The sequence below is a fragment of the Anomaloglossus baeobatrachus genome, chromosome 1, assembly GCF_048569485.1.
Source record: "Anomaloglossus baeobatrachus isolate aAnoBae1 chromosome 1, aAnoBae1.hap1, whole genome shotgun sequence".
NCBI classification, from domain to species: Eukaryota; Metazoa; Chordata; class Amphibia; order Anura; family Aromobatidae; genus Anomaloglossus; species Anomaloglossus baeobatrachus.
The window spans coordinates 130,366,962-130,439,050 of NC_134353.1; the positions used below are offsets into that span (position 1 = coordinate 130,366,962).

The 72,089-nt window shown below is 40.9% G+C and overlaps 1 protein-coding gene across 2 annotated transcripts; it reads left to right on the plus strand.

Moving 5' to 3' along the window:
* Positions 1-3,611: 3,611 nt before the first annotated feature.
* PDGFRA (platelet derived growth factor receptor alpha) lies at positions 3,612-44,837 on the plus strand. Of its 2 annotated transcripts, none has more exons than XM_075347039.1 (23): positions 3,612-3,742; positions 20,731-20,793; positions 21,013-21,318; positions 21,421-21,687; positions 24,986-25,116; positions 25,405-25,579; positions 26,017-26,206; positions 27,508-27,623; positions 27,714-27,840; positions 27,927-28,120; positions 29,323-29,417; positions 32,336-32,468; positions 32,587-32,691; positions 32,952-33,062; positions 34,413-34,566; positions 34,799-34,965; positions 35,697-35,806; positions 35,893-36,015; positions 36,300-36,411; positions 36,590-36,689; positions 36,785-36,890; positions 40,968-41,203; positions 41,801-44,837. In XM_075347039.1, exons 2-23 carry the CDS (start codon positions 20,742-20,744, stop codon positions 41,946-41,948), a joined length of 3,258 nt encoding a protein of 1,085 aa, XP_075203154.1. In that variant the 5' UTR covers positions 3,612-3,742; positions 20,731-20,741; the 3' UTR covers positions 41,949-44,837. The 2 variants fall into 2 exon arrangements, with proteins under 2 accessions (XP_075203154.1, XP_075203155.1); XM_075347040.1 differs by lacking the exon at positions 3,612-3,742 and adding an exon at positions 3,758-4,504.
* The last annotated feature ends 27,252 nt before the right edge of the window (positions 44,838-72,089 follow it).

Here is a 72,089-nt window from a genome sequence, read left to right on the forward strand (position 1 = left end):
TAGACCATGTAAAACCTTGTGCACATGTTGAGTTTTTTACCTCAGTATTTGTAAGCCAAAACAAAGAGTGGGTGAAAAATACAGAAGTGGTGCCCATGTGTCTAATATACTTTCCCTCTGTTCCATTCCTGGTTTTGGTTACAAATACTGAGGTCAAAACCTTACCAAATACTCAATGTGTGAACGTGGCCTAATACCGTGGCTATAGATATCAAACGGTGCAAAATTTGAAATGAAACCCAATTGCAAAAAGGATTTTTAGCCAATTTGAATGAATTTACAGCGCGGCACCACCTTACATCTCCACCCTCATTTTTTGCTATCACCCTACCCATTCTCTGTGCTCTGCAAGCAACTTTTGACTAACATCCGCACTAATCTGAACCTCCCCCTTCCACTTCAAGACTTCTCCTGAGCTGCACCAATTTTCTGGAATGCTCTAACCCAAGTAATTAGAACTAATAACAACTTACATAGTTTTAGATGTTCCCTAAAAACACATTTATTTAGGGTGGTCTATCACACTCCCTAATCAAAGTCCTTTCATATACAGCCCATTCACTATTTCTCAGAATCTAATTCTCTATGAAACTCCACCGCACCCAACAGCATTATAAAGATGGCTGGTGACCGGCTCATGCAGTCTTTTTCTATCCCCCATTTCTTCAAGATGACTGGACCATCATTGTAAATAAGCACCTGTACTTTGTACCCCCACACCTTATTGTACATTGTAAGCTCTTACGAGCAGGGTCATCATTATTTTTGCTTTAATTGTATTTTCTATAAACTGTTAATGATTACTGTTCATATATGAACCTCTGAATTGTAAAGCGTTGTGGAAAATGTTGGCGCTAAATAAATAAAGATTATTATTCAGGTGAAAAAAAATATAACCAAGGTGGACATCCCCTTTAAGTGTTATGTGAGGGTTTTCTACCATCAATGATGATTATTGAATATAAATAGTTCCATTACAAGCTTACTCCTCTAAAGTCATGGCCAAAGGTTTTGAGAATGCTACAAATATTAATTTTTACAAAGTCTACTGCTTAAGTTTTTCTAATGGCAATTTGCATATACTCCAGCATGTCATAAAGAGTGATCAGCTTAACAGCAATTACTTGCAAAGTCAATATTGGCTAAGAAAATGAACTTCAAACCCCAAAACACATTTCAACATCATTGCATTCCTGCCTTAAAAGGAGCAGCTAACATTGTTTTAGTGATTGTTCCATTAACACAGGTGTGGGTGTTGATGAGGACAGGGCTGGCGATCAATCACTCATGATTAAGTAAGAATGACACCACTGGACACTTTAAAAGGAGGCTGGTGCTTGGTATCATTGTTTCTCTTCAGTTAACCATGGTTATCTCTAAAGAAACACGTGCAGCCATCATTGCTCTGCACAAAAATGGCCTAACAGGGAAGAGTATCGCAGCTACAAAGATTGAACCTCAGTTAATCTATCGCATCATCAAGAACTTCAAGGAGAGAACTTCCATTGTTGCCAAAAAGGCTCCAGGGCGCCCAAGAAGGACCAGCAAACGCCAGGACCGTATCTTAAAACTGTTTCAGCTGCGGGATCGGACTACCAGCAGTGCCGAGCTAGCTCAGCAATGGCAGCAGACTGGTGTGAGTGCTTCTGCACGCACTGTGAGGTGGAGACTGTTTGAGCAAGGCCTGGTTTCAAGGAGGGCAGCAAAGAAGCCACTTCTCTCCAGAAAAAACATCAGGGACCGACTGATATTCTGCAAAAGGTACAGGGAGTGGACTGCTGAGGACTGGGGTAAAGTCATTGTCTCAGATGAATCCCCTTTTCGATTGTTTGGGACATCTGGAAAACAGCTTATTAGGAGAAGAAGAGGTGAGCGCTACCACCAGTCTTGTCTCATGCCAACTGTTAAGCATCCTGAAACGATTCATGTGTGGGGTTGCTTCTCAGCCAAGGGAATTGGCTCACTCACAGTCTTGCCTAAAAACACAGCCATGAATAAAGTATGGTACCAGAATGTCCTCCAAGAGCAACTTCTCCCAACTATCCAAGAGCAGTTTGGCGCCCAACAATGCCTTTTCCAGCATGATGGAGCACCTTGCCATAAAGCAAAGGTGATCACTAAATGGCTCATGGAACAAAACATAGAGATTTTGGGTCCATGGCCTGGAAACTCCCCAGATCATAATGCCATTGAGAACTTGTGGGCAATCATCAAGAGACTGATGGACAAACAAAAACTAACAAATTCTGGCAAAATGCAAGCATTGCTTATGCAAGAATGGACAGCTATCAGTCAGGATTTGGTCCAGAAGTTGATTGAGAGCATGCCAGGGAGAATTGCAGAGGTCCTGAAGAAGAAGGGTCAACTCTGCAAATATTGACTTGCTGCATTAACTCATTCTAACTGTCAATATAACCTTTTGGTACTCATAATATGATTGCAATTATATTTCTGTATGTGATGTAAACATCAGACAAACACAATTAAAAACCAGAGGGCAACAGATCATGTGAAAATATAATTTTGGTGTCATTCTCAAAACTTTTGGCCATGACTGTATATAGTAACGCACGAGTTACACGACCAGCAATGCCACGTTCGTGCACATCGTTTAGAGGGAGTACGGTATCCTGTTAGCATTCCACAGTGAAATCTACTCATACATTAGCCTCCAATGATTTCCTGAAAAAGCATATGGAAGCAATAGTGTGTTTCTGCAGTCACCCAAGCTGAAGATATATTAGTGGAGAGTAAGCAAAAAAAGCTGGGGGCTATATACCAGCCACCTAGGAAAAATGACATCTATGTATCCAGCACAGCCAGAATTCACTCAATTCATTTCATTATGTTTCTTTAGAATAATCTTATTCTTTCAGAATTCCATAAGTTTTCAGAATGAAAAAAAAAATTAAAATAAAATAAATAAATAAATAAATAAATACAAATATTATGTATGCAAAAAATGCAACTCCACATCACCACACCATAAGTAATATATGCGGAGCACAGCAATGGGTCTGAAACCTTGTTATGATGTACAGGTTACATCCATGTATTAAAATGCTGTGTCTAAACTTTAGTGATTTCTCAGACACATGTTTACAATTATTCTCCTTCTCCTTGCAATTTCCCAATTTTGGAGCAATAGCGCCCCCTGCCTATCAAAACAAGAAAGTGGAATTTGGATTCAAATTTCAGAGTGATGGGGTTGTGCGCACAGGAGCAGCAAATGCAATTCTTCATAGTAATTGGAATTGGAATAGACTCTATGTAATTAGTTTTTAATATGTTTATTCTGTAGATTTTTTATTTTGCTTGCATTTTTTTTGCCATACCTATATCTTCACATATCTCAAAAATATCAAGATAGCTTAACCCTTTATGTGAGCTATGAATGCGGCCACCAGCCACCATTGTTTATGGTAAAGCCCTCCAATCTACATAGTACTAAGAGCAGCTTGTTTATAGCAAGGCTTTTGGAAGGGGATGTCTGTGTGTATAGGAAAGTCAGCTAGTCTACAGGGGGAGGAACTTTTGGTATAAAGAGGAGGTCTTGCTTTTTCTGACATCTCTCAGGATGATTTTTTTTTTTTTTGGAAGGATGGGCTATAGCATTGGATCAATTGCAAAACTCCAGTCTATTACAGTGCAATCTAGAGGAGGGTGATCCACAGGATTCTCTGGATTATACTTATTTTATGCACAGTAGATTTCATATTGACATACATCATATACTGAAAAGGTAAGGCAGCATTTGTATCAATATGCACACATTATAATCATACAGTTGGCATAAAAGCTATTTCTCCTATGCAGTCATGCATTTTCTATATACATAATACAATTAGCTACAGGGGTTGTTAGTATGGAACCTTATGATTGACTTATATCTAAGTTTATAAAGGTTCTGACAGCAGGTAGAACAATGGGTTAACCTAATACTTCACTGTGTAGCCCATAATTAAGTGTAAGGTTTAAGGCGCAGAGGACCAGCAAGATTTTTTTTATGTCTAACTTTGGATCTGCTCTTTGGGATGGATGATGGCTGATGCTGCTGAGATGCCTTCAGAAGGTCTGCTGGGCAAGGATCGTCATGAAGAACAACTTTCCTATGTGGATCCTCTGGATGTACAAAGAGCAATTGCTTTGCTGGAGCTAAGTAGATGATTTCATGCTGGTGAAGGTCTCAGGAAGGACTCCATCTGCCCGGGGGTCCTGTGGATGCTTCATCTTTAAGGCTTGCATGCACATTCTACTTTGGGGCACAGGCGATTTGCGGCTAATGACAACCACATTGTGGAGGGAAGGCTCCCTGCATAGCTTTTGGAACCTGGATTTCTGGAATTCAGAACTGGATTGCAACTTTTTTTTTGACAAAAAATTGAGGATTGTTTCCAACTTATTGTTGTAATATTTCTTATAAATCAGGGAAAGCACCAACTATTATAATATATATCAGCAATTTGGGATTCTGTGCACTGAGAAGCTCCAACTAAGACCTAAGGTAAGACTGTTCCATTCTGTTTCACTGTGGAAAGACATTTTATAAAGTTTCCATTCAGTTTTCCTCCCAAGTATCTTGTGACTTTCCTTCTTTATGCTCCTTGTGCTTTGTGTAGGGTCTTTCAAGTCTCCAGCCACCATTTGTTTGCATCTTCTTGCCATGTTTATTTCTTTACAATAATTAGAGGACTTGAAAGGAGTAAACTCGTGTAGACATGGTATTATCAGATCCCACCAAAGCTGTTAACCACAACCTCCATTTTACCACATCTTGTAGGGAATCTTTGGTTATCTTAGAGATCATTAATGCTATGAAATATGTGGAATGACTGTTTACATGCATGCAGTGATGAAGTGGCTGATCTGTGGGGAAGTTTCACCAATGGATCAGGCTTTTACAATTGTGCTCGGTTTGGCAGGAACCCTATAGAGATGGGCCAGGCTCGTTGGCAGTTGTGCGCTTTGTAGAACATTGTTGGATGCTCCTTCTGTAGATTAGAATCCAAGTAACATTTCTAAACTGACTGTGATATTTCATGTAAAGTCAACTACAGCTAAGAACTTGGAAAGTTATAGGAACCAGAACATTGTTCTTTAAGGGGAAATAAAGATCATTCTACACTGCCAATAGCTAGTCTGTAAAGCTTTCTATGGTGATTAGTTTGGAATAATAGCATAATGATGTTTCTTCTAGGGTGGAGGCTCCAAGATATTCCCAAAACTTTCCCTAGAAGAAAAGTCCTGTTGTCATCACTGTGGTGACTTCTATTACCTTCATCTATTCCCAGGCTAATCTAGAGCTGTCCTGTCTATTGCATTTTACTCACAGAGAAGAGGGGTAGATAAGATAAGAACATTTTAGGAGCCTTGTTGAGATATATAAAGGTTCCAACAAGACATAGAACATCTGTCTGCAGCTGAGACCAGCTATGGGACTATGTGGGCAGCAGGACATTGCATCCATTCACACCTCTTACTCCAGATCCATATCTATAGCCTTGTTCTGTTCCTCACATTGTTCTGCCTGTGTAAATCTTAATATACATTGACTATACATTTATCTCTTTAGAGTTTATCATATGGTTAAATCCATTGTAACAGGACTATACATTTGCTCTAGTTTTACATAATAGACACTACTGCATTATCATAAGTGACACCCTTTTCAGATATCTCACACTATGTTAAACTAGATAAGCTCTGCTACATCTGGATATGTGTATTGTGCCCAGACATAGGGATGGAATTGGATGAGATGGGATAAGACCTTAATTACCTGGGGTGGTCCTATTAAGTCACAATAATTAATTGGTATTGGACCATAGGTAGAGAACGTAGAGAGAAGATGGGACCAGTACAACTGGGTGTTAGAATTTAGTAACTAACCTTTTTATTGGTGGAGAGACATAGGGATGGGATTAGATGAGATAAAACCTTAATGACTTGGGGTGGTCCTATTAAGTCACAATAATTAATTGGTATTGGGCCATAGGTAGAGAACTTAGAGAGAAGATGGGACCAGTACAACTGGGTGCTAGAATTTAGTAACTTACCTCTTTTTGGCAGAGAGGGGGGTAATTGAGTCCTCAGATATGGAATAAGGTCCCTAGATTGTGTGTATACCACTTAATATGGAGTCATGGTGATAATGGAAGATGATGGATGGGAGACAGGGAAAACAGTTTACTTATATATTATTGTGGGGAATGTCACTGAACTCTTGAAATATAATTATTTTGCTCATTACTAAGAATAATAATGATTTGGTGCAATCAGTAAATATTGTACATTTTTTGGGGAAACCTTTTGGGGTGTTGGTAAGTGCAGATGGAAACTTTGTCTTCTGTGTGTAAACAAATTGATGGCATTAAAATTGGCTCTGGAGATTGCAACAGACTGATCTAGAAGGAGACGCCAGAGCTGTGGTATGGAAAACATTATGAGGGTCCAATTTACTCCCCCTTCTTCCAGATGTGCCACACTAGAGAGGGGGAGGGGACTCACCTCTACTGGTTCTACTTAAATTTGGGGACTCCAGGAAAGGGAGGTTGGGAGGAGTTCTTGTTTATACACAAGGTGTTGGTGACTGTTTTCTGCCAGTAAATTGCCTAATTTACAGAATTCGGTGTCAAATTCTCAACTTAGTCTAATTAATCAAACTAAAGAGGTTTTTTGCACCTTGTTGGGTGATAAGAACAACTGAATGACATTAGCAATGATGGATATTTTGGCTCTCAGATATACAGTATTTCTTCATGGAGAGAGGGGAAAAAAGTAAGAAAAACAAATGACCCAACATTTGTGTGGGCAGCTAACACAATGATAAGTGAGGCACAGCTATAAGTGAGGGTGGTGCCTGCGGATGTGCTGGATAAGGCTGGAGCCAGAGCACAAAGGTTCCCTGGAGAGAACTCTGCGCAAACCTTAACACCCAGCGAACAGACTGTCACACAGGGCTCTGCTGCCACCTAGTGCTCATCTGGGTTGTTGGCCTTCATGGCACAGCAGGTAGTTTTTTTTCCACTTTTTGTTGTTTTTCAGATGCAGTCCCCTATTACTAACATTCCTGAATATTTTATTTATATTGTTTGATGATATATTATATAGTGTTCATTTATATGACACATTTTTATAAATATTTTGTCTTTATTTTATATGTAATTGTTATTATTTTATACCTTTTATATACCTTATTTTTTTACCTTGTTTACTTTTTTTACCTTTTGTACCTTTTTTATTTGTATACATTTTTATACCTTATTTTATACCTTTTTTTACTTTTTTTTTACCTGTTTTTTACCTTTTATTTGTTCTTCCTTTTTTATTTCTTTTGTATACTTTTTTATACCTTATTTTATACCTTTCATTTTATACCTTTTTAATATCTTTTTATACCTACCGTGTTTCCCCGAAAATAAGACAGTGTCTTATATTAATTTTTGTTCCCAAAGATGCGCTAGGTCTTATTTTTCCATGAAGAAGAATTCATATTTATTGTTGAACAAAAAAATTGAACATTTATTTATATACTGTACAGTAGTTTTAATCACAAACCAGAATAAACAGACAAACTGTGAATCCTACCAAGCATGTCATGTTACTGCCATTATTTCCTTGTACAACATGCCCTGGTGTTCTGTTCGGCGGGCATGCTTCCAAACAAAAACTTTGCTAGGTCTTACTTTCAGGGCAGGCCTTATATTTAGCAATTCAGCAAAACCTCTACTAGGTCTTATTTTTAGGGGATGTCTTATTTTAGGGGAAACAGGGTATATTTATACTTTTTTTTTACCATTTTTCCTTTTTTTTTTTTTACCTGTTACCTTTCTTTTACCTTTTGTATACCTTTTGTATACTTTTTTTATATCTTTTTTATACCTATATTTATACTTTCTTTTTTTTACCTGTTTTCCTTTTTTCACCTTTGTTACCTTTCTTTTACCTTTTTTATACCTTTTGTATACTTTATTTTATACCTTAGTATATACCTTTTATTTTATATCTTTTATCTTATACCTTTCTTTACATTTTAATTTATTTTTCCCACTTTTTCTACTAATTGCCACTATTCTTCTTATGTTCTTCTTGTAGTAACTTTTTAATTTTGTTGTATTGCTGAGTAATTTACTAAGCAGAAATCTAATCATTGAAGTGGGAAATAGAAATTGTTTCATTGAGATAACTTCATTTTTAAGCCACGTTCAGTATTTGGCTAATATTTTACATCAGTATTTGTTAGCCAAAATCAGATGAAGAGTCTTAATAGAAACTCGGGCACCACTTCTGGTTTGGGCTACAAATACTGTTGTGAAATACTGGACAAATACTAAATGTGTGAATGTGGCCTTAGCAATATATGGACTTTAGTTCATACCAGCCTGGCAGTAAAAAGACACCTGGAGAATGAATCCCGCTTCCCCATGTTTTCTCAGCTGGGAGATACTTCAAGCAGGACAAAGTCCAGTTCTTTGCTGCCTCTGCTCAATCCATTTATTTTGTAGTGTCTTCAGACTCGGCAAGTCCCAGGTGACCGGTTAAGCTTCTGATTTGGGGTCAAATCCCTATTTTTTTCCATGGAGTTCATAATTTAAGGTTACAACCGTTACACGTGTAAAGATGGGTTCATGTTGATGTTTTGCTTTTTGCACAATTAATCAAACTGACCGTGGTTTTTACGAGTAAAACATGTACCTATTATACTCTACGGGGCTGTTCACATGTCCATGGTTTTTTGAGGACTCGTGTCAGTGCAAAAGTCACAGAAACATCATTTTTTTATCGGCATCATGGATGAAAAGTACCAATATGAGTGTGGAAATCACGGAAACATCTATGTTTTTTACCGGTATCATGGATGAAATGTACCAATATGAGTCTGTGAAAATCATGGACAACACATGGATAGCATCAGTATACACTGAGCGCTCTCCCCATCATTATCAACGCCATGAATAGGAGAAACGTTGTCCTTTACTTTTCCATATGTAAAAATTACTGGTAAAAAGTGACCAATGATGAAATTCAGATCCAAAACACTGGCGACCCTCGTACCACTTTTTTATGTGCATCAAAACACACGAGCGTCTCAAAATGAGTCTTTTCTTAAGCATTTCACGTAAGAACTGATGATCTGTGTGTAAAATGCCCAAATCTGATCCATTTTCCCAACCAGACTTCCCCATTAAACTGAATATCTGTTCCAAATAATGGATGTCATATGGATACCATTCTAATTTAGTCATTTTTTACAATTATTACCATAGAATTATGGCCTATCAAATTTTACATTGTTGATGTATATAATGGATTCCCTGTGGATGTCATACAGTGTATAAAGAAGTAACACATGGATCATACAGAGAGTGCATACAGATGACAATACGGATGAAACCCATCAATTTTTTTCTGTTTGAAACAGATTATTTTCATCTTCAACATCCTGTTTCCTGTCCATATATCTTTATTTATTTATTTATTTTTTTGTATATAGCACTAACATATTCCATAGCACTTTACATACATCAGGAACACTGTCCCCATTGGGGCTCACAATCTAAAGTCCCTATCAGTATGTCTTTGGAGTGTGGGAGGAAACCCACACAAACACAGGGAGGACATACAAACTCCTTGCATATATACTTTGTTATAGTTAACAAGTCCATATACTATCATTATCATTGATGATTTGGCATACATCCTGATATACATCGGTATATTGATGCCTCACTTGTATTGAAAAGTGCAGCCATCTGGGCAATGTTACATATTTTTCCAGGAATTCTATTTACAGTTTGAGTAAACAGCAGAAGTAGAGAAGTATATAGACATAGAGCCCAAATGTGGCATTAAATAAAGTATTATTGGTAGGACATTACCTTCCAATGTGCATTATTGATTGCTGTCTGTTCACACTTGCTTTTACCTCCCTTTCGTTGATCACATTTCTTTGTTCTAAAGCTGTATTGGCTTTGTACATACAAGTTTGTATCCATTCGTTTTTTAGTGTCTGTAGATTATATCCCATAGAATTATACGTATGTTTCTAAAACATCAATAAAAGACAAATAAAATCCCCCTAACAGAAAACTCCAAACAGCTCAGTACAGATTAATACGTCAACTTGTTTATGTTCTAGACAAACATTTTCTGGATCTATGCTTTTTTCTTAAAAATTATTTCACATTTACATTTTTTCACAATATATTGTTGGTTAAAATTGTAAAAAACCACAATGGAAACTTTCCATTAAGCCCACACTTCTATTTTTTAGAACTTTTTCTTTTTTCCTATCAGTAACCTATTTTTTTCTGACACATGCTGAAACCCAGACAGACCCCTCTATAATCAATTCGGACGATCTGCTTATGTTTGCATTCATTATGCTACAGATCCTTATTCCATATACTATAGTGTAAAAAGGTACAACAGGCTGAACAGAGCCTGAATCGCAGGTGTGAACACAGCCTAGAAACGTCCATCACTCACAGTCTAAATATGGGAAGAGTTCCAGGGTGAACAGTCTCAATATTTTGCATCGGTCCTTGAAGCTTAAATAATTAATGTAAAAAATGATGAAAGTCTTGTATAAAATATTGACTTGTAATATAAAGATCCTTTATATATGTGTTATCCCGAAAATAAGACAAGGTCTTATATTATTTTTTTGCTCCAAAAGATGCGCTAGGGCTTATTTTCAGGGGATGTGTTTTATTTTTCCATGAACAACAATCCACATTTATTGATAAAAAAACAACATTTATTGAAATATAACATGTCATCACATTCAGAAACATCAACATTTTGAGTTAAGCCCATTCCTGGTTCAGATGAATATTTTCTTACCTGATCTGTTATTCTCTTGGTGCAGAACCAGTCCTATAGTGGTGGGTACATACCAAATTTACAAAGGTTTAAATTACCTGCTTAAATGTATTATTCTTTATGCACTGATAAGTTTACCCCCAAAAGAAAGCAGACACCCCTAAAAGAATCGCACTTACCAGACCCCAAATAATTAGAAGTAAAAGGTCTCTCACATACAAATCTGGGTTGCTGTCAGGTCCCCCTGCGTTCCACCGTGGTTGGCTCCACCTGACAACTGGAGGAATGATACTGGTACCCGATGTGTTTGTGCAATGCAGCTGGAACAACGAAGGACCTTATAGCAAAGCAGATCTCTGTGTGAGAGCCTATCCACCATCGGCACTTACCAACTGTAATTGTTTGGGGTCTTGTGGGTGCGATTTTTTTTTTTTTGGGTGGGTGTCTGCTTTCTTTTGAGGCGTCTGCTTTCTTTTGGGAGTACCTTCTTTCTTTTGGGGTGTCTGCTGTCTTTTAGGAGTACCTGCTTTCTTTTGGGGTGTCTGCTGTCTTTTAGGAGTACCTGCTTTCTTTTGGGGATGTCTGCTTTCTTTGATGAATCATGCTGTATTTTTAACTTTTTTAACTGCTAGGAACTGCAACTAGGACTTATTTTTGAAGTGGGTCTTATATCTTAAGTATACTCAAAATAGCCCCCCCCCTCCAAGTCCTACTAGTGCTCATTTTTGGGGTAGGTCTTATTTATAGGAAAACAGGATATATATATATATATATATATATATATATATATATATATATATATATATATATATATGAGTTTAAGAAAACAAAGGGAACACTAAAATACCATCTTGTAACAAGTGTTCCCTTTATTTTTTTGAGCAGTATACATATATATATATATATATATATATATATATATATATATATATATATATGTCTATATATAATGTAATATATAACAGAAAAGCTGTATGCCTGGCAAAAATACAAAAAATACTTTCTAAGTAAAACATGTCATTTAGTTGGACATTTTATATAAATACCACGTACATCTATTATTGAAATCTCTGTAATAATATTTCACTTTATTATATTTGCTTCATGATTAAATTGTGTTATTTTTAATTAGTCCATCTTCTCAGCATTTGGAGTTGTGTTTGGGAAGTGGCACAATTCAGTAGCTTTGGAATAAACAATACAAATGAGGAAACAGTAGACTGTGTTGGCGCTGCAGCCTGATGCTTGTCGTGGTGCCAGCCTGCAGACAATGGCAACCACCTCTGGAGCATCTGCATTATAATTTGCATAACAGCGACCTCTAGTGGTTAGTGTGAGTACAGCTGCATTCGGCTTTACAAAATTTTCCATTACATTTTCCCTCCAAACTGAGCCCAGAATATAAAAGCTTTTCAGCTGATATCATACAGAGCAATCTTGTCGTTTTGGTTAATTTTAGGAATTTTACCGTTCCAACTTATCTGATAAATAGCCATGAGAAATGTGCGTAATTAATAACTAGAGCTATTTAGCTATTATAATTGGCCCACAATGTTGTGAGCTGCTGCGCTGGGCAAGGTACATGGTGCAGACAGAGGAATATGGCTGGGTTTAATGTAATGTAATACAATAATAATTATTGTAGCCCAGTGGTTTAGATCTTGATTCTTCTGTTATATTACAGAATTGTAATTATTTTTATCTGATCAGTTGTGCCCAGGCCTTTGTAGATAAAGGATTTTGCTTTGTTGATAACGAGCAGCCGAAATGTGATAAGAGAGAGTCAGACTAGCATGGGCGTCTTTGAAGCATGGGAGGTTATCTTACCCCATGGCTGCAGATGCTCATTATTAGCCACAATTTCTTCTTAATTTAGATTTTTATCATATTACACTGAACAAAAATATAAACACAACCCTTTTGTTTTACTCTCATTTTTTATGAGCTGAACTTTATGATCTAAGACTTTGTCTATGTATACACAAGGCATTTTTCTCTCTAATATTGTTCCCAAATTTGGCTGAATCTGTATTAGTGAGCACTTATCATTTGCCGAGATAATCCATCCACCTCACAGGTGTAGTATATCAAGATACTGATTAGACAGTATGATTATTGCACAGGTGTGCCTTAGGCTGGCCACAATGAAAGGCCCCTCTAAAATGTGCAGTTTTATATTATTGGAGGTCCAGGGAGTCAGAAAACCATTCAGTATTTGCTGTGACCACTATTTGCCTCACGCAAATGGTGGTTTCATCCATGAAAATGAAAGGTTTCATCCATCCTTTGCAAGGTGTTAAATGCCATTGAATGTGAGCATTTTCCCACTCTAGTTGGTTACGCTGACGAGCTGCAGTCAGGTAGAGACCCCGATGAGGATGACAAGCAGCAGATGAGCTTCCTGAGACGGTCTCTGACAGTTTGTGCAGAAATGCTTGTATTATACAAACTAATTGTTAGAGCAGCTGTCTGGATGGCCGGTCTCAGATGATCTTGGAGGTGAAGATGCTGGATGTTGAGGTCCTGGGCTGGTGCAGTTACATGTGGTATGTGGTCACATAGTTACTTAGGTTGAAAAAAGAACTAGGTCTATCTAGTTCAACCTTCCTCCACCAGTTCTACATTTTGTCCCTAAGGGGTACTTTGCACGCTGTGACATTGCAAGCCGATGCTGCGATGTCGAGCGCGATAGTCCCCGCCCCTGTCGCAGCAGCGATATCTTGTGATTGCTGCCGTAGCGAACATTATCGCTACAGCAGCTTCACACGCACTTACCTGCCCTGCGACGTCGCTCTGGCCGGCAACCCGCCTCCTTATTAAGGGGGCGGGTCGTGCGGTGTCATAGCAACGTCACACGGCAGGTAGCCAATAGAAGCGGAGGGGCGGAGATGAGCGGGATGTAAACATCCCGCACCCCTCCTTCCTTCTGCAGAGCCGGCGTGAGACGTGGTGATGCAGGTAGATGTTCTTTGCTCCTGTGGCTTCTCACACAGCGATGTGTGCTGCCACAGGAACGAGGAACAACATTGTACCTGTCACTGCTGGCAAATTATGGAAATGTCGAACCCTACACCGATGATACGATAACGACGCTATTGCGCTCGTTAATTGTATCAAAAAGGATTTACACACTACGATATCGACTGCGACGCCGGATGTGCATCACTTTCGATTTGACCCCACCGACATCGCACCTGCGATGTCGTAGTGTGCAAAGCCCGCCTAAGTCTCTTATAACCGACAATGTTGTGTGTACTGAGGAAATCATCCAGCCCTTTTTTAAAAGCTGTTATAGTGTTTGCCATTACTACCTCTTGTGGTCGGCATTCCACAGTCTGACCGCTCTAACTGTAAAGAACCCTTTCCTATTTAGCTGTCGGAATCGCTTTTCTTCCACTCGCAGTGAATGCCCCCTGGTCCTTAGTATTGTCTTTGGAAGAAATAAGTCATGTGCCAGTCCTTTATATTGACCACACATGTATTTATACATATAAATGAAATCTCCTCTGAGACATCTTTTTTATGAGCTAAACATATTTAATTTATTCAACCTGTCATCATATGGGAGGCCTTCCATTCCTTGTAATAATCTAGTTGCCCGCCTTTGAACTGACTGTAACTTCTGAATGTTCTTTTTAAAATGTGGAGCCCAAAACTGAATCCCATATTCCAGATGTGGCCTTACAAGTGATTTAGTTGTTTGGTTGTGAGGCTGGTTGGATGCACTGCCAATTTCCCTTTGGAGATGATTTATGGTAGAGAAATGAACATTCAATTCATGGGTAACAGCTCTGGAGGACGTTCCAGCAGTCAGCATGACAATTGCACTCTCTCTCAAAACTTGTGAAATCTGTGGCATTGTGCTGTGTGATAAAACTGCACATTTCAGAGTGTCCTTTTATTGTGTCCAGTCTAAAGGTCCAGTCACACTAAGCAACTTACCAGCGATCCCAACAACGATAGGGATCGCTGGTAAGTTGCTAGGAGGTTGCTGGTGAGATGTCACACTGCGACGCTCCAGCGATCCCACCAGCAACCTGACCTGGCAGGGATCGCTGGAGCGTTGCTACACGAGTTGCTGGTGAGCTCACCAGCAACCAGTGACCAGCCCCCAGCGCCGCGTGGAAGATGCGGCGCTTGGTAACTAAGGTAAATATCGGGTAACCAACCCGATATTTACCTTGGTTACCACCGCACGGAGCTACACGTGCAGAGAGCAGGGAGCAGCGCACACTGAGCCCTGGCTCCCTGCTCTCCTAGTTACAGCACACATCGGGTTAATTACCCGATGTGTGCTGCAGCTACATGTGCACAGAGCAGGGAGCAGCGCACACTGCTTAGCGCTGGCTCCTTGCTCTCCTAGCTACAGTACACATTGGGTTAATTAACCCGATGTGTCCTGCAGCTACATGTGCACAGAGCAGGAGCCGGCACTGACAGTGAGAGCGGAGGACGCTGGTAACGAAGGTAAATATCGGGTAACCAAGGACAGGGCTTCTTGGTTACCCGATGTTTACAGTGGTTACCAGCCTCCGCAGAAGCCGGCTCCTGCTGCCTGCACATTTAGTTGTTGCTGTCTCGCTGTCACACATAGCGATGTGTGCTTCACAGCGGGACAGCAACAACTAAAAAATGGCCCAGGACATTCAGCAACAACCAATGACCTCACAGAAGGGGCCAGGTTGTTGCTGGATGTCACACACAGCAACATCGCTAGCAACGTCACAAAAGTTGTTCGTTAGCAGCGATGTTGCTAGCGATGTTGCTTAGTGTGACGGGGCCTTAAGGCACACCTGTGCAATAATCATGGTGTCTAATCAGCATCTTGATATGCCACACCTGTGAGGTGGATAGAATATCTTGGCAAAGGTGAAGTGCTCACTAACACAGGCTCGGACAAATTTGTGAACAATATTTGAGAGAAAAAAGCCTTTTATACATAGAAAAAGTCTTAGCTCTTTGAGTTCAGCTCATGAAAAATGGGAGGAAAAACAAAAGTGATGTTTATATTTTTGTTCAGTGTATTTTAGGCTGATTTTACTTGATGAGATAAAGAGAGCACTTGTTATTGGTTACAGCGCCAAGGGCTTTGTCCTGTGTGTCCTTCCCATATTCACAACTAGATTTCTCCCCACACCACAAAACATGTAAAAGTGACTTAGAAAATTGAGATATGAAAAGTGACTATTGTTTCGCTTTCTAAAAGCAACACATTAATAAAGTACATAAATGCAATTGAAAATGGAGAGGCGAGAGGTTTATTCTCCTCTCAGCAGGAAGCCACAATGATTCTTCCAGGACCCTGAGACCCCTATATGAATGGCGGCACATTGCTTATACACGGCCACGTACTTCAGTTTTTATATACTTTTAATTCTTTTAGTTATACTAAATACAGTATATATACAATCTTATTAGCTGCAGTCTTTGGTGACACTCATCATGTCCATTGAAAGTAAAGGTACCCAATCACAAGGATTTTCGTATATAATCTAAAGCCAGTGCTATACTGGCACTATCAGGCTGATTCTATACATACCTGTAGTGGGCAGCTCGGATGTTTCGGCTTTCAAATCCAAGAAAGTAAAGTTTTTATAAAATTAGCTGCTTGTTGAGTGACAGCAGCTGAGGAGCAGATAATATCTGGGGGGATATTCATTGTTTTCCCCTCCCGCTGTTAGAATTAGCATAGGTATGATACAATTGACCTAGCAGGACCTGTGGTGTGGTCATACCAATGTGACGTGATATCCAGCTTTGTTGGCTGGGGCCCCACTCCTTCTGGTCACATGGGTAAGACCTCACACAGGTCCTCTAAGTGAAACATTACACCGATTGTATAATACTAGGGGGAGGGGATAACTCTGAATACCCCCAGATATTATCTGCTCCTCAGCTGCTGTCACTCAACAAGTAGCTAATATTATAAACTTGGGATTTCAATACCTATACCACCGAGCTGACTCAGCCTGATAGTGCCAGTATAACACTGGCTTTAGGTTATATACGAAAATCCTGGTGATTGGTTCCCTTTAAAAAAACATAATTACATTTGTGGCCCATTGAATTTCTACATCCTCTGTGTATCACTGTACACAACAAACTGCAAACGCAGAGAGCTGTGAATCAGTCAGTGAGCTCATCTAACAGCAGAACTTGGAATAATTATCCCTATTCTGATGATGATTTTTGAGCGGATTTATGACCACATCAAAGTTGTGCATATTCAGGCCTTGTGCACATGCTGCGATTTTTTTATGCAATTTTTTTATTTGATTTTTTCAAAATCTGCCCCAAAATCTCCATGCTCTCCTTGCAGATTTGGGCCAGATTTTCATGCAGCATGTCAATTACTGGTCCAGATTTGCAGCGTTTTTTTTCATCCCTTGACTTCAGTGTTGTGATGAAAAACAAATGCTTCAAATCCGCAGATGTGTTCACACTTTTTTGTGCGGTTTTGCTGCATTTTTGTAGTGTTTTAACACAAAAAACGCATGGCTAAAACAGGATGTGATGTCATCAAGAGTAGGACAATGGAAAATTAAACAGAAGAATGGTTGAAACAGAATATGACATCAACAGTGCTTTTCTTTTTTTTTTCTTAACCTAGGTTTATTGACAGTCTTTTCCTTGTTGCATCAAATATGCAGCATGTGAACATATCCTAAAGGTCGCTTTACACGCTGCGACATAGCTAGCGTTGTCGCTAGCGATCGCACCCGCCCCGTCGTCTGTGTGTCACGGGCAAATCGCTGCCCGTGGCGAACAATATCGCTAGTATGCGTCACACGCACATACCTACCTAACAACCTCTTTTTTAAGGGGGCGGTTCATGCGGCGTCACAGCGACGTCAATCAGTAGGCCACCAATAGAAGCAGAGGGGCGGAGAGCAGCTGCATTAACGTCACTCCAACCTCGTTGCCGGAGGACGCAGGAATGCTGTTGTTAGTCGTTCCCGGGGTGTCACACGTAGCGATGTGTGCTGCCTCAGGAACGACGAACAACCTGCATCCTGCAACAGCAACGATATTTGGGAAAAGTATGATGTGTCAACAATCAACGATTTTTGACGTTTTTCGGACCGTAAGTGGTCGCTCAAAGGTGTCACACGCAACAACGTCGCTAACGAGACAGGATGTGCATCACGCATTCCGTGACCCCAGCAATATCTCGTTAGCGATGTCGTTGTGTATAAAGCGGCTTTTAGGGTTACGACCTGTACTGTCAAACCAGCTCAGAGATGGATCTCATTGTTAGGGCCTTGTGTATTTTTCATGACATTTTTGTGTTTGGATTTTTTTTTATGTGAGGACAGATGTTATTTTAAAGTCTGTGGTGAAACATAAAAGGGATTACATACGATGCATTATGGCTTGCGGCATTTTGAGGCCCAGATGTAGTTTTTTGTAAACTCCACCTGGTCTAACTATGGCTTATTTGTTGCTGAATTTTGTAAAAATTTAACCACATAGGTGGTTGACCCTTGAGGAGATGGTGAACAGGTACGGGCTTTCCCCATTCCAAATCATACAATACAAACAGGTGGAAAAGGGAATAATGGGACTATTGAGGGATGTTAGAAAAGAACAGGTAATGAATGAAATGGACCAATTTATAATGAAGGATAAAAAGGAGATTACTATCTCCTCCCTGTACAAAGATCTGAGAACAGCACTGGTACCACTGCACTCGGACCAGGTCTGGGGAGCATGGGCACGATAACTAAAAGATACAGAGGCAGGGGAAAAGATACAGCAGGGATGGATGAGGATGAGGAAGGAGGTGATTAATGAGGGCTGGAGGGACACACAGTTTAGATTAATGCACAGAGCAATTTATGGTTTTAACATCCCCACCAAGCAGACTATGAATAAAATAGAACATTGCCCCAAATGTAAACAGCCGAAAACGGACTTATACCACGGGATTTGGCAGTGCCCACAAAGTCAGAAATTTTGGGAAAAAATGAAGACACTTATAGAAAAAGTATGGGAAGTGGAAATGGAACTAGACCCATTGTTATGGATTTTCCACCACAGGACTAAAGAAAAGGAAGGAGGAGGAGATACACGGGGGACCACGATTCCAAGACTCTTTCATAATATTGCTATGATAGGGAAAAAGGCTCTATTACGCAGATGGCTCGAGGAATCTGTTCCATCAGAGGAGGAGGTGGTCAATCAGATTAAAAAGCTGCTCAATATTGAACAGTTGGAAGCCGAAAGAAATAAGGACGAACTAACGGGAAACTTTTTTAAAAAATGGAAGAGATTTATAGTACAACAGTATGGAGTTGCAGAAATACGGAAAGTGGTATCTCCTTTCACTAATACGGAATGGTATCTACTGGGAGACTTGCAAGGCACATTGGGAAAGCTGAAAATACACACGCAGTAGAGACACGACAGTAGGGCGAGACGAGGGTTTCAGAGAAATAGGGCTTCAAACGGGAATCAGAATATAGAGGAGCTGTGTGTTCTTTTGCGACTTATACCTGGTGTTCAGCGTATTAAAAATGTTGGGGGGGATAAAGTGGGAATAAAAGAGGGTGGGTTAAGACAAGGGTGGGTAAATTGGTAAGGTGAATTTATTCTTGTTCAAATGTTAGTCATATTGTAATAATTCTGAAAAATGCAATAAAAATTTATGTTAAAAAAAAATTTAACCAAATTTTTAAATATTACACAAAATTGTTAGAAAAAATTCTTGACATGCATGATGTATTTTTAAAAAGCATTTAAAAGCACTGCAAAAATTCTGTGTGTAAAGTGTGCCTTAAAGAGAACAAGTCATGTAACATGTAGCGTGAATCAGAGCCTGGATATATGATTGCCGCAAGGTATATTTTTCTCTGAACCATTTTGTTGTTTAAGACAGAATAGTTGGAAAATCCAGGAATAGACAAGACTATTTGCACTGCCGCCGCAGGTGATTGAGAGGTCTCTTACTTGTCAATCACCTGGAGCTGCACTGGAAGAAGCCAGTCTGGGGAGGTGATGGCTACTCTGATTTCTGTCAATGGTCCCCAGCTGGATTTCCTAACTATATTTACTTTGAAAGCTCTTCATAGAAAAATATTCCTGGCTGCAATCATCCAGCCAAGCTTTGATTTATGCTGCCCATGGTTTGGACAGCATTGATTATGTGACAGGTTTCCTTTAAAGGGGTTGTCCATTATTAGGACAACCCCTTCTGATTCCACTTGTTTCCCTCAGTTAAAATAAAAATCCCTGTACTCACCTCCCGTTCAGATGCTGGTCCAGTTCTGTCGGTAACCATAGTTTAGGGCTCACTTGAAATTGTGACATTACGAGAGCTCCGCGTACAATCACTGCCGGCTTCTCTCTCCCCACCTTCGGACCAAATGAGCTAATCAACAGGAAGTAACGCTGAAGCTGCCACTCACTTCCTGCTGATTCCTTATTGGGTCCAAAGGTGGGGAGAGAGAAGTCGGCAGTGATTGGACGCGTGACGTCACAATGTCACATAAGCCCCAAACCGTGATTACCGACAGCGCTGAAACGGCACCAGAACGAGAGGTAAGTTCAGGGTCTTTTATTTTAACTGGGTAAACAAAGTGGAATCAGAAGGGGATGTCCTAGTAGTGGACAACCCCTTTAAGAATCAAGAAACTTGACTCTAGGACTATATTAACTGGTGATTGTTGAATGTTATCTTGCTACATCTGTAATAATTAAATACACAATCAAAGACAAGTTGTTTGATACTCAACATAGGACACAGAAGGCTGAATTCACAATGCCAGCCATTGTTGAGCCATAGGGGCCGCCAAAGCCTATAGCTCAGCAAGCCAATATTGTCTTCAGTGAATATTACCTAGAATATATAGTATAGGTTAATGTGATCTCATGTATTTATCATCTTTCTCTTTTCATTTATTGCAGTTTAAAAGAAAATGGCATCAGCCACAAGGACGTCCCTTATTTTGGGATGTGTCCTAATCATCGGTAAGTATTATATATATGTATGTGTCTTCTGTATTGTAAATTACTGCATTTTTTTTACAATACACAAATACAAGTGAAATAAATTCTACTCTCCTATATCTGTACCTATACGGTGATCATGTTTTTTTGGTCATATTATATTACAGCTGTTTTTGTCATTGATTTCCCATAGATTGAATGTTGAGGGTTAAACTTACCATCTCTCCCGTTGTATTGTAGGTCCGTGGCTTCTCCGTGCTCAACTTTCCTTACCTGTAATCTCAACAGCAACTAATGTATCAGTCATACGATTGGGTGATTCCTTCTCCATAAAGTGCACGGGGGATAGTGAATTAAGCTGGAAATATCCCATCTCGGAGGATGTGGAAATTCACAGTGAAGAAAACAACAGTGGCTTATTTGTGTCCGTGTTAGAAGTGAAGATCGCGTCCGGCCATAATACTGGGAACTACACCTGTTATTATACTGACATCGAGACTGAAGAGAACCAGCCCCAGGGCACAGACTTATATGTTTATGTTCCAGGTTGGTTTAGTCTCCAAAATGAGGAAAAACACATGAAATTTGTATAAGAGTCAGTCCTGGTCCAAACAGCCTGTATATATTAATGTGCTTGTGTTTTTACAGATCCTGCAGTGCCCTTTGTCCGATCTGGCATAATCGACCACTTAATTTTAGTTCCAGAAGGTGAAATTGTGACTATTACTTGCCGGATCACCGATCCAAATGTCCAAGTGATTTTAAGGAACACAGATGAAAATAAGATTGTAAATGCTGTATATGATGGCAAACAAGGATTTCTAGGGTTTTTCCCTTCGGGCTCCTATGCCTGTGAGACAACAATCAATGGCACATTCTTCAAGACCGAAGACTATATAGTGCAGACATGGAAAGGTATTCCCACAAATTTCCACAAACTTTCAGATTATGAATACCCACACATTTTTGGGACTTGATTCTCAGACATGGAGGTTACCATTTTGCTGGATTATTTTGAGGTTCTCGAAAAGGTTAAATAAAAAATATTTTAGATTCGCTTGTCATATGCATGACCTGACTCCTTATTCCACCTTTACTGCTGCTGCTGCTCCTTGATCCTTTCCTCAAGACTTTAGTACTTCCAATGCTGTGGCCTGTCGCAGGGTCAAGTTGGGGATGAACACTGTGCTTCAAGAGACGAAGGCCGGAGAGGAGCACCGGGAGCTGAGGGGGTGTAAGGAGTCAGTGAGGGCCTATGGCAGATGAGTATAAGATGTGTTATATTTATGAAACTTTTTCCTTGCCTCCGTTTATTCAACTCTGGGGTCTGGAGTGACCTCAGAGAATATTCTTCTCATGACATTTGGGGTACTTTCAATTTGCAGCGAATCAAATCTGACAGTTGAATGAAATCAATCTGTCCGAAATAAATTTTGTGGAGGTTTGCTCTTCTCTTCTGACCCAAGGTATAGGATCTCAATCATATAATCAAAGTGTGAATAAGTTACTTTAGCAACCTATTCACACTAACAATGTGCTCAATGTATAAAAAATGATTTGCATAGGCAAAGTGTTTATTTTTCCTTGTGTACTAAAGTATAGCTTAAAGAGAACATGACTTCAGAATTTTGCTTGTTAAATTAAGCTATGGCCATACTGCCAATGTTATACTGATTCAGTAGATACCTTCAGTGAAGAAATCTAGATTCCAGTTGTTGCTTAATCACCTTTAGAAGTTTGTTTTTCCTCAACTTTTGGTGCATTGGCGTGGGACTGTGGTAGGGTCTTCACGCTGCTTTGCCTCTGTTGTCTGTGCTTTTTTCCTGTTTTCCTCCCACAGATTGATATCCTGGCAGTCTTCAGGAAGATGATGTTAGTGGTGGCACATGCGCAGATTTAGATTTTAGCTCAATGGCAAGCCCAGATCTCAATTTTCCCATAGGCCATCATTGGCACCATTTTACTGAAGACCGCTGAAAGGTCAATCTGCACAATCACCTCTACAAGTGACATTTTACTGAAGATCACTGGGAGGTTAATCCCAGTAGTCAATCCCAGCACAAGATCCACCACCAGCACCATTTTATTGAAGACCGCTGAGAGGTCAATCTGCGCATGCGCCTCCACCAGTACCATTTTACTGAAGACAACTCGGAGGTAAATCTGCACAAGCGATGCCACCAGCGTCATTTTGCTGAAGATCACTGGGAGGTCAATCTGCGCATGCACGTCCAACAGTGCAGTTTTACTGAGGACAGCAGGGAGCTCAATCTGCCCAAGAGCTGTCACCACCGCCATTTTACTGAAGACTGCTGGAAGGTCAAACTACACCACCAGTGTCATTTTATTTTGCAAGCAGGGAGATCAATATGCATATGCGCTGCACGCAGAATCTATTAATCCAGCATAACAGCTCCATTGTGGCTATACTTTTTTTTAACATGCATAATCCCGATGACAAGTTCTCCAACGTTTTGCTATTCCTTGTGCAGTTTTCAAAAACGCTTCTCTTCCAGTTTTAAGGTTTTTTAAAAAAATATAAGATATGTATAAGATTCTGCTGCTTTTAAAAAATGTATGTCAACACTAAATCTGCAGTAAGACGGAATCCATAATGTCTGGTCTTATGTATAAGATGTATGGTCCAAGTAAAGGCCCTGTCACACACAGAGATAGATCTGTGGCAGATCTGTGGCAGATCTGTGGTTGCAGTGAAATTGTGGACAATCAGTGCCAGGTTTGTGGCTGTGTACAAATGGAACAATATGTCCATGATTTCACTGCAACCACAGATCTGCCAAAGATTTATCTCTGTGTGTGACGGGGCCTTAAGTTTTTGGAATGCAAATGGATTGCGAGTCATTTACCCCAAAAGAGCGGAATAATCTTAGGGATCACAGTAACAGTAACCCTTCCCTCTGTTATTAGATACTATGTCACCTAATTACTTTCTATATTCTACATATGAAACTGAAATACCAATAGGCAGCCAGACAAGCTATATTCCTAAAACAAAGGAGTAAGCAAGTTTAAACAATTTGCCATAATGTTAATGGTCTCCATAATAAAATATAAGCCAGAGGAGAATCGGTAAGATCTCTCCTATGTTTATCATTATATACTAAACTAGTTATAGTACCTGTCGTTACCCAAGATAGTAACTAAGTGTCTTTCTGTCTCTCACCCACTTTCCTTCTCTCCCTGTCTGTCTCTCACTCTGTCTGTCTGTCTGTCTCTCACTGACTCTGTTTGTCTCTCTGTCTGTCTCTGTCTCTCTGTCTCCCTCTCTCCCTGTCTCCTTCTCTGTCTGTCTCCCTCTCTGTCTCTCTCTGTTTCTTTCTGTCTCTGTCTCTCTATCTGTCTGTATGTCTGTCTCTCACTGTCTGTTTGTCTCTCTGTCTGTCTCTGTCTCTCTGTCTCCCTCTCTCCATGTCTCCTTCTCTGTCTCTGTCTCTCTCTGTCTGTTTCTTTCTGTCTCTATCTCTGTCTCTCTCTGTCTCTCTGTCTGTCTGTATGTCTGTCTCTCTCTGTCTCTCTCTGTCTGTCTCTCAGTCTTCTCTGTCTGTGTCCGTCTCTCCACCGACATCATATTATCTCACATATGAGCTTCTTGTACTAAGAATGTCCTTCATTGCCTATAGCAACCAATGACAGCTCCTATTAATGACCTGCAGCTCCCAGCTCCATTGACTTTAATGTAAGAAGGTATTTTGGCAAATAACTGTAAAGTGCAGGGTTAAACTTTCCCCCAAAACATAGTCTATGACGTTCCCTGAGTCAAATGAGGTGGCTGTGCAAAATTTCGTGATTGTAAATGCGATGGTGCGGATTCCTTTAGTGGACATATATACACACACACACACACACACACACACACGATTACATACATACATACATACATACATACAGACACACACACATACATACATACATACACACACACACATACATACAGACACACAGACACACACACATACATGATTACATACATACATACAGACACACACACACACACATGGTTACATACATACATACAGACACACACACATACATACATACAGACACACACACACACACAAACATATACACTCAGCTTTGTATAGTAGATTTGGAAAACTTTTCACACTTTGTCTGCGTATCTACAAATAAAATAAAATAAGTATGTTCATTGTTTATTGCTGTAGTATAATGTGGCTCTTGTTTTTTTTTACAGTAAATGAAAACCTAAGTGTGGAGCTGCAGGCAACAAAGACAGTTTTCAGATCAGGAGAAACCATCACTGTTTCCTGTGTTGTCCTAGAAAATGAGGTTGTTGAGTTCCAGTGGAATTATCCAAGGCAACAGGTAAGTCATGGTCTAAGGTTAGGGAAGTCTTTCTTACTGGATATCTAATGATATTGCTTCTTGTATTTTCCTGTAGATGCCACTAGGGGGTGTAATTGCATAGCTATTTTTATAGCTTCTGTTCCATTGCGTTCAATACTGGTTGGATATTTCTACATACAGTGAGCTCCTCCTAGTGGTGGCTGCAGTTAGTCCGAGTTTTATAATTTTCATCAGCAGGGGATTTGGATATCTATATTATAAACAAAGCTAAATATATAAATGAATTAATGTTTACTGTGATTGCAGCAAGACGTTGGTATCAAGAAAGTTGATGAAACTAAGAATCCTGAGGTGAGGCTGGAATATACTCTTACCATACCAAATGCAACCGTCATGGATTCTGGGGAATATGAATGTGTGGTCACCAGTGCTACAGAGGAGGACATTATAGAAGTGAAAAAGGTCAACATCACTGTTCATGGTAAGAGGTGAAAATATCCTTGAAAAAAAGAAAACCTTGCTTATCTGTGAAATATGCTTTAAGAAGTTTTTAAACTTGCAATAAATAATTGGATGGATCTGATAAACATTTTAATCAATACAATATTCATACACGTGTCATTGTTATCAAATAATGTCAGATGGATGTTATTATAGTTATCCAACAGATAAACATTAGTGAAAAGTTTTAGGTGAGCACCATAAATTTTAATCGATTTAAAAAAAAATATAGTTTTATCTCTTCAGATTATTGTTATGCTTTTATACTACACAATAATTGTTATGGTTATCATGATTTGGACTTTAAAAGAAATATTTTTTATTCTAATATATAATCAACAACTATTATTTATTTTTCTGGATATAAGCTATTGTAAATGATGTAACATTGATTTTTTTTTTACCATTTAATTCCAGATAAAGGCTTTATTGACTTGAGCCCCAATTTTGGATTATTGGAATTCGTCAACCTTCATGAAGTGAAAAGTTTCTCAGTGGATGTTCATGCTTATCCAGTTCCCAAAATATACTGGTTAAAAGACAATGTAACACTTAATAAGAGTCTGACCGAGATCACCACCACCACAATGCCCACAGAGGAAGCCGAGTAAGTTTGGAGGTTTTTATGTATTGACCTAAGACTGTGCTTTACAAAAAGGCAACACAACTAGTAACAATGTATGTATTCTGTTAAAGAGGTTGTCCACTACTTGTACATTGATAGCCTCAATGTTTGATCAGCCGGAAACCAACACCCCTGCCGATCAGCTGTTTTTGGTTTAGGCGGCGGCAGCAGGAGGCCGGAAATGCTCAGTTTTGGAGCTGCCCTGTCTTCTGATTTTGGCCGCAGTCGAGTACTGCACATCCTCATCCCATTGATATCAATAGGAGGTGTATGTTCAGAACCCAGCCTTGGCCACTATCAGAAGACAAGGCAGTTCTGAAATTGAGCATTTCCGGTCGCCTGCTAGCGCCACCGGTAGCAAGAACAGTTGATCGGTGGGGGTTCCATGTGTCGGATTCCGTCCGATCAGACAATGATGACCTATTTTAAGGATAGACTATTAATGTAAAGGTGGTGGACAACCTATTTAATTAAGGAGAGTCCTAATTGACACATTCTATCAGTTTTTCCCCTTGCTTATGGCTCTACAAATATTGCAAGTCTACAACTACAAACCTGCTGGGATTACTATTTTTGCAGCAGCTGTAGGGCAGCAATTTAGGGACCATAACATTATATTATATTGAGCTCAATAACACAAGGGTTTAGACAAGGTTAGTTTATGAGGGTAACAACTATCAAACTAGAAATTCATCCAGGGCCCCATTATCTTGAAGATTCCAAAAATGACGCAAAGTCCATTTTTATACAATTAATTATATACAATTAGTTAGGATCTCTCCAGCATTGCAGCTCTGCAGCTCTGAATCATTATATCTTAGTATGATATCCCAGGAATTATCCGCTTGCAGTTGAATCACACTCTCTCCAGAGGGCGCAACAAAAAGAAAGTCCATACGTCCATCATCAAAAGATATTTTAGTGTCAGTCAATATAATCTTTTAGATACTTTATTTAACTTCAGCACATTCAGATACAAAAGAGGAGTGGCGCTTCCAACTCCTTCATGAGTCCTTGACAAAGCATGCATACATGCGAAACGAAATTGGCCTACCATAATAGGCGGTCCTCCTTTGTACCTGCATATGCTGAATTGAAATAAAGGACCTAAATGTTTATGGCGAGTTCCGCTGAAATATCACATGATGATATAAGTGGTAAAGTCTTCTGGATGATTGTTGCAAAGTGCCATTTTCTTTACAAAGTCGCCCTTAGGCTTAAAACTGACATTATAAGCCTATAGCTAAATTATTACAATTCAGTCTGCTTCTTGTTTTACATAGATACATAACCTTGCTGCAACTCATACGTGCCAAGGAAGAAGACAGCGGGCTTTACACACTTGTGGCGCAAAATGATGCCGAAATTAGAACACACTCATTTGAATTGCAGATTAAAGGTAAATTAAAAAAAACTGGAAGATCTTAGAGTTAAAAAAAAAAATAATAAAAACAAAACCTGTAAACTTATTTATTTCCAAATGCTCTAGTTCCAGCATTGATATTGCAATTGGCGGATGATCACCACGGATCTACGGGTCACCAGGCTGTAGAATGTCTGGCTAAAGGAATGCCTGTTCCTGATGTGGAATGGTTGGTCTGCAAAGATATAAAAAAGTAAATATTTTGACTTTTATAGATCAGGCCAATGACATTCATACTATGATTTACATTTTTAACAATTAATATATTTTGTGTTACAGATGCAACAATGATTCTTTCTGGTCCGTTCTGGTAACCAATGGTTCGGAGATTACAATGGAGACTCATCAGGACAATGACAACATCGTAAAAAGCCAGGTGAACTTCAAGAAAGTGGAGGAGACAGTGGCGATCCGATGCATAGCCAAGAATGATCTCGCTGCTGTTGCAAGGGAGCTGAAGTTGGTTGCGCCCTGTAAGTTATTTACCGATTATAATGTTGAGAAATGCCTCAATGTAATAGTATTTTATTCAAAGAAAAAGAAAGCGAACCTATTCGGCACTATCAGTAAACATGTGTGGTGAACATATCGTAAAAAGCTAAAAAAAAGGGTCTTTCTCAGCTAAAACTATGTGCGCACAGTGCGTTTTTCGCAGTGTTTGTCGGGTGCGTTTTTGTGCGTTTTTGGGATCAAAACTGCATAACTTTGCTTCCCCAGCAAAGTCTATGAGTTTTCATTTTTGCTGTTCGCACACAACTTTTTTTTTAAGCTGCGTTTTTGAACTAAAAAAAAAATGGACATGTCAATTCTTTCCTGCGTTTTTCTGCGTTTGCCCCCCATGCAATGCATTGGAAAAATGCAGAAAAATGCAGACATCAAAAATGCAGCAAAATGCAACCAAAAACGCACCAAAACGCGGTAAAACGCATGCGATTTTACTGGTGCGTTTTTGTGCGTTTTTGCCCTGGGTGCATTTTTGTGCATTTTTAGCGGCCAAAAAAACGCTGTTTGCGCACATAACCTAACAGTCCCAACCTTGGAAAGGCAAAATTGCACTGTCCATAAAAAATAGATTAGTGTCACCCACTGAATAAAATATAATAGTTTCTTTATTTAAATCCTTTAAAACATACACAAGTGAGGAGAGGGATCGCAGGTGCCATGGATACGTTAAAACGGATCTGTCATCAAACTTCAAAAAATAGATTATTTACATTATTAAATACACTTAATGAAATGGAAGCTTGTCAACTTACTATGAAAATCCATGCCAGAATTGCTGTGTAATCCCAGGTTCCAGCAAGAAGGAAAAACTGGGGAGTTCAAATGTATCGACTCTACCTGGTCTGATTGACAGCGCCTCAGTGTCCCTCCTGCTGCTGAGCTCTCGCCCTGCTCAGTTCAGCTGTCAGTCAGGCTGTGTGGGTGGAGAAGAAATCCACTGTCTCACTGCTCGCTGGGAAAAAATTACAGATATTCCGACAGATTTTTTTAAGTACGCACAGCAGTTTCATCACGTGATAAATATATTTATTACAGTTTGAAGCTTAAATTAGAAACAGATCACCTTTACATTTATTTCAAATTTAAATATATTATGTTAGTTTTATTTTGTATTTTAGACTGGTCTGATTATCTGAATTGCATATTAATCTATTATTTCTTTTCTTTGAAGCTCTACGTTCAGAACTTACTGTAGCTGCTGCAGTGCTAGTATTGCTGGTGATAGTCATCATCTCACTCATAGTCCTTGTCATTATATGGAAACAGGTAAGATACAATATCATCACAGAGATTATCTATCTATCTATCTATATCTCTTTATCTATTTATTCAAAAATATCTAAAAAAAAATGGAGACTCATACCAGTTGAAGCACCTGTCCAGCATTTTTTTTTTTCACCGCTGGAGTGGGGCTTTAAATCTAAGCACAATGGTGCTTTAAATGCCCACAATCTTATACCTCCCTTCCAGCAACTTCAACATCTTCATCTTTTTTTGGCGTTGCTCTGGTCCCAAGAAATCTGCAACTTTTGACTGGCCAGAAGTCAGACGTTATGTCATAATCTCTAAATACAAGTCTATGAGAGCAAGAATGAGACCAGAGCCACACTCTCATAGACTTGTATTGATTTGTAACTTCTGGCATGCTCCATGAAACACTGGAGCAGCTGGCAGGTCACAACTGCAGAAGACCAACGGGAGTCACGTTAATGACAGATGAAGACATTGGAGGGTGATATATTACTAGGGGAAGGGGAAATAAAAAATAACCCTGGAGTGGTGATTTAAGGGAGTAAAAAAAAGTCTGAATTTTAATATACCATTGAAAACGTTTTGGTTCATGGTGTGAACCTTTTTTTTTATGTTCAATCTATTTTTATTGAGAGGATAAAATAATCCAAAAAGTTAACATACAATATAAGTAATGTCATTTGTACAGTATTGAATCCAATTGTTACCAAAAGACCCCTTTACACACTGAGACTTTCAGCGATCCTACCAGCGATCCCAACCTGGCCGGGATCGCTACAAAGTCTCTGGTAAGTCGCTGGTGAGCTGTCAAACAGGCAGACCTTACCAACGACGCAGCAGCAATACGGACCTCCAGAATGACCTAGCTGGTCATTGGGGACGTGTTAAAGCAGCTATTTGAAAAGGAAGTCGCTAACGAAGTCCTTGTAACGGTGTCAAACACACCAATGCATGCTGCACAGCGGGAAACAAAGGACCAAAAAATGGTCCTGAAAGATTTGTAGTGATCAGCAACTTCACAGCAGGGACCAGGTCTCTGACGCGTGTCACACACTGCAATGTCGCTGGGGAGGTCGCTATTACATCACAAAACCGGTGACGTTACAGCGATGTTGTTAGCGATGTTGCAGTGTGTAAAGGGGCCTAAAGGTCAAAACATCTTATAAACCTGTAAACTGTAACAGATTATTGAACAACCTCTCGATTACTTCGAGGCACGTACTGAAAAATTTATGTCAACACTCATGTTGCTAACTATCTATCTACAGCAGATGAAATAAGTATTGAACATATCAACAATATTCTGAGTACATATATTTCTAAAAGTGATATTGACCTGAATTTCCCACCAGATGTCGGTAACAATCCATCCAATCCACAGATACAAAGAAATCAAACCATAAATGGCCATAAATTATGTGCAATAATGAAAAAGAAAAAAGTATTGAACACGCTTTCTGAAATTGAATTAATACTTTATACAAAAGCCTTTGTTGGTGATGATAGCTTAAAGACGCGTCATGTATGGAAAAACTAGTTGCATGCATTGCTCGGGTGTGATTTTGTACCTTTTTCCACATAAACACAACATTCAAATCCTGAAGGTCTTCTTCTATGAACTCTGAGCTTTAGTTTGTTCCATAAATGTTCTATTGGCCAGTAGGCCATTCTAGCAACTTTATTTTCTTTTTCTGAAACCAACTTAGAGCTTCCTCGGCTGTGTGTTTGGGATCATTGACTTGCTGAAATGTCCACCCTTATTTAATTTTCATCATCCTGATAGATGTGAGCAGATTTTTATCAAGAATATCTTGGTACATTTGTGCATTCATCCTTACTTCAATAATATGAAGTTTTCTAGTGCCGTATGCTGAACAACAGCCCCACACCATGTTGTTCACACCTCTAAACTTCACTGTTGGTATGATGTTTTTCATGTGATATCCAGTGCCTTTTTGACTCCAAACATGGTGTGTATTATGGCATCCAAATAGTACAATTTTGGTCTTCTCTGACCAGACCACATCTTCCCAGTATTTTTCAGGCTTGTCCAAATGCTATTGAGTAAACTTCAAACACACTTGAACATGTTTTTTGTTCAAAAATTGAGTCTTGCTTGGTGACTGTGCATACATGGAGATTGAGTGCATTATTTATTATTTATTGTTTTCTTTGAAATACTTGTACCTGTGGATTCCAGGTCTTTTCTGTAGCCCTGCACAGGGGGTCCTTGGCGACATCTCTTCTGATAATTCTTTTCACTCTTTTGTCTGAAATTTTGCAGGTAGCATTCAGTTGTGGCTGGTTTATGGTGGAATGATGTTCTTTCCACTGGAACCTTCATTAGTTTAGAAATTCTTCTGTAACCAATGCCTTAAGTATTCTTTGCAACAATAAGATTGCAAAGGTCTTGAGACAACTGATTGGTTTTACCCATCATGAGACGTTTCTTGTGTGGCATCTTTGTAATGAGACACTTTTTTAAAGGCCATCAGTTGAACCAGCTGATTTTATTTTTCACTAAGTGGCAGGATTGCTTTGTAGATAACTATAGATTTTAGCTGGTGCCATCACTTTCCATGGCTTTTTGCACCTCTCTTTCTGCATGTGTTCAATACTTTTTCCCTGTGTTGTGTAATTTCTCATTATTACACATAACTTAATTTATGGACATCTATGGTTTGATTTCTTTGGCTGTGTGGATTGGATGGAATGTTACCGACATCTGGTAAGAAATTCATGTCAATAGCAACTATAGAAATACATTTAGAAAATTAGCGACATGTTCAATATTTATTTCACTTGCTCTATCTATCTATCTATCTATCTATCTATCTATCTATCTATCTACCAAAGTAATGTAATAGAATGTTATATAATTTGTTTATATTTGGTATTATTAAATATTACACATAAAATATTTTATTTTTTAGAAACCAAGGTATGAAATTAGATGGCGAGTCATAGAGTCAATAAGCCCTGATGGTCATGAATATATCTATGTAGACCCAATGCAGCTGCCATACGATTCCCGATGGGAATTTCAAAGAGATGGACTTGTTCTCGGTAAGAATGAGTTTTTTAATAACTTAATTTGGTATAATTGCATTGGTTTCTGTACCTGTAGTATCTTTAAATGGGATTTTCTAGTGTGAATTAATGTACTTGATTTACTATCATGCAGGTCGAATCCTCGGATCTGGTGCCTTTGGCAAAGTAGTAGAAGGCACTGCGTATGGACTTAGCCGTTCGCAGCCTGTGATGAAAGTAGCTGTAAAAATGCTGAAACGTAAGTTCAAATGATATATCTATCATTTCTATCTATCTAATATAAATGTATTAAATATTGATCTATCTATCTATCTTTATTTAACTGACTATTTTACTGTTCATTTGAGGCTGAATTCAGTTGACCGTAGGTTTCCCAAACTTAATCTCACGGCCTCATATATGCCTATTAGGTAGTCAGATTGAGAAATAGGGACACTCGAATTCAGCCTAATTCTTTTTGGTCATTTTAATTTCATTGATTAATATTTTTCTCAACAGCGACTGCTAGATCAAGTGAGAAGCAAGCTCTTATGTCTGAACTCAAGATAATGACCCATCTTGGTGCTCATCTAAACATAGTGAACTTGTTGGGAGCTTGTACTAAGTCAGGTGAGTAATGACGGTATTATTACAAATATGCGGCCTCAAAGCGTTTCGCCTGTGTTTCAGGTTCATCAGGAGGCATGACTGGGGTATAGATGTCCCTAGATGGTGTGGACACATCTCACCTCTTTTGGTCCTCTCGAATATTGGAGTGCTTTTCTATACATCCACCTATTGAGTTTTTTTAATAATATATCTAATAAAAATTGTACTTTTTAGGAATTTTTTGTTTTGTTAATATTTAATTTGGATTCCTGCCATATCTTGTCTTGTTAGCCAGTAATAATGGTATTACCCATATAAACTGAACAGAACGATACATCATCAGAAGAATTATTAAAATCAGTGGTTTGGGGCTGCATTGGCTTTATTTGCATCAAAATGACCAATGTTTTACACAATTAATGAATTTAGCGAATCTCTACTCACCACAACAATTGTGACTTTTTCGCAATTTTTTTTTGACTTGCAAATCATGAATTTGGCTTGTTGGCTAGTTTCATAGCCAACTAAAACTACTTTCTCTTTTTTAAACTATGTCAAGAGTGGCGGAAAATAATGCAAAGTTTGCAACTTTATTGTCTTGCAAAACTGTTGTGAGACATAATTTGCAACTTTTTTACAATGGATAACTAGAGCAAATCCTTGATACATTTCCTCCTTAATATGTTATTACTAGCAGAATTGGTGTGATACAATTCGCAGGACCAGGTCCAGTAATCACAACTTTAATCTGTGGCCCCTGGATGGGCAAACCCATCTGAAAACCGCCTCTTATCTTGGAGCATCCTCAGCTCTTCTTTTGATTTGTTGACCTGGTGCGACATCATTGTTGCGGTGTGACACACATGTGACGTTATATCTGTTCAGTTAATCAATGGAAGAGGAGTGGATGTTGGCAGGAAAGTGGAAGTTCTTAGGGCTCCAGTCTAGTGGCCATGTAAAATTTTATGCAACCTGCGAATCAATTCTCACTAACTCTAATTGCTAGTGATGGCCTGGGTCATGACAAGTAGATGCAGGTAGTACCTTCTCGATAGTAGTAGAAGGGTTGATCTAGGCCTTTGCCACCCTGTTTAAAGAAAGTGTCCTTCCTAATCAGTCATTGTCCAGCTGGAAAGTACTACTTACGTTTCTTCTATTTCCCTATCGGCTCATTATTGTGTTCTCCCATTTCTCCCCAGTATCAGTTCCTTTAGGTCCCCATTGCTATTCATTGACTTTTACTTTATTGAAAAGACAGTAAATGAAACTCCTTTGAATTTTGATGTAGTGATAAAACTATCAGTGTGTTATCTTCCATAGTAATGTTCTAATACAAGTAATATTTATATCATGTTACTCATTATGTTCCAGGACCTATTTTCATTATTACTGAATACTGCTTCTATGGGGATCTGGTGAATTACCTGCACAAAAATCGGGATAATTTCCAAACTCGACACCAAGAGAAGCCAAAGAAAGATCTTGATATATTTAGTCTGAATCCTGTTGATGAGAGCACAAGGAGGTAAGATATGATCCGTACCCTACTTCTATAATACTGGCTTCACTATGAGCACTTTTTACTGGACTGTGGTTTCCCAAATTCCTCCCAACAATAAATGTTGAATTAGGTAAAAAGAAAATCTGTGACCTGATTCATAAGAATCGGCTACTCTTGTGCAATCTCTCTGCATAGGCTGCCTTTCAATCCTGGCAAGCAACTTAAAAGTATAGTAAATTATTTCTTTACATTTTAGCTACGTGATTTTATCTTTTGAAAACAATGGTGACTATATGGACATGAAGCAGGCGGACACCACCCAATATGTGCCAATGTTAGAGATGAATGAGGCTTCCAAATATTCTGACATTCAAAGATCTCTGTATGATCGACCCACATCATACAAGAAGAAACCTATCTCAGGTAAATTCTTTATAAAATAACATAAATATATATTCTTCCCATTTTACATATTGAAGATAGATAAATAGATAGAAAGATAGATAGATAGACAGATAGATAGACAGACAGACAGACAGGCAGACAAATAGATAGATAGATAGATATCCAGGCTCTAGAAGACATCATTCTTGAAGAATGGAAAAAAATAGATGTTCCATTATATCGCCATCTTCTTCATTCCCTTCCTAGAAGACTTGGTGGTTTCCTTAAAAGTCATGTCAGTAATATAAAGCACTAGATGTAGTAGTTTTTGATGTAGAATGTAATAATTTTTGCATCAATTAAATTGAGTAAAAATGAAGAATTTATAGTGAAAGTTATATTATTAACTTTATGGGTTATGAATCTCAGCCTTGTCAAACATTTTTAAATTGTTTTTCTCTTAAGTGAGATATTGATTCAAATCTTACTTTTCAAAGGGGGTGTACTTATTTATGCTGACAACAACACTGTATTATGTGTTTATCATATTAGATATGAGTGTAGCGGCTAGTTAAGACAGACAGACGGATGGATTGATAGATAGATAGATAGAGAGATGAATAGTTAAATAGAGAGAGAGAGATAGATAGAATATAGTGATAAATAGAAAAGATAGATAAATAGATATATAAAATGTTGCACACCATATGTAAAAAAGCTTCACTTCACAAAAATTGTTCTCATAACCTTTATGTCTTTTCTTTCTAAAGAAGTGAAAAACCTCTTGTCGGATGATGGATTTGAGGGTCTGACTCTACTGGATCTACTCAGTTTCACATACCAGGTTGCCCGCGGTATGGAATTTTTAGCATCTAAAAATGTAAGTACAGTACACAGAGACAAATCCTCTATGTACCATATAATATAAAGTCCCTAATCTCACTTGTGTTGCTTATGTCCCCGCAGTGCGTACATCGTGACTTGGCAGCTCGTAATGTCCTGCTGGCACAAGGGAAAATTGTGAAGATCTGTGACTTTGGTCTAGCTAGAGACATCATGCATGATTCCAATTACGTATCAAAGGGCAGTGTATGTATCACGTCTACCCACCATTTACAATGTAACATAGAGGGAACAGTATAATTACTATGACCACGCTTCATTTTAGAGCAGAAATGATGGGTGTACATTGAGTTCAAAGTACAGTAAATTACATGTCATTCATCTGCAGACCCTAAATCACTCATGGCGTTGAGCCTCTTGTACAGAACCACTCCCAAAGTTTACTAGATCTGGTCATAAAATTGAAATACTTGTGTGGAAACAGTTGGTGTCCTCTGGTTGATATTGAGTTTACGATGTCTTCTTCACAGACTTTCCTCCCGGTGAAGTGGATGGCACCCGAAAGTATTTTTGACAACCTCTACACAACTCTGAGTGACGTATGGTCATTTGGTATCCTGCTCTGGGAAATATTCTCTCTTGGTGAGTAAATAATGATGATGCATGTGAGAATATTAGTGTTTTTGCTTTTTTTGATGCCAACATATAAGCAGTTATTGGGGCAATAACGTCTCATCATGTGACTTTTTCTTCCGTGAAGCTTTTCTAAATATGTTTTACATACTAATAGAAAAGTCTTTACAATTTCCTGTATTTGTAGGTGGCACGCCATACCCAGGAATGGTTGTAGACTCCACTTTCTATAACAAGATTAAAAGTGGCTACAGAATGACAAAACCTGATCACGCTACTCATGAAGTGTAAGTATAGAAACTTCCACCAAATACCAGGCAGCCAGCACATAGTCTTTGTTATGATCATACATCTTCACAATATGGTTGTTCTGTATCTGTAGGTATGAAATTATGGTGAAGTGCTGGAACAGTGAGCCAGAGAAGAGACCCTCTTTTTATCATTTAAGTGAAATAGTCGATAGCCTCCTTCCTGGGGAATACAAGAAGGTAATAATATATCCCATGGACACTGTTTTTATATTATACTTTACACCAGCCCAAGCAAAAGAAAATGTAGTGCTTGGCCAACTATGGGTCCCCAAGTGTCAGAAATTGTAAGTCATTGTCATTTCTTGTAAATAAGCTAAATACTGAATCTTGGAGGTATGCTTCTCTATACATGATGTTCTGAAAACTTGGAAAAATAATTTCAAATCTGGCCATAGATATTGACAATCTAGTGATTATTTGCCAAGCCAATATTCCACCTGATCCGTTCATTAGTCTAAGGCTAGGGATGACTGCAGTTACGTATTATCATTTTACTTATGCCTTTTATGTTTCCTTATGGCAGTGTATTGTGTCACAGGTTTGGTATACATTGTAGTGTAGCATTACAGACAAATTGCAGAACGATACAATGCAAACACAATAGCTTGGTATGAATAACCTACATTAATGACATTAAATATCCTGGCCATATCTGACAAGTAGGAACTGCACATATTATCTAAAATCATCCAGCAACTTTGGAGTTAAGGCTGCAGCAAGAGTCAGAAAGTATCTAGCAGTGACCAAGGGGATGCTGGGAAGCAGGGAGTGTGTAGTTGCCTCTGCAAAAGGGAAGGAGTTTCTGTTGGTCTTTCCAAAAAGAAGGAGCAGTGCTCAGAAAAGTGTAGTGTATGCATCCTGAGAAAAGTGAAGCTACTGAGATCTGCCAGTCCAGGACAGAGACTGTCAGGAGTGGAGAACAGCTCAGGATAGTTCAAAAGCAAACTGTTGTGCAGCAGAAGTATAGAGAAGAGTGACCAGCACAGTATTCACCCTTGCCCTCACCTCACTGCAATGATAAGATACAGTGTTCTGCTCTGTATACATCCACTGTGTAAGGAGAAAGACTGTGTAAGGAGAGAAGAAAATCTGTGAATAGCCTGTCTTATATATGTTACTCTGGAAGCCTTGTGTGAAAATTATTAAAGCCTTCAATCTGCTATTGCCTAGAACAGTGTTACATAGCTGTGTGTTTGCTGGAAACTGTTACATCACTTCATGTAGAGAAGATGCTGGTAAAGTGTGCCCTGATTTAATCCTCCATATTTCCAAACAACTCCCTTCCAAACAACACCATACAGAGTGGTGGACATACAACATGCACAACAGAATTTTATTCTGATACTGTCATTGTCACTATTTAGATTTGAAATGTGTATATTATATGAATTGAGGGGTGGTTGGCTGCTGGATATTACTGGAGCCTCTGATTGTGATGTAAGGTCATAGATGCTTAACCAAGTGAAAGATCAATTCACTTATCCACTTTATCCTAGAAAACAGATTTTCTTAGTAATAGTATAGTATATAGTATAGTATAGTATAGTATATTGTCTTAGTATAGTAATAGTGCCTGAATTTCCCTACATACAGTAATAATGGCCTCTTAGTCCCTCAACATACACTAATAATGTGCCCTGATTTCCCTCCATATATACAGTGCCTACAAGTAGTATTCAACCCCCTGCAGATTTAGCAGGTTTACACATTTGGAATTAACTTGGCATTGTGACATTTGGACTGTAGATCAGCCTGGAAGTGTGAAATGCACTGCAGCAAAAAAGAATGATATTTCTTTTTTATTTTTTTTTTTAAATTGAGAAAAGTTTATTCAGAGGGTCATTTATTATTCAACCCCTCAAACCACCAGAATTCTGTTTGGTTCCCCTAAAGTATTAAGAAGTATTTCAGGCACAAAGAACAATGAGCTTCACATGTTTGGATTAATTATCTCTTTTCCGACTAATTAAGACCCTCCCCAAACTTGTGAACAGCACTCCAAGGAAGGAGCTCTGGGAAGATCTCATGGCAGTGGGGACATTGGTTTCAGTCAATACCATAAGTAACGTACTCCACCGCAATGGTCTCCGTTCCAGACGAGCCCGTAAGGTACCTTTACTTTCAAAGCGTCATGTCAAGGCTCGTCTACAGTTTGCTCATGATCACTTGGAGGACTCTGAGACAGACTGGTTCAAGGTTCTCTGGTCTGATGAGACCAAGATCAAGATCTTTGGTGCCAACCACACACGTGACGTTTGGAGACTGGATGGCACTGCATACGACCCCAAGAATACCATCCCTACAGTCAAGCATGGTGGTGGCAGCATCATGCTGTGGGGCTGTTTCTCAGCCAAGGGGCCTGGCCATCTGGTCCGCATCCATGGGAAGATGGATAGCACGGCCTACCTGGAGATTTTGGCCAAGAACCTCCGCTCCTCCATCAAAGATCTTAAGATGGGTCGTCATTTCATCTTCCAACAAGACAACGACCCAAAGCACACAGCCAAGAAAACCAAGGCCTGGTTCAAGAGGGAAAAAATCAAGGTGTTGCAGTGGCCTAGTCAGTCTCCTGACCTTAACCCAATTGAAAACTTGTGGAAGGAGCTCAAGATTAAAGTCCACATGAGACACCCAAAGAACCTAGATAACTTGGAGAAGATCTGCATGGAGGAGTGGGCCAAGATAACTCCAGAGACCTGTGCCGGCCTGATCAGGTCTTATAAAAGACGATTATTAGCTGTAATTGCAAACAAGGGTTATTCCACAAAATATTAAACCTAGGGGTTGAATAATGATTGACCCACACTTTTATGTTTAAAATTTATTAAAATTTAACTGAGCAACATAACTTGTTGATTTATGCATCTGTTAATAAATCCTGCTCTTGTTTGAAGTTTGCAGGCTCTAACTTATTTGCATCTTATCAAACCTGCTAAATCTGCAGGGGGTTGAATACTACTTGTAGGCACTGTAGTAGTAATGTCTTCAGTTTTTGAACATAGTTTCACACAGCAGCCCCCCACCACAAACACATACAGTGATGGACCCCTCTGTGCCCACACAGTACAATACCCTCTCAGACACAGTAAGATTACACCTACAACCACCCACAAATAATATGATTCCCACCTAGAACCCCACACACAGTTTAATGGCCCCACAGTCCCCCATGCAGTATAATTGCTTAATAGACCCCCACATGGTATGATCACCTCAGAGGCCCCTACAAGTACTGACTTATACTGAAAAAAATAACCCCACATCATGGAAAGTCCAACAGTGCAATCAGCGTCCGAGCGTAAATAATGTCACTCTGATGACCTGTGTGTGCTTCTGCCAGTTTGTATTATGTAGACCACAAGCCGTAGGCAATCTGCGGATTACAGAATTGAAAGCAGTAAGTTAGACTATGGCTTTAAAGGGGTTCTCCGAAGGCAAAGTAGGTTTTCTCCTAAATCCCTATCTATTTAGTGCCATAATCTAAAGTATTTTCTGATTTTCTTGCATAAAAAAATTCCCTACCATTCCCTAACTGCTAAACAATTATTTTCCCTACTTCCTTTTTGCTGAAGGTTCATGCATGCTGCCCCAGAAAATTACATCACTGGTCTATATATGTGGGGTATTCTGACACTGCTCTGGTGCCAGCTCATTACTACTGAGTTGAGCTGACAGCAGAGTGTGCTCTCATTGTGCACATTGCACAGAGCCCATCTACTGAAACAAGCCTCACTGATGACGCTTCATTTCAGTGAGGGGGTAAAGGCTGCGGCAGTCACCATAGCCTCTGCCCCCTGATGACACTTTGTTTAAGTATCCCACATATACTAGGATTCTGAAATGAAGCGTCATTAGACAGGAAGTAGGGGGGAAAATAGAATAGCAGTTAGTATAGTTAGGGAACGGTAGGGAATTTTTAATGCAAGTATATTAGAAATTAGTTTAGATTATGGCACTAAATAAATAGGGATTTCAAATGAAAATTATTCTGCCTTCAGACCACCCCTTTAACTATATCGGTTGCTGTGCACAATACAGTTAAAAGTGTTGGTCTGTGTGACTGGGCACAGGGCAACCGCTCCCTCAGCCTTGATCGGTAGCTGTACTACCAGGTCACTGTTAGGAAAGGGAATGATTGTAAGAAGGAGATACAAGGCTGAATGGTTCAGTGGTGTAACATTTGGTGTTAGATGTTAATTCTGTACACATTGTAATTGTACACTGATAAAATCTGTATGTTTTTACCCTTTATAGTGTTATGAGAAAGTTCTCCATGACTTCTTAAAAAGTGACCATCCTGCCGTCACTCGCATGAGAAGTGATAGTGACAATTCGTACATCGGAGTGACCTATAAGAATGAGCACAAAATGAAGGACAGAGAAAGCGGCTTTGATGAGCAAAGACTTAGTGCTGATAGTGGCTACATCATTCCCCTGCCAGATATTGACCCAGTTTCTGAGGATGAATCCGGCAAGAGAAATAGGCACAGGTAAGTTATCCACGGTTATTGATGTTATGGCTGGTTTTAAACATATATATATATATATATATATATATATATATATATATATATTGGCACTTGCCAATTGTAATTGTTTGGGAGACTGGTGAGTGCAAGGCTTGTTCTTGGAGTAGGGCTTATATTTTAAGCATACTCTGTAATACCCCAAAAAATCCTACTAGGGCTTATTTTCAGGGTAGGTCTTATTTTCGGGGAAACAAGGTACTCGTAACCAGTGCAATACACTCATTAAATGAAATGAATTAAAGCGATACCTTTCTCACAAAATGCAGTAGCCTTGCAGCCAAAGCTGATGACTAATTAGCTCACATCACATAAGACTACGTCCTGATCACTGTGTTTGTATATACATTTTCTGCAGTGGTCATCCCACAGGGCTGCCCATAGATACAGGTACACTATTTTAAAGATAAACTAGGCAAAAATATCATGTGTCTATACAAACTGATATTAAAAAATATCTTAACGATATAAGGAATAAATCAAGATTTATAGAATTGCATCTATTAACTGCTTTATCATATTAATTTTTCAAACATTTCTGTATTTATATTTATTTTCCAGCTCCCAAACGTCTGATGAAAGTGCAATTGAGACAGGATCCAGCAGCTCCACATTTGTGAAGAGAGAGGACGAGACCATTGAAGACATAGAGATGATGGATGACATTGGTATAGATTCATCAGATCTAGTTGAGGACAGTTTCCTTTAAGATCCGTGTCTCTGAAGTCATTTTACTAATCACATCATGAAATGATACAGAAAAGACTGTGAAGTCCAGGGATTCTATTTTTTTACTTAAAAAACCACTTTGTTGCAATGGACAACATGAGATTGGGCAGTTTTGCCTTGCCAACCATACACCAAGAGCACAGGTACCAGCAAGGACATATTGCCTTTTTCAGAAGCCGCATTTCTAGACTCTTGCCAATGCATTTTATCAAACGGTACATCATAGCATCTCAATATATTTTTCCTATATATATTTTTTTTACATTTGTGGACGGACGTGAGAACAGTGGCTTTGTACTTCAAGGGCATTCTTGATTCCAACAGACACCAACCCGCAGCTGAATTTCATCAATGTATTTATGTAAATAATGAAGAAATGGACGTATTTTTTGGACTGACTACAAGAGACCACTCGGGATTTCTACGTGCTATATTTTGTACCAGGAGCTGCTGTTATACAATTGTCAAAAACTTTTTCGAACCACTTAAAGGGAATAAAGACATCTCAGAACATATGCATTTCATTAAATAGGCAAATATAAAGAGAATAGGGCGAGTCTATGCCCCAATCGCCATTGGCACGATCCTTAATGTTGTTTTGTGCAAGTAACACAAATATCAGTATTAATACTCGATGATTTTGGTAAATCATCAATACTATTATTTCTAATCAAACTGACTTTAAGGACTACCTTAACTAACAGGAGGCTGTGGGTGATGTTTTTGTGCATTAATATGGTACTTCTTACAGATTAAATAATGGTTAAAGCAGAATAATATGTAACAGAACTGACTTTTGATTTAGCAGAAAAGTATTGACCCCCCTAGAGTCTCCATAGTAAGTACAGCGGAAATAGATTGTGATTTGTTCTAGCATAGTATCTAAAACCCCTAACTACATAGATTTGTGTCATTTTTTAAGGTGGACTGGATTATTCTGATTATTCTCCATCAACTATTTGAGAATCTATAACTATATCTACAAAATGTTGGAAATCTCTCATATTTATGACTCCAATGAGTACTTAAAAAAAAAAATCTCTCAATTAATGACTATGGTGAATTGGTTATATGAGTCTTTATAGTTCTATTAGTAGGGGGTTATTGACACGTGAGAACATTTGAAAATGTTATTGTGGTTCTTAAAAAATATAGTAGGACCATTATCCGTTATCAGTATTATATATGTATGTATGTGTATACATATACACACACACACACACACACGCACACACACACACGCACACACACACACGCACACACACACAACAAGCAATCTTTGGTAAAATTCCTTTAGTCTAGCATTGAACAGAAGATGTCACCAGATTTGTCCCTTATAAGCCACCATCAGTGATCCCTTATATACAGCATTCTAGAATACGTTATATAAGAACACAGGCTGATCTGTATAACATAAAAAAGATCTTTTATTATACTCATCTGAGGGGCAGTCCAGTCCAATGGGCAACAATGGTCTCGGTACAGCGCCTCTTCTCTTCCTTCCATCGCCATCCTCCTTCCCAGCTCTGTGTGAATGACGTGTTCTACGTAATCCACACAGAGGCCTCCGTTGTGCTCTTGCACCCGCGCTCTTTCTCTGCCCTGCTGAGGGCAGAGCAAAGTACTGTAGCGCAGGTGCGGTGAAAGCTCAAAGACCGCCTGAGCACTACAATACTTTGCCCTTAGCAGCGCGAAGAAAACTGTGCATGCGCAGAGGCACAACGGAGGCCTCTGTGTGTATGACGTAGGATATTTCATTCAACATGGAGCTGGGAAGGAGGATGGTGATGGAAAGAAAAAAGGAGGTGCCGAACCCGAGACCAGCAATACCCTTTGGACTGGATCACCCCGCATCTGAATATAATAAAATATGTTTTTTACATTATACAGGTTGGTCTGGGCTCTTATATACAGTATTTGAGAATGTAAGAGCTCACTGATGGTGGCCGCAGCTTATAAGAGACAAATCTGGTGACAGGTTCTCTTTAATCAGATCTGATTTTGATTATTGAGTTGCCATCAAAACATGCATAATACTTTCATGTATTTGTAGACAATATGCAGCAAGGCTGGCCATTGTGCAAAGCGGACATACAGTGAACCCATATTTTTATTAGGAGAGTTACCGATTCTACTGTTACCAGATTGTTTTGCATTTCTGTGCCGGATTATCAGACTTTTACGACAACAGGTTGCTAGAATAAAGGAATTTTATTGTATTTAAAAAAACTTATTGTGCTACCTTAAAATGTCCCTCAAGAGGAGCAGTGATACCCATCTTGCACATATGGGAATGTCATATACGATCAATTGTATACATTTTTGCAGTTTATGAAATAGTTCCTTCTAACCATTAACCACATGTGAATACAGGTTCTTATAACACAATCCAGCTGATATGCAATAGAAACTGGAAAATGGTTCAAGGAACCGATTGAAAAAGGACCAAATGTATTTTTGTCTATCAGTGTTCGGATTGTGACTTCGTTGTACATTCCACCAGCTATTATAACGTTATTTGTTGTAGTAATGGAAAAAAAATACTGCCGTATTGTATTATCATGGAAAATGCAATCCCATATGCTCCAGGAAACAGGAATCAATACTTTTTAATGGGTTTTGCATCAAAAAGTCCTACTCTGTTATGAAGGACGTAAGCTAATATGATGTTATACATCAATCTGTATATTTTATTACAATATAGTCCTTAAATACTGCCAAAACAATTATGTTAAGCTGTATCACTGCCTTTGTTATATGTGTTTTGACTGTGATGTACTCCACAGATGCGTTAACTGTTGCACTTTTAAATGTCCAAAATTATATTTTAGAATAATAAAAACCTATGTGTTTCTAAGATGGAACAATGGACGTTGAGTGAATGGACCTTATTTTGCTTTATCACAATGTTCTTGATATGCCTGTAGACTAATCTTGTCAGTTCCCTTGGCTCTAAAGTCTCCTGTGCATGCGTATGATAGTATGTTTAACGTGATAGATTCCCTTTATTGTGTGGACCCCATTCAAGGACCGTGCAGTGACTCTCATTGACTCAGCAAGGCTCAACTTAAGGCTGTTAGTGAATATGAAGCAACAAGTGTATGCAGTAACACATTGCACATCACATTTGAATCACAGAGCTTGTCAGTTAAAGGTGATTGTTGAGGCACAAAGCTTGTTGGTTATGTGGCACCCCTAAGGCTTCAGTCGTTACAGAGTATTGCACCCAAATTTGGGTGTAATGCTAAACTCGGATCCTGAGGAGGTCCGTCCCGGTTTCACTACTTACATACTCAAATACACACCAGGTTGCCCTGTTCCACTGGGGACTGGGCTAGGGTTGGCTAATAAAGGGGTTGCCTACACAGTGGCATTTACAGGATGCCCTCATACAGGGACCCCAGTCCCACTAGCTTAGGACCAGGCAGGGGGAGGAGCAACCAGCAGGGGGAGTCAGGAGCCAACACAACAGTTCGTTCTCCAGAAGGAGAGGAAAGGTGCAGACGTCTTTCACAGGTGCTCCGGTGGGAAGGAGGAAAAGTTCACACTTTTGCCGTGGGGTCCTGCTCCCCTCGAATCCGGCACCACACAGGGTGGCCGGACCCTAGGGAAGATCATACTTCACATTGGTTTTCCATAATCTGCCTGGACGGGGAAAGCTTCAAGCTTCCCTGGCCACACAGCGCCCTAAAGCACAGTGCCAGAGAAGATCTGGGGTCTTGTATAAAGCCAGACCCCATAGTGGCACCTGCATATAGGGACGAGTACTACTCGTGAAAACCCGGGTCCCCATGTAGCTTCAAGCCAGGGGATCAACTGCACAGGCGCTTCAAGGAGGGAACCCACCGAACACCACACCGAACTGATCTCTAAAGGGTTCTGGTTCGACGGAGCCCATGACAGCAAGTGACCGGCATTACCTGGGTGAGCGGCACAGCACAAAAAGTGAGTAAACGACCTGGAACCGCAGCCATAGACTGTCTCTTCAGTCCCAGTACTGCCACTTCGCGCTTCGGTGCTTGCCATTACTACTCCCCTCATCATCCTCCCCTGGGCCCACTCCACCTCTGGGGAGTGATACCATCCATTGGTGCTACCATCATCCGCCCCGGAGGACAGCAGCCTGGCAGCATACCACAGGTGGCGTCACGACATTGACCTCACTACTACCCCCAACATCTCTCCCCTGCCATCTTCTGTACGCCTTTGGGCAACGGAGCCAAGCTTGGCTGCCCGTGACAACGACAGTCGACGGCCCGGCGACGGGTAGGTTAACTGCCTGCCCCGTGGGGCGCTACAGTTACATATCAGAGTTGAGGTAAACAGTGTGTGGGATACTTGTCAGAGTTGAGGCAAAGAGCAAGTCCTTTACATATCAGAAAAGAGGCACAAAGCTTGCCAGTTACACATTAGCTTGTTGGTTAATTGTCAGAATTGAGGTACATAGTTTGTGGATTACTTGTCAGCATGTACTATACACATCAAAGAGGCACAGAGCTTTTCTGTTACACATGAGAGTTGAAGCACAGAACTTGTTGGTTACATATTAGAGTTGAGGTACACAGGTTTTGGTTTACTTGCCAGAGTTGAAGCACGCAACTTGTCACTTACACATCAGAGTTGAGGTACCCACTTTGTGGGTTACTTGTCAGAGTAGAGGTAAAGAGCATGTCCTTAACACATCAGAATAGAGGCAAAAAGATCGTCAGTTACACATATGTGTTGAGGCACAAAGCTCGTAGGTTATGTTGCGGGCGGGGGACAGACCACGGCAGGGGGGCTGCTCGGGATGCTCGGATCCGGGCGGCTGCTATGGCTCGAGTGGCAGCCGGACCCGGGCTCGCGCAGCAATCCGTCGCTCACAACTGAGAAAAATGGGGATATTTTACAGGGGAGAGTTTGTCAGTGACGCCACCCGTGGGTTGCGGTGATTGTTGGTGACACTGCCGCTGCCTTGGTATGGGGTGCCCGGGGCTGATGGAGCGAGGCAGCAGGACGGTATCCCCTCCACGGGTAGGGGAGGTGTTGTCCCCGGGCCCAGGTGTAGGTGGAGTGCTGGGACGGAGTCTGCAGGGCTGGACTGGATGATACCGGTGTACTTGGGTCCCACACACTGGTGGACAGAACAGGGGCCCTTCCTCCTCACTTTGGTATTGTTGTCTTGTGTGTTGACTAGTCCACATTAAACGGGGTAAGTCCGCTCCCGGTGACTTTTCCGTGGGAGCTGTGTCCCGCGAGATCTGACCCATGGGATTTTTGTAGGCACTTGCAGATGCCCTATCCCCCACATTGGGCTTCCGTCTCGCTCTATCTGGGCTGCTAGTGGGACAAGACTTGGAATCTTGTCCCCTGCTGGTTAATTGGAAAGGTGCTTGCAGCTGTCCTCGCCCTAGGGTCCAGGTACCCCGACTGTGCACGGCCTCCAGACCAGATTCCCGCAGTCAGCATTGGCGGGCTACAAGCCTGCCCCGGTCCACTTAAGGTCTCCTGCGACCGGATCTCTGTCGCCTGTGGCCCTGCTCTGCCGTCTGCCACCTAGTCAGCTGAGGTAGTTTGGTAGTCCGGGAGCTACAACCCCCACTACCACTTCACTCCTCTCACTTCCACTGTCTCACTCTTTCTCTAACTAACTTTTTCCCGCCCCTCGACACCTCAGGATCCTAGGTGGGCATCATCATCTTCCTGGCCCCGCTCACTGGTGTGTCCCTATTGTCCTGGGGGGGGGGTGACTAGGCTTTTGTGGCTGGTGTATGTACCTGTGTGGGGTATCTTGGAGGGCCAAGGAGGAGGGAATCCTGCATCTGGAAGATGGATGCTGTCTTCTGTGACAACCTGATTTTGTCAGGGCGTCACAGTTACTCATTAGAGTTGAGGCACACAACTACAAAGCTTGTGGCTTACTTGCCAGATTTGAAGCATACCTCTTGTTGACTACACATCAGAATTGAGGTACACAGTTGGTTACTTGTTAGAGTAGAGGCAAAGAACATGTCCTTTACACATCAGAATAGATGTACAGAGCTTGCCAGTTACACATCAGAGTTGAGGCAAAGGTCAATTGCCTGGCATGACAGCATCGAAGGAGGATACCAAGGGAGTAAAGGGAAGGTGAGTTTTATCATTATTATTATTTTTTTAAGTGTGTGTGCATGATGGGGGAATAAAATGATATATACCAGGATGTGGCCGGGATGGGGACATATGCCAGGATTGGGACAAGATGGGGACACCTACCAGAATGTGGACATATATGACAGGATGGGGCCATGATAGGCACATCTACCAGGATGGAGACATCTACCAAAATGGGGCTATGATGAGAACATAAATACCAGGATGGGATTATGACGGCAACATATATAGCAGGATAGGGCCATGATGGGGACATATGTACCAAGATGGGGCCATGATGGAGACATATATACCAGGATTGGGCTATGATGGGGCCATATACCAGGATGGGGCTAGGATGTAGACGTATAATCCAAGGATGGGGCCATGATGGGGACATATATACTAATATGGGGCCATACATACCAGGATATAACCATGATGGCAGTCATACACCAGGATGGGGTCATGATGGGGACATATACCAGGATGGGGCCATGATGGGGACATATACCAGAATGGAATACATATTTACCAGGATGGGGAAATATTTACCAGGACATGTGGGGGGGGAGGGGGGAGCTCAAACTTTGCACCGGGGCCCATCAGACTCTAGTTATGCTACTGGTGGTTATGTGCTGCCCCCATGCCAGCAGCCCTGGCTGCTCGGATCCGGATCCGCGGTGGCTCGAGGGGTCTCCGGACCCGTGGGTCGCGCGACCACTCGATAAGAGGGGGACAATGTACAGGGGGAGAATTGGAAAATTCGTGACGCCACCCTCGGTGCGTGGTAATGTGAGGGACCACCGCTGCGGTTGGGGTGCCCGGTGACGATGGTGTGGCAGCCTGATATTTTAACCCCTCCGTGGGTAGGGGGTTTGTGTCCCGGGGCACGTCGGATGGTTGGTTAATGGGTGCCGCTGGGTTAGGAACAGGTGTATTTCAGTGTACTCACTCAGTCCATGAATAACAACACCGACAGCTTGTGAACCGGCATTCTGAGCACCACTGCAGCTTGTAGGGAGCACGCTTGGGTCCGTGCCCTTGATGTTGCTGTTAGCCGGTGGCCCTGTCCTTGGCACCTCTGTCTCTGTTGGACCCGTGGGTATAAAACTCTTCGGGTCCCGCTCACCCGTATGGCTAACGGAGTGAGCTTGTTCTCAGGGTTCACGCGTAGGATTTCTTTGGCTTGTATTGGGAAGGTCCTATCCCATCGGTGTGCTAGTACGCCGATTTTGGAGTGGGTTGGAGATGACACTTGAAGTCTTCACCCCTGTCGGTTAAATTACCGGAGCGCATGAAGCTACTTTCCGGCCTAAGGTCCACATACCCCATCATGCCCTGGCCCCTGCCCGGTCATAGCTCAAGGCCGCCAGCCACCCTCCTCGGCAGTCCGTGCCCCTTGACACTGTCCCCTGCGACCGGGGTTCCAGCTCCTACCAGGCCCAGACCAACGTCTGCCACCTAGTACACAGGAGCTCTCTTCCGTGGCCACTCCTCACGAGAGTCACCACTTCACCTCCTCTCCTTTCATTCTCAACTCCTCAGCTCCTCAGCTCAAGCTCAACTGTCACTTTCCTCACTTTCCCCTTACCAACGCCCCATGTGGGCGGCCCTATTCCCTTCAGGCCCCCCAATGGTGTGTCTGGCAGGTTAAAGTGGGAAGTGTTCCTAGGATTTTGATTGGCTAAGCTGTTAGCAACACCAAAGGACCAGGATCCTTAACCAAGGAGGGTGGATACTGTGCAGAAGGGCAGATTGCACAATACCCTGTGACGACCTGATAGGCCAGGGCGTCACAGTTACATCTTCTATATTGAACAGAAAGACAATTACACGGCTTATGTGAGCCCTTCATATTTTCAGTCACTCTCCCTTTCTTCTGTCCCCTGGTCTCTTTAGTGCTTTACCAATACTCTAGCCTGGCAAGTCTAGTATTCTTTCACTAAAGCCAGCTTTACACCTTACAATTAGGTGTGCGATCTCGTATGCGATGTGACACGCCCAGGTCGCATATGCGATTGAATGAGATTGCATGTAGGTTGTTCATTTGCTGTCACACGTGCGTTAGTAGTCTATGTTAAATTGATCAATTTTGTGTGCGATCCTTTAGATCATGTGTTCTGTGCCGTATGCATTGGGCACCCTTTTTTTTTTTTTTATTTATTGACTTGCCAAGCGTGTGTAATGTGTAGGGATGCGTTTTTACTATGTCATCTGCCATTCAGCTCTGCTACATGGCCGCTGACAGCAGCCACAGACAGCCATGTAGCAGAGCTGAATGGCAGATGACAGCAGACACAGACAGAGCCGCACTGTCAGAATGAACTCGGGTGAACTTCACCCGACTTCATGGTCATGCTGCGGCTCTGTCTGTGTCGCGTCCTGATTAGCGGTCACCCCTGAAGGACTCACCGGTGACCGCTAAACTCCTGAGTAAGTGAATTGAGCAGCCCTCTCTCATATACTCACCGATCCCCGATCCCAGGCATGGCTCTGCACGGCATTCACACTGCTCCGGCGGCTTTTACTGTTTTGAAAAAGCCGGCCACCCATTAAACAATCTCGTATTCCCTGCTTTCCCCGCCCATCGGCGCCTATGATTGGTTACAGTGAGACATGCCCCCCACGCTGAGTGACAGGTGTCACACTGCACCCAATCACAGCAGCCGGTGGGCGTGTCTATACTGTGCAGTGAAATAAATAATTAAATAATTAAAACAAACGGCGTGCGGTCCCCCCCATTTTAAAACCAGCCAGATAAAGCCATACGGCTGAAGGCTGGTATTCTCAGGATGGGGAGCTCCACGTTATGGGGAGCCCCCCAGCCTTACAATATCAGCCAACAGCCGCCCAGAATTGCCGCATACATTAGATGCGACAGTTCTGGGACTGTACCCGGCTCTTCCCGATTTGCCCTGGTGCGTTGGCAAATCGGGGTAATAAGGAGTTATTGGCAGCCCATAGCTGCCAATAAGTCCTAGATTAATCATGTCAGGCGTCTATGAGACACCTTCCACGATTAATCTGTAAATTACAGTAAATAAACACACACACCCGAAAAAATCCTTTATTATAAATAAAAAACACAAACATATACCCTGGTTCACCACTTTAATCAGCCCAAAAAAAGCCCTCCATGTCCGGCGTACTCCAGGATGATGCAGCGTCGCTTCCAGCTCTGCTGCATGGAGGTGACCGGAGCTGCAGCAGACACAGCCGCTCCTGTCACCTCCACACAGCAGGGAAAGTTTTTCCGCTGTGGAAACAGTTTATAGGGTTCCACTATAGTCCTCAGGAAATCCTGAAAATAGTCAGTCCTTTTCGCCATACGGAATGGTACTGTCTGGAAGACCTGGGGGGGACATTGGGGGCTTTAGGGACATCAGCAATTACTTAATGTGCATTATATGGAATCGGTGGCTGATACCATCACAGAGGCATAATTGTGGAGTGGTTCACATTCTCACTCATTGTTCATTGTCTCTTTGTGTACATGTCTTCTTTTCCTTTTTTTTTTCATATAGCTTAAATTAAAAAGGTTGTAAGTACCACTATAGTAATGTGCAAGGTACACTGCTCGAATGTTGAGCATATCAATGTCATGTACACTGTCTAATTCTTTGAACAAGTTATTGCTTCCCTTTCTGTTATGTTTAAAAGTTTAATAAAAAAAAAAAAAAAGATGTTTAAAAAAAAAAAATGCATCCAAAACTCATGCAAAATGCATGGAAAAAGCATTCAAAATGTATGCGTTGTGGATGCATTTTTTTTTTACAAACGCAGTGTCCAGTCTGCCAGAGGGTGCGCACATAGCCTTAGTCACAATTAATTCCTTTGCAGTCCCATGGTCTCCAGAATCCCACAGCTATAGCTTTTTGGGCTCCCTTCTCTCCACTGCAGGTAAGCGCTACCTTTTCTCTGTTCCCCTTTCCAAAACATGAAGAGTTTCCCACCCATAACTGAGACCTAATCAGCCTCTTCTCAGTCAGTTACTTTCATGCTCTCACACATGCATGCACAGTAACACGAGCACTTTCCCCAAAAGTCGTCAATGTTTATTTTTATTCAATAACTAAACACATTTTCCAAAAAGGCTTTTCTAATAACATGCTATGCTTTTGGATAGGATTGTGGTGCTGTGTGATGAATGGGGGATGTGTTTAATGAGTAGAAGGAGTGGGGACTTAGGAGAAAATTTTTTTTCTTAACTTTATTTGTGGATGTTCCTGCAGCCAATCACGGCACAGCAAACATCCACAAGGTTCAACACAAGGGCTTGTGTCATTGGCTGCCTAAGTCACATGTCCCTCTGCATATAAAATGAGGACAGGCAGTGTCGGTGCCATTTTGTAAATATTAAACATTAGGGAAGGTGAAGCTAGACAGCTTAGCTAGGGGTTTAATGATAGGTAGTTGAGATAGGAGAGCGATAGTGTAGAATAGGGACGTGCAGTGTAGGGAAAGATGTGTGCCACAAATCAGCATTTCATCATAGGGATTGCTGCCGTGTTTTTCCAAAAATAAGACACTGTCTTATACTTTCATTTGCTTCGAAAAAAGCACTAGAGCTTATTTTCAGGGTATGTCTTATTTTTAGAGAAACATGGTCAGGGATAATTTTATCCCCCAAAAAAGCAGAGCTCCCCTCTTCCCAGGAGACTCATACTTACCAGATATCTGCGTGGATCCCAGGTCCTCCTGTGATTTTCGGCGGGCGCTCCCAGCAGGTAAGCTGCATGCTGCATCCCCTGCTTCTGGCCGACACACACACGCATCAGATCGCAAACACAAACTTATACACACACACATCAGGTCGCACACACAATTACACATGAGATCACACCCACCCACCACATCTAACAGTACTAATTGCTTCTGGCCAGCAGGGAAAGATGGGCCACAGTGCAGTGGAACACATGAAGGACCAAGCGGTGGAATGCATTGTTGCGTTCCACCACAGGTCCGATGCGTTCCACTGTATTGCGTCTCAGGATTCTCTGCCAGCCAGAAGAAATTGGTACCGCTAGATGTGGTATGTGTGATCTGATGTGTAATTGTGTGAGCAATCTGATGTGTGATTATGTTTGTGATCTGGTGTTTGTGTGTGAGATCTGATGTGTGTGGGTGTGCGATCTAATTGTGTGTGCAATCTGATGTGTGTGTGCGATCGGATGTATGTGGATGTGCGATATGTGTGTAGGGGTGCGATCACTGCAGGTCTTCCCGCTTGGCATCTGGTGAGTATGATTGCGTGGTGTCCACTGTCTATAATGAAGTGTCCTGCAGCATTCTTTAACTTTTTTTTGCTAGGGCTAAGGGCTAAGGCTTATTTTCATGGTAGGGCTTATATTTAAGCCTTGCTCCAAAAATGCTGAAAATCCCTGATGGGGCTTATTTTTGGGGGAGGGCTTATTTTTGGAAAAACATAGTACTTGCCTGCTAAAGAGTTGCCAGTAAACAATCTAAATAGGTATTGCTACTTATTACTGCCTGCTCTTAATTTGCTAGTGAACTAGGTAAATAGGTCTTGGCATTTTTCAGTGCCTGCTCTAAATTTCACAGTTGTGAGGGCCGGGGAGGACTGGTAGGCCCAGGAGGTGGATCCACTGGACCGAGCACCCCACCTGGAGGGCAGGGTACACGGTAGCTGGAGCACTAGCGTGGCAGGAACGGGAAGAACCAGGTCACCAGGGTCATGGAGTCACATAGGACAGTACAGGAACAGGTATTGGTATCAGGATGCAAAGACAGGACCAGGTCACTAGGGTCACAGTGTACTTTAAGGCAGTAATACAGGAAACAGGAACAAAAGGACCTGAGCACCTAGCTCACAAGACAAAACAAAGAAACACAAGCGATGATCAGGCCCCGCCCACATGGAAAGGCCAGTCTTATATACCCAGCACAGCCTCAGGTCATTTCCTGTTGCAGCAGTGCTGGGCCTATAAGACCAGGTGAGTGGGCGCGGCCCGGTCCTATACAGAGGGATCAGTCAGAGTCAGACTCCTGAGACCTTGAACAGGACTCAGGGGCGCAAGAGCGGGAGCGGCAGGCGTGACCGGTGGACGCATGGACTAGACCAGTGAGCAAGGAGCGGTGGAGCGATGGCGAGACTGGATCAGTGAGCATGGAGCGGTGAAATGCAGGTGCCTGGATAGTGAAACCGGCTCAGTAGGTAAGGAGCGCTGCTGGAACACCGGGAGCGTGACAACAGTGAACCAAATTTCTAGGTATTGCTACTTATTACTGCCTGCTTCAAACTACCCAGTGAACCACATTTTGAGGTATTGTTACTTAATAGTGCCTGCTGTAAATTTGCTAGTGAATGCGCTAAATAGGTCTTGGAATTTTTCGGTGCCTGCTCCAAATTATGCAGTGAACCAAATTTCTAGATATTGCTACTTATTACTACCTGTTCCAAATGACCCAGTGAATAACATTTCTAGGTATTGTTAATTAATAGTGTCTGCTCTAAATTTGCTAGTAAACCACATTTCTAGTTATTGCTGTGCAAAGACACTATGTGAAAATTGGGGGGCAATTGATGCCACTGTTCTGCTGTCTGCCTGAGATGTTTTTACTGTAAATCTCAAGACTACAAGATGGGTCTCCAAGCTGTGCCTTGTCTGTACTGGCAGAGGTGTGGGAGTAAGAGGCCTAATCCTGTAACTCATCTACCTGTTGGTTTTTAAAATTAAAATGCCAGACCACATCCTGTGTGTTGCATGAACCAAAATGAACCATAACTCCCTGCTGTGGAAAGACACTATGGTGAAATGGAGGGTGGGGGGGGGGGGGGTAATTGATGCCACTGTACTGCTGTCTGCCTGAAATGTTTTTAAATCTCAAAATTCCAAGATGGGTCTCCAAGCTGTGTCTTGTCTGTACTTTCATTGGCGTGGGGGCAAGAGGCCTAATCCTGTCACTCGTCTCTCTTTTTAATTTTTAAAATTGAAATGCCAAGCCACATCTTGTGTGTGTTGCATGGACCATACCTCACTGCTGTGCAGGATGGTAATTACAGCAAGGAGGAAGCACCGGACACACGAGCAGCAACGCCTCTTCGATTGAACCGCCCCCTAGGTGAGTATAATAAATGTGTTTTTTACATTATATAGAGCGGCCTGGGCACTAGAATGCTGTATATAAGAGTTTACTGGTGTTCACTGCAGGTTATAAGGGACAAATCTGGTGACAGGTTCCCGTTAAATTGAGGGTGCCAACAATTTTGTCTGGCCCATTTTTGGGGTTTTGTATGAAATCATGTCCAATTTGCATTTTTTTTCTGTGTATGACAAAACGTGTAATTGCAATAATTTTCTTGGAGAAATACTTCATTTTCTGCAACAATTTCAAGGGTGCCAACACTTTCGACCATGATTGTATATACAAGTAACCTTGGATGAGCCCAGGATATGAGACATATATACTAGTATATATCAAAATGGTCACAAGATGGTCCCAGGATTGGGGGCATATACTGTATACCAGGGAGGGGGACATATATACCAGGAAGCAGCCCAGGATGGGACACATATATACCAGAATGGGGGAGATGTATAGCAAGAAGGGACACAGGATGGGACACATATATACCAGGAAGGGGGATATATATATATATATATATATATATATATATATATATATATATATATATATATATATATGTAGAACAAGCTGAAGAAGGATCCAGCAAGGCAAAAGGGCACCAAAAGGGCACCAAAAGTTTTTTTTTTATTTTTTTTATTTTTTTCTCTGACTTTATTATAAATATATATATATACCAGGATAGTGAACATATATAGTAGGATGAGCCTAGGATGGAAGACATATGCCAGGATGGAGGACATATATAAAAAGATGGGAGACCTACAGTATATACTAGGATGTTTCTAGAGTGGGGGACATATATACAAGGATGAGGGACATACAGTATATACCAGGATGTTCCCAGGGTGGAGGGCATATATACCAGGAAGGGGGATACACAATGACGAGCCAAATGGTAATAATGTTTTTAACTTTTAACTTTTTAACTTTCAGGCTCCTTATATCACTCTGCACTACAGCTTTGAATGTGAGACTACCTTCATTTTATAGACAATCCTGTTGGTTATCTCATCCATAAATTTCACTTGCAAATATTTAGCATATGATTAGTTACGCAGATTCTTGTTGTCACTCTATTGTTACTGTTTTGCTCCTGGTGGTGGAAAAATGATTTTCTTCCTGTATACTACAAATTACAACCTATTCTCACATTCCCTAATAGCTAAGTCTCTTAATAGGTTGATTCCCAAGTTTAAGGTCATTAGTCTGAATTGAGGAGCAGCCATGAAGATTTTCCAAGAAAAGTGAAACAGCATCATTCAGCTCATTGAAAGGCAGCCTCTCAGTCAAGAAAACTGTCAAATTGAATCATGTGAGTGCCATGACAGTTGGAAAAATAGGAAATGAAGGCCTTCCATCCATTCAAAAGCCAAGAGGTGGACGTCCAAGCAAAATATCAGCGTCAAAAATTCGGCTCATCACAAGGCAGTTGACGGTGCCCGAAAGCTGTCTAAGGCTATGTTTATATGTTGCATTTTTGCTGCATTTTTTGCATATTTTTTCATGAATATTATGCAAATTATAAGCTGCTTTCTACAGTACCATCAAAAACTATGAGACTCTGATGGGTGCAAATCAGTCTGGGAGAAACAAGAGAAAAAGGGGCTAATGGATCGAGAAAAAGAAGGATCGGTCAAGTTCGGTTGAGGAAGATTGCTGATATTGGGCTGTTTCACAGATGTTGAATACTTGTCAAGGATTGATGGTGGTCTCACTGCTAAGCTATATGCGAGCATCCTACAAGACGAGTTACTTTGTGAAAAGGACGACATAGTGTTCCAGGAGGACAGTGACCTGAAGCATACTGTATGTCGATATTGGTGAATAAATGTTCAATGACAATGAAGTAGAGGTGCTGGAATCTCCCCCCAGTCCCCAGACCTCAACCCCATCGAACACTTGAGGGTAGTGTTGAACAAAAAAGCTGTATGTTAACCCAAGTAAGCCGACCAGTATGCACCTACATTAGGAGCATGTAGAAGAGACCTGGGATCAGATTTCAGTCAAGACATGCTTAAATCTGAGCGAGAGCATGTCCAGAAGGATTCAGGCAGTGTTGGATTTAAAATATAATTATAATAAAAATTTGTGGAGAATGGGATGGCCAGATCTAAATATTGCATTAGGGCCCACCAGACTCTTCGCGACTGGCTATAGCATATAAATAAAATAAAAATAATTGAAAGATTAGTCATACTTCAAGTCTGAGCAATTTATTAGAAAAGTCAACAAGTAAATATCAATACAGTATTACAATTCACTGTTATAATAAAATTCATTTGGAACATGTTTTTATAATAAAAATGCTGCCAACTAGAGGAGGCGATCAAAAAAAAAATATTTCCTACTGTCCACAAGGTGTCAGTGTAACATTATAATTAATACAGTAGAGAGCAGCATTAGTTTTTTGTTTCATATTTATAGGTGTTTTATTTTGAAAACTAATTACCACTGATCCTGTGGCTAAATGATAATTGATTGACAGATGGGGGGTCCAATAATTGAAACCTGCACAGTTTGGCAAAATAAGGCACTTTATTCCCAGCTACAAGGAAACCGCAGAGTGCATACTTGATTATTACCCCACATAAAAAAATAAAGCTACCACAACTAATATTAGTAGAATTTAATAGTAGACTAAAATTAAATGACAATAGCACAACTTAACAGCTAGTCATATAAAGAAAAATGCACAAAAAGACCATAAAAGTATTAAATACTTTATTAAATAAATAGTATAAAATATTAAGATATACAGAAGTGTATGCAGTGGACAGGTAAAAAACAGCCAAACCACCTGTGGACAACGGCACACAAAAAATTAAGAGTACAAAAAAAAATATAATTAAATATACTATAATCATGTGAACAGATCAAATAAACTATTAAGTCCTCAATAATATTGTCAGATGGTGAGCACAAAAATCAAACAGAGAAAAAATAAAAATCAACACCACTGCCAAATGTTCTAAAATAAACCTGGTTAAATCATTAGTATAGCATAGTGTATAGTACCTGATAAAGTGCTGCAGTGCCACTAGTCCCGATGCGCGTTTCGGCGATAGTGCCTTCTTTCTGAGGGATTTACTTGCTACTGTTTGGTGTTGTGTATTTTCACTTCACAAAAAATTACAGCATCTTAAAGTTTCAACTGGATGGGATCTATAGAAATCTCATCCCCACTGGGGACTTTTTTTTAACGCTGCTTAAATTGACTTGTAGTGCGTGTTTCAAATCTGCAACATGTCAATTTCTTGTGCAGTAAATATATGTTTGTGTTTTTTTGCTGATCTTCCTTCTAGACTTGAATGAGATGAGGAAATTCCACAGTCAAAAATACATAACATGCATTTTTAGTGTATTTCTGCAGTGGAAAACACACCTGAAGCGCAATTAATCTGAACAAGATTGTATGAATAAAGTTTTATCTAAGCCAAGTAGCAGTAAGTTTCCAAAACATAGTAGTTTTATATAAAACATGACATAATAAAAAGAGGCAAAAACCTCAGCTGAAAAAAATAGGTAAAAATGCATGCGAAAAATGGACTAAAAACACCATTAAAAAAATAGTTCTTAAAGGTGTGGTCCGAAAGCAAAGCAGTTTTCTCCTAACTTCTTATCTATATATTCCAATATCTAAGCCACTTTCTAATAGACTTGCTTTAAAAATTCCCTAATATTTCCTAACTATACGATCCATTTCCTATTTGATGATGATTTGTATGCGTACCCCAGTGCATGCTGAGATATTCAAAGCATCATCAGGTGGCAGAGGCTTCCCCTCCCTGAGACCCGCAACACACATCCGTTTTTTTTGTACGTGTGCGGTACGTATTTGCACGTACCGGAGACACGGAGACCCATGTTATTCAATGGTAGATGGCACACACACGTAAAATCACACGGAACGTGTGTCCGTGTGGTAAGTACGTGTGTGCGCTTTTCTACACGGACGACATGTTCGTTTTTGGCCGGCAGCACGCAGGCACGGACCCGCTTTAGTCTATGGGTCCGTGCCTGCACGGACCGCACACGGAGTATGTCCGTGTTCAGCACGTATCGTCTGTGTCCGTTTTTCATCACAAAATCTGAAATACTTGTTACCAATCTATCAGGTCAATTGATGGCCATTAATTCTGGCGCCAAACATACATTTCCTGTCTCATTTGCACGCCAGACAGCAGCTGGGCACCTGTCCTCTCACTGCAGGGGAACTTTGAGCACAGAGAACAACACAGCTACTGAGCATGGCGCCCAGAATCGATACAGAGAGGCTGATTGGAGAAGTAGAGAGGCATCCAGAGCTGTGTGACACACGTGTTGATGGCTACCATGACAGCTTAATGGTGGAACGAGCATGGATGTCTGTGGCAGAGATAGTCTACCCTAGGAATGGATGGTCTCAATGTACCCCTGGAAAGAAAAATAGATATGGTGAGTACAGATATTTGCCTTGCTTCTGTCTTTACCTACATGTGCTAATTCTGTAGGCAGATTATATCCATATTTGTATAGTTTGTTTGGCATGTATTAATGGGCCTGACTCATTTTGAGATACACTGGAGACTCACAAACAGGAGAGTGTAGTTTTTTGGACTTTTGAACTATTCATTGCAGTTTTCTAGTAATGTCAGCATGTGTATATGTGTACAAAAGGCATTTCAGGGTGGTCAAGCAACAATTAAACATGTTTGATTTATATTTTTGTTTTCAATTTTGTGCTATTTCTATTGCAAATGTGCTGTGAAATGTCTATACATTTTGAGTTGTATTTTCATGTTTGGTTTATTATGCATGTCCCTTGGTGTCACCATGTCTGGAATGGTAACAGTAATGTGTAGTGTATAATGGAAAATCTTTGAGGAACATATGGCACTTCATGGGTTTATAGACATTTTGTTTCTCATGGCTTACTGAAGGTTTTTTTTTTCATTTTTGTAATTAAAAAAGGAGATAAATGATTATACAGTGGTTTAATCTTTTTACTGGAGATCTTGTTTACTTTGTCATGCTTATTGTGTTATTATGTCACTATATGAGTGTTATGGGTTGCTGTTTTCATACACATGGATGTGTGTTCCAATTTATTTAAATTGCTGCAATACAAGAGTAATGTTTTATTTTTTTATTGTTCAATTGTTATAATTTGTGACCTTATTATACAATTTTTTGTTTTTAAACAGTGGATCTTGTCAAACGGCCATGGCGCTCAGCATGTGACCAGTTCAGAAGAGAATATAACCCAGTGGCAACCACAGCTGCCGCAGCCAAAAAGAAACAATATGTCCATTATGAAAGACTCACCTTCCTCATGCCCATTATGGAAGTACCAAAGTAAGTTTAAACCATTACATCACATGGCAGGTTTTTTTTTTTAAATGCACACATTAATTTTTTTTTTTTTCTTCAAAGTACAGAGGATAATCTAGAAGATAGTGAGGAAGCCCAGTCAGCAGTATTAACAGCGACCTCTGCTTCTGAGATGGAGCCTACCTCATATCAACCACCAACAATCCCCAACACCAGGCAGCCAGACGCAGAAGAAATGTCCTCTGATTTGGGTTTGGGCACAAGTCAATCCACTAATGTAATTGCAGGCCAGTCTACAGGGCAACAAAGTGGCCCATCACCAGTTCTTGCAGAGAGTAGTCCACAGCAACATGCAGGCACACAGCCAAGAATAACAACTAATACCGTGCGCACAGTAGCCTAATCTATCCGTGGTCGCAAACATAGGCGTTATGAAGATTTATGTTCCCTGCCAGATATCATTGATACCAGAATAATACACATGATGAATTCACTGATACCAGAGAGTGATGGAGAGAGATTTTGCCGCTCCCTTTCTCCCTCTCTTGCATTGGTTCATGTTGATAGGCAGGACAGATTGAGGGCATCCTTAATAACACTGATATCTGCTACCCAACGTGAGCCAGAACCCATATATTGTTTTGAAGTGATAGAGCAATGGAGAGCTAATCCACGTGGTCCACACACAAACACAACCCAACAAACTGTGGAAACCCAAACAGAAGAACATTATTCTAATTTTCAACTAAATCCTGTAGTGCAAACAACACATATACAGTGTCCATCTTCTTCTATGGGAAGTGATGTACAAATTAGGCCAACAATTGTCCCACACCAAACAGGTACATTAATGACACAAAGGCCATCTCAACAGCCATCATTTGTTCCACAAGTACCCCAACAGACACCAATGCAAACCTCTGTTAACTATCCTAGTATTGTTAGTAATGTTCATAGACTACCTCAAATGTTTCAACAACCAACAGCATACCATGTTCCTAATAATCCACAACAACAGTACTTTCAACATCAGACTTACCCAACTAACTTCACATACACACATACTCAGCCTCTTCCAACACATCAATATGTACCACCTACACTTGGTCTTCCATCTGCTCAAACAACTGCATCATTATTTGTTCCAAGTACAACTGTTACTAGTGGAAACACTGATCAGTCACTCACTACAACATCTAGTGTTGTGCAGCAAACATATTCTGTAGGTGTCAATGCAATGGAGACTACACAGGAAAGCATCACTAGCCTAGAGGATTTAGTTGAATCATAATGTGATATTGTATGTATTATTTTACATTTTGGTATGTTTTCTAGGGTATTGCTGGTCGGAAAACATTTCAAAATGTAACACATTACTTACTCTATATGCATGGGGTCATATTTGTGTTTTCTTTTAAAAAAATTCAATAGCAATTACTCTATCGCTTCAAAAACATTACCTGCCTGTTAGAATATTGCCTTGCTCTGGACATGTTGTTTGGACCATCCATTAGAAAAAACTGGGTTTAGGGAAAAAATGCATGCACATAAACTATTACACTAACATTCAGACACCTTTATTATTAAAAATCCAGCCACTATGCAGTATCTGCATATGGTCTGGTCCCATACTTGTATTCCAATAGTGTCAAACAAATTATGTTTGCGTGACATTATTGCATAATAAAGTATGGTGTTTTGTATGGGCTAATGTCCCTGACAAAATTCTGTAAAAAAAATAATAGAATACAGGATGTTTTGCAAAAGATAACAGACATACATAGGTTCAATAAAAAATCTGGACTAATTTTTTCAAATCCAATTTGCCATATTTTTATTAGTCATGTACATTCAGTAGTACTGTTACTTGCTTAACAAAAATTCCTGATTTAATAGCATTAAAGTTAAATCACAATAGCTTATTGGGACCACAAACACAACCAACCAACAAAAAAACACACAAATTATACCTATGTATGGTCATTTTCTCTTTTGTAATACATATGTGTTTGTGATTATGTAACCAAGTGATAAAAAACTATAACAATGTCAAATTTATACATGACTATGGCGATTTAAACTAAAATAATCTTTAAACTGATTCCTCACTTGTAGACCAGAAGTGGACCCATTGGTTCTAACACTACCATTCTCTACAAATGGTGCATGTAAATCTGGCATCTCTCAATGTCTTCGTCATTGCTTTCATGTAATCTACAGTAATTATGTAACACTACTGTAGCTTTAATGACAGCCTTGACGGTGGTTGGTTGGAGTTGGATGGTGGTTTGATAAATGTTCCATCTTGAGGCCAAAATGCCAAAGGCACGTTCAACATAGCAACGTGCTCTGGCCAATTTGCTATTAAATAGGGCTTTTGATCTGTCCAGCCCCCTTCTGGGATATGGACGCATCAAATGCCTAGACAATGCAAACCCCTGATCTGCAACCATGACAAAAGGAACAATAGGGCCATTATTACCAGGCAATGGTCTTGGTGCAGGCAAACTTAAACTATCAGACATTAATCGTCTTGCTAAACGTGAGCTTCTGAAAATGCGTGCATCTGAGGCACTGCCATAGGCCCCAATATCCGCAAATAAAAAGCAGTCGTTTGTATCTACCATGGCCAAAATAACTACAGAAAAAAACTTATAATAATTAAAATATCTTGATGCAGAGTTAGGTGGTTTCTTCACTCTAATGTGTTTTCCGTCAATGGCGCCAATACAATTAGGGAAAGCTGTTTTCTCCAAAAATTCTTCAGAAATGTGCATCCATTCTTGTGTGGAAGGCAGCTGCATGACATGATGCCTAAGGGTCTCCCATAGCACAGTGCAGGTATGCAGGATAATCTTGCCAATTGTAGCCCTTCTCAATAAGAATTCGAAATGTAGACTGCTGATGGATTGCCCAGTTGCTAGGTAACTGAAATAGAAAAAAAACATGACATTACTTTGACTATTCATGAAAGTTGTTATTCAAAACAAATATTTGTGTCATCCAATGACTGGCGAGATACTGTGTATGACTATTATTTTATTGCTTTTGATGGAAAAACATATGTGTTGATATTTACTTTCCATATTGGAAAAATAATTACTTTTCTGTTTAATAAACAAGATTGTTTGATTTATGACTCTTGTTTCTTTAATTTTGGTAGAGATAGAATGGTAGCTGTGAGCACTCAGATCATATTTTAAGATTACAATGAGGTTATTTGATCTATATAAGTTTTCAACAAATACCTAAAATTAAAATTACATAATTTCTACAAAATGATGCCTTTGAGATTTAACATGTATTTCAAAATAACAGATAAAGCATGAGTATACATGACAACACCTAACGCAAAGTCACCAACAGTCGTTCCTCAGGGGAGATGCTGAGGTGCATACAGGTGTCCTGATGCTTCAAACGATGGTACACAAGACCATACGTACCGGAGAAACGCCCCTAAAAAACGGATCACGGACCCGAAAAACATGTACTTTTTTTGCGGAAGTGTGTTTTAGGCCTGAAATGAAGCGTCATCAGTGGGCAGTGCTGTCACTGCTGTGTACCTGAGTGTCTTGCTAGTGCAGTGTCTCAATCTCCTCGCCTGTGTGCTGTCTCCTGCCCCATGTCTTCCATGTGCATTATCTACTTTGTGATATCTGATGAGCACAGCAACCAGACTTTTGGCTTATGAGGAGTAATACGCCTGCAGCAGAATGGTGTCACTATCAGTGGCAGACACCAGTGATGTCGCCTGTGGGGCGGCACTGATCTTCTGCACCACCTTTTATATTGACATCGCTCTACTGCAGGGTTATTACTATTCATAAGCCGACACAGTCTGGATGCAGTGCTGATTGCAGGGCATGGAAGGAAATACTGCACAAGGATATTTGCGATAAAAACAAGGCACATTGTACGAACATGACCTAAAGCCTTATTCAGACATCAGTGATTTTTTTTGTACACAAAAAATATTCCGAATGTAATCAGTGTTTTTGATCAGTGTCATCAGACTTCAGTATCAGTTTTATCATCATAGTGTTATCAGCGTCATCATCATCAGCCTGGCATCAGACTTTGTTTAGTTTTCATCATCAGATTTTGGTCAGATTTTCATCAGTTGTTCTCAGATAAAAAAAATAAGGTTTCTCAAGACTCCTCCTATCAAACAGTCCGTAAAAAACAGACAGCACAAGGATGGCATCTGAGGACTGTCCTATTTTGTCACACACACACACATATATATATATATATATATATATATATATATATATATATATATATATATATATATATATATTTGTATCAGATCACTATCAGACAACTCTCCATGCTCTTGACAGGACCAAGGATAAAGTCTGAGGATAAAATCCGAGGATAAAATAGGACATATGAACAGCCCTGTAGACCTGTAGACTATCCGTGAAAAACTTGGATAGCACTCTACGGGATAAACTGACATCTGAAAATGATCACCATGCAGTTCTTACACTTACCACCAGATGGCAGTACTTCATTGACTTAAATAACATTGAAATTAATGTTTCTTAAGGCAGAAAAAAGTAATAATTGGGCTTTGTTGTTTCATTTTATTCTTTTAAGTAAAATGTGTGGGTTAAAATATGCTGGAGGCCCTCATTGTTGGTATGCTTTGATTTTAATGTACTTTGAACCAATGGAAACCAGATGAAAAACAAACGTTGCTTCTTGTCATTTTCAGACTAATTTCTTTTTTTATATATATACAGTATTGTATATTTATTTATTTATTTTCAGATTTCAAGCTGTTGTGTTCATTATATTGTTCCTCCAGTGTAATATAACAGGATAAATCACGATAATTTATAATGTTCGGTAAGTGTCTAATATAATTTTTATTCCAAAGTCTCGTCATTTACAAGAGCACTTTTTTTTCCACAGTTAAAATACTTGTTATAGTTTTCAGTCTGAGAATCCAGCCAGGATTTCTGCTGCTTCATAAAGCAGAAATCACAGAAGATTTTTTTTTTATTATTATTATTATTATTATTATTATTATTATGCTTTACCTATATAGCACCATCATATTCCACAGCACTTTACAGATGTGATCATCACCATCCCCATTGGGGACCATAATCTAATTTCCCTATCAGTATGTCTTTGGAAAGTGGGTAGAAACTAGAGGAAACCCACACAAACACGGGCAGAACATACAAACTCCTTGAAGATGGTGTCCTTGGTGAGATTTGAGCCCAGGGCCCCAGAGATGCAAAGCAACAGTGTAAACCACTTAACGATTGTAGCAAAGGGAGTGGAGATAGTCATGGGCGAGGGGTGTCCTGTGTCCTGTGTCCTGTGCTCCCCTCGGCATGCTACAAACACAGGATAATGAGTGGATAGTGGCGTGGGTGTGGAGGTGTAACCTGGTAGCAGTGGTACTTCTTGGCTACAAGCCTGATCCTGGCTGTCTGGTTCACACTGTGCAGTTTATTCAGTGCTACTAAAGAGGAGTTCACACTGGTTAAAAACTGCATATAGCTTACTTGCAACAGATTTCAAACACCTACAATAGGGTTCACACTTGTTCTGTACTACTGAATGGCTATAGTTCTCACATGGGATAGACCGTCTGATCAGGAGACTGAAACTATGCGCTGATCAGATTATTCACAAGGAGAGGAGAGTATATTCTTTTTTTTTTTTTTTTTCACTTCTCGATTTTGTTGTGCATGCGCAACTAACTCACAGCAAACTCCACCATGTTGCAAAATTATTGCAGATAAATAATAATAATACATATACATAATAGTGATGGTAACAATCTGCACCTGGTATGGATAGATACAACTGTGCTGGATTCAGCGGGACTGTCCCAGCAGTTGTCACCTCTGTAACTCCTCCTTGGGTGATTTTTCTTTTGAGTCTCCCTAGAACTTAAACCTACAATGTCTACAATTGCAGGCAAAATGTATACCTATGAGCCACAGGCTCTGCTGATGTCAGTGGTAGAATTTGTTGTACTTGAAGCTACATTGCAGGCTCCTACTACACAGGTGGATTATACTGGTGCATAGAGATACATTGTACATAGCAGTGTATTTCTTGCTCTGTATTCTAGATGTGGAAAAAAACTGGAAAACAGACAGCGCAAATAGGGTCTTACCCACTAAAACCTAGAGAATGGGGGAAAAAGAGAGGCTGATATCATGAGGTTATGAGAGTCACAATCCCTGTAATGGCATGAGAATGGCTGCAACAGAACCCACGTGGAAATGCTTTGGTATTGTGATTTGTCCTGAAGCAGGAACTGTTAAGTTCTCAAATGCATAGACTAATAAAAAAAAAAACACTTCTTCCACATCTTGGATGAAAAGTCCTCTATGGCAGAGCGGAGTTTTTAACGTCTTTATCCTCCAGACTACTACTGCTTATGTGACACCCTGGCAAAACCAGGTAGTCACAGTTAGGCCCCCGCATAACACCTTCCCTAATTAGGAAACACACAGCCAACCAGTAAACCCAAGTCACCCCCCCTCAGGGAAAGATAGACACACCAGTGAGCGTGACCAGGCAGTTGGGACACGCCCACCCAGGGGTCTAGACAGCCCGGGGCGGGAAAAACAGCAGTTGAATTCAGTTTAGTTTGGAGTTCAGCTTGGAGAGGAGTGTGGAGTGGAGTGCAGGCCTGTGTGTCAGGCCTGAAGCTGACTGACAGGTACCAGGGTTGGAGCCCGGCTGCCACTGGCTAGGAGGCAGACGGTGGTCTCCGTCGGCAGGAGCCGGGAGGATGGCTCGGTGGAGCCGAGGTGGACCGGGACGGGGTTGTAGCCCTCCGGTACCGACCCGGGGAGCTGACCTGGAAACCGGAGCACAAAGTGGGGTACTCGGACCCTGATGCCAGGACCAGAATCAAGTGGCACTGGTTAATTAACCGACTGAGGCCAGGACTAGAGGTCCTGTACCACCCAAAGTCCCTCATAGAAGACAACAGCCCACCGATTATGGATAAGAGGTCACTGCTAGGGCCCATAGATCCCACGGGAAAGGGTCTGAGGGGACGGCTCCTTAGGCCACATCCAGCCGGGAGCGGACTCCTGAGTTTCTCACTAGGAAAGTCCAACTTACACCAGCAGTGCAGGAAAAGGATAGAGACCACCAGGCGGGTGGGGGACCAGAACGCAACCGGCCGCAGCACCGGCCACCATCACCTTGGTTTACCAGAGACTTGTGTGTTTTACTAACTGTGAGTACACCAGCACCCCCTGTACCGAGCCACCGGATCCCGGGGCCACCATCCTACCCACGGAGGGGTTGACAACTTGCTGCGCAACATCTCCCCCACACACCGTGGGTGGCGTCATGCACTTACTACGGCCTAGCCCGTACATCTACGTCTTACCCCTTTTTATTCGGCGTGTCCGCGAGACCCCCGGGTCCGGAGACCCTCGAGCCACCCACCGGAAGATCCGGGCCCGAGCAGCGGCGGCTGCTGGCATGGGGGCGGCACACTTATATTCTAGAGGGAGAATAAGGCCCGTTTCACACGTCAGTGAAAAACAGTGACGTTTTTCCCTGGCGTGTAAAACACGCACATGTCCCTGCGTGTGCCGTGAATCACGGCACACGTGGGTTGTCTTAGTGCAATCCGGACTCCGTTATCCGTGGCCCGTGATTGCACTTAGAAATCAACTCACCTGCGCCCGCTCCCGCTGTCCATGGTGCTGATCGCTCCCGCGACGCAGCATCCGGCCGGCGGTGACCCCCGCAGCAGCTGCTTCCGGGTCGGCTGTGTCGCGCATAATGAATATGCGCGACAGTAATCAGCCGGCTTAGAAGCAGCAGGGAGAACGGGCTGCAGAGGACATCGCTGGACGCCGGGTGAGTTAAAATGTTTATTATTTTAAATGCACGTTTTTTTCTGGCACGTGTTTCAGTGATGCCAGAAAAAAAATGGACATGTCTCCATGCGGCAATCACGCTGCACGGAGACACGTGCAGTGAAAAATCACTGACGTGTGAGCAGACCCATTCATTATAATGGGTCTGCGTATGTCAGTGATTCTGGTACGTTTAAAAAAAAGCACAAACGTACCAGAATCACTGACGTGTGAAAGGGGCCTAAAACAGATATTTTTTCTTCCTATAAAATCATTAAAAAACAATGAGAACATATTTGGTGTTCCAGTAATTGTAAAGACCAGCACAACACAGCGATAAGATTACTTATTGTGATCTATAAATGGCGTGATTGATATTTTTTCTCTATTTTATTTTATACTATCAACTGGAATTGCTGCACCAATAAAAACTCATCTTGTTTCATGCAATTTTGGGAATGCCCATCTTTATCTTCTGAATCATTGATGCCGGCACAGAGAGGTCGGTAAGAAAATGGGTGGGGGAAGGGCGTGAATATTAATTTTTCATTAACACATGCTCCAATCACTGATACAGGTGCAGAGAGTTGGGTGAGAGATGGGGTGAATATTCATTTTCCACTAACTAGCCAGTATGTGTCTGTAAACGTCCGGGCTTACAGCGACACACTGGGGAAATGTACACCAATAAAAGTTACATATCCTGAAGGGGCTGCCCAAGCCCTAGTTCAGGATTCTATTATAGAATGGTAATCAACTAGGGCTTATTTTTGGAGTAGGGTTTATATTATAAGCAGACGCCAAAAAATCCTGCTAGAGCTTATTTTTGGGGTAGGTCTTATTTTTGGGGAAACACAATATGTGGAACCTAAAAAAAAGAATGAAAAAAAGAAACGCAGTTACTTCTTTTAAGTGCAATGTCAAAGTTTTTCTGTACTATAAAAAAAAACCTTTTAAAATGCAGCTTCACTTCTGCACCAAAATGCATCAAATAAAGGGGAAAAGGCATAAAAAATGCAGCAAAAATGTAATAAACAGGGATTGTTACTGTGCAGTTTAATGAGGATAACTGCAGAAAACAAAAACCATAGTAGTTATACAGTATTTATGTAACATGCGAACACGGCCTTACAGACACAAAAAAATTCAGATACAGTATCATATAGCAGAGCTATATAAAGATGAGGAAGTTCAGGCTGCTGCGACTATGAATGAATGAACAAAAAGTAAATCCACAGGTCCCAACTAGAGATGAGCAGGATGCACAGATGATCTCGTGCCAATCCTGGCTAATCGAAAGTCGAACCAGGGACGTCAGAAGGGAAGAGATTTGCAGCCTCCCATTCAGCCGCAAAGTACCACTGACCAGGATGCTGAATCCATCCACTCATGTCCAGTCCCAATCATCCTACATCCAGTGGGACAGTCTCAGATTTGGGTATACATTCTGAATTCTCATGCGTCTGCTGAATATACCTAACTACCACAACCTGCGCACACGAGAATCGGATCACAGGTGCGGAGAAGATGGAGAGATTAATCTATCCATCTTCTCCATTGTCTGTCTCTGTGTTTATCGGACTGCACATGCATGAGATCTGGGTGCAGTCCGCTGTTTTGCACGCATCAATAGACTTGTATGGGTGAGTGAGATCCGAGGCATGCTGCGATTGTTTTCTCATGGTGAATTGGGTTGAAAAAAACAACAACTTTCAGATCTCCTTTGCCTTATTGACTAACATTGGTCTGATTTAAATGCTAATATAACCAATGTCTTGAATAATAAAACTTATACTCACTTTTGGTGTTGCCAGCATTCCAGCGAGCCGGCACTGTCTCTCCCGGAATGGAATACCAGAGTGACGGCATGCAATCCTTGCAGCCAATAAGCACTCTCCCCGCCTTTGGATGTATCACATAAATCTGGAGAAAAAGGGAGAGCAGCAGCACTCACTCCCTCCAGATGTAAGTGACGAGCTCGAAGGTGGGGAAAGCGAAGCAGCCACTGCAGGGATTGCGTGACGTCACACTGGTGTGCGATCCCATGAGAGGCAGCGTCAACAATGCTGGAACACCATCAGCACCAAGGGTGAGAATAAACTTTAATATTTTAAAAAAGGGAAACAGCGGTTGAGAAGGGTTTATGGACAACCCAATTAAGGATATGCTTTACAGCAGCTACATAATCATAGGCAACAATAGTCATATTTATCTGAGAGCTTTTTAAGCATAGACTGTGATATATGAGTAGGTCAATGTGTAGGGAAATGGAAGAGGTGTGCTGTGACCATCACCTATTGTGAATAGTGGATCCCTTGTTATCTGTATGTATAAGGGGTGCTTCACACATAGCGAGATCGCTACCAAAATCGCTGCTACGGCACGGTTTTGGTGACGCAACAGTGACCTCATTAGCGATCTCGCTGTGTGTGACACTGAGCAGCAATCTGGCCCCTGCTGCGAGATCGCTGCTCGTTACACACAGCCCTGGTTCGTTTTCTTCAAAGGCGCTCTCCCGCTGTGACACACAGATCGCTGTGTGTGACAGCGAGAGAGCGATGAAATGAAGCGAGCAGGGAGCAGGAGCCGGCATCTGGCAGCTGCGGTAAGCTGTAACCAGGGTAAACATCGGGTAACCAAGGTGGTTACCCGATATTTACCTTAGTTACCAGCCTCCGCAGCTCTCACGCTGCCTGTGCTGCCGGCTCCGGCTCTTTGCACATGTAGCTGCAGTACACATCGGGTTAATTAACCCGATGTGTACTGTAGCTAGGAGAGCAAGGAGCCAGCGCTAAGCAGTGTGCGCGGCTCCCTGCTCTCTGCACATGTAGCTGCAGTACACATCGGGTTAATTAACCCGATGTGTACTGTAGCTAGGAGAGCAAGGAGCCAGTGCTAAGCAGTGTGCGCGGCTCCCTGCTCTCTCGGTTATGATCGCTGCTTCGGCTGCTGTTACGTCACAGAAAATGGTGACGTAACAGCGACCTCGTTGTCGCTGTCGCTAAGTGTGAACCAGCCCTAACTGTAAACTAATTCTGCTTGAGATAATGAGATTACTACTGAAAATGATGACTACAGAAAAGGATGCATGAGCCTTTGACAAGACTTAAGGCCCTGTCACACACAGAGATAAATCTTTGGCAGATCTGTGGTTGCAGTGAAATCATGGACATATTGTTCCATTTGTACACAGCCACAAACCTGCCACTGATTGTCCACAATTTCACTGCAACCACAGATCTGCCACAGATCTACTACATATCTACCACAGATCTGCCGCAGATTTATGTCTGTGTGTGACAGGGCCTTCAGGGTCCCATTACATGTAGCGACGTTCCAGAGATCGTGACAACTATACGACCTGGTCAGAATCGCTGGTACGTCGCTACATAGTCGCTAGTGAGCTGTCAAACAGGTAGATCTTAGTAACGACGCAGCAAAGATACGACGATCCTCGGCGGTCATTGGGACCCTGTTACACAGCAGCTATTCTTATGGGCGTTGAAAAAACAAAGCAAAAACACAGCAACGCATGCTGCCCAGTGGGACACCAACAATCAAAAAATGAGCCAGAACGTTCAGGTACAATTGGCGATATCCCAGCGGGGGGCCGGTTACTGCAATGTGTCACACATAGCGAGATTGCTAGCGAGGTCGCTGTTGCGCCACAAAACATGATGTTTCAGCCATCTAGCTAATGACATCTCTATGTGTGATGGGGCTTAAGG

Coding starts and splice junctions, on each gene's coding strand:
- PDGFRA (XM_075347039.1), top strand. CDS start 20,742: ATGGCATCAGCCACAAGGACGTCCCTTATTTTGGGATGTGTCCTAATC. Junction 21,319..21,420: donor CTTATATGTTTATGTTCCAG/GTTGGTTTAGTC, acceptor GTGTTTTTACAG/ATCCTGCAGTGCCCTTTGTC. Junction 41,204..41,800: donor GGCAAGAGAAATAGGCACAG/GTAAGTTATCCA, acceptor TTTATTTTCCAG/CTCCCAAACGTCTGATGAAA.